The 72,089-nt window shown below is 37.3% G+C and overlaps 1 pseudogene; it reads left to right on the top strand.

Annotated features, from left to right (window-relative positions):
• The first annotated feature begins 21,911 nt into the window (after window positions 1-21,911).
• LOC103667723 lies at window positions 21,912-60,597 on the top strand (annotated as a pseudogene).
• Window positions 60,598-72,089: the final 11,492 nt, after the last annotated feature.

Genomic DNA, 72,089 nt, shown 5'->3' with positions numbered 1-72,089 from the left:
TCCCAAATTCATGCTGAGGACAAAGGTAACATGAAATTGCTAAGAAGAAGAACGACGTTGTAAATATTAGCTCTAGCATATTGACTGGAATAATCATGCCATGTTCTCTTCCTTTATCCATGTATTCAATTTTCCCTATTATTTTTTTATAAGAAGTATTAAGTGAAAGTTATAATTGCAGCTTAGTTCTTAGAACATATAACCAGATAGGGCTGTGATGGAACAAGAAGAGTGATTGTATCAATCTGTGAAGAATACGATAAATAAGGGAACTTTTTATCTTCCATTTTTGGAAAAGATGAGAACATTTTTATTCAGATAACAGATGTAGCATATTAAGCAGAAGCAAACCACTATCACTATCTTATAGAATAATGGTTAATTACACAAAGAATGTGAAGTGGACACTTCAAGGCAAATAATTTTCTTGCAGTGAATACGTGTTGCTTGAAGAATGTGGAAGCACGATATTTTTCCATAATTTTGCTCTCATTTACTGGGGCAAGCACTACTGTTTTGCCTCCTTAGTAGTCACTCGGCCTTCTCTACTCATGAAACAATGGTTTCAAGAGTCAAGAGGGGGGACATCTCATGACCATAATGAAACAAACCTAAGGCCAAGTAAATATATTGAAAATGATAGTTCCAAAGAATGGAGATTTGTGTTTTTTGGTGAAAAACTTGAGCCATTAGATAAACCCTGGGATAACTTACTTCCAGATCTCTCATAGGAGATAATAAAACCCCAATATTTAAGCCATTTGGGGTTGAGTATTCTGATTCTTGTAACCACACATATTCCAACATATCCAAATAAAATTTCTTCACTCAAATTGGTCTCCACATTAGGAGCATTTATTCTCTTCTAATTTATTATCATATTATCAGTGAGACTTTCCCAGGTACATTGTCTGGCTCTTTCCATAACAGTTTTATTTATAACACCCCAAAACTAAAAGATATATAGATATAGATATAGATATAAATAAATATATATATATAGACATAGATATTGATATAAATAAATATATATATATTTAAATCAAATGTTTTTAAGTACCCAAGTTCCCCCTGCCAAAATCGTTAACGCTCTTTAATTACAAAGGGGAAAAGAGTAGCTTCACAGTGTAGAGACCTAGAGAACAGCCCCTTAAACAAGTGGCCAAATGTTAGTACAAGTGAACATCACAGGCTTTCTGGGAAGGGCACATTATCACTCCTCTGGTGATTCTGCAAAAAATCATGATCTGAATTTAATCATGTGAACTATCAAATGAATGCAAATTAAATTACAAAATAACTGTCCACTACATCTCAAAACTATCAAGGTCAAAATAGAGACTGAGTAAAAGAAGCTAAAGAGCTTTGGCAACTAATTGCAACAAGTGATTCCCAAGTAGATCTTGGACTGGGGGAAAAAAAAAACAAATACAGCCCATGATTAGGACAATTGAAAAATTCTGAATATGGATCATGGATTAGATAATAGTACCGTATCCCTGTCTCAGTGTTAAATTTCCTGACTTTGATCATCACAGGGTTGTTATCTAAGAGATGTTCCGTTTTTAGGAAATACAAAGATCATGATGTAAAGATACATGGCATCTTCAATTTACTGTCAGATGATTCAGAATAACCTTTCTTGAAATTATGTAAAAATGGAAGGTAAAAAAAGGAAAAATGCACGAATGAAAGCCTTATCCCGAGCACAACTTGCCCAGGGTTCTTGATGCTCCAGTCTGATGTACAGACTCCATCTCCCATAGGACACACCACTCACTACACATACCACCACCCTAGCGTCTTTCACACTGTGTGATAATCACGGATTTCCTTTTTTTTTTTTTTCCTCCTGGGAAATCTAAACTATTCAAGGCCAACAACAGCATCATATTTGATTTCGAATCCTAGGTTATAGGAAAGACAGAGCACGTTATAACTAGGGACCTAATAAACAGTTATTGAGCAAGCGTATAGAGATGTGTAAGCTTAAAGGAATACACACTGCACATGGAAAACGAAAATTAGTTACTATCAATGCAATGATTTTTAAATCTGTGGTCTTATGCATTTTTAGAAATTATCCATCTGACTGCAATTTAAGGTGACACTTTAATTAATTTTAGACAACTCAATACTCTAAGATGAAACACATTTAATATTCAGACCTTTACAACCACTAATTGGCATACCGGTAACCCCTCTGAAATATTTGAGAAAAGAATAAATGTGATGAAAACAAACAAAACAAAACAAAAAGCATGGTGCATTAATCATAGGAAACACATACCACTTAACGCCATTGTTGCAATATCAGTGCATTTCTGGTATAGGAAGAGAGGATAACCCCATTACTCTTCTGTCTGCATGGAAGTTCTCACTTCATTGCATCTTTGTCTTTTCTTCTTTTGTCAAGCTACCGGCACATCTACAGAATTTACTTGTCCACTTAACAAATTTCTGTCAGCTCTGTCTTGTAGGAAGAGTCTACTGAGCTTAAGTTTTATGGTATTTTTTTTTTCTTTTTAATGTTTACTTTAGGTCTTATATTTTAGCTATCTTACTTTTAGAAGTTGTGTAATAGTGTGTTAGAAGGATATTATTATTCCCTGTTCCCGACTATCCCTTCCACACAGAGGAAGAAGACTTTCTCTCACATCCTCATGGACTTCATCCCCAGACAAAAGTCCTTCACTTGAGGAATAAAGCAGGCATTCTCAGGACTGCTCTATCCTTTTCTTCCCACAAGGAGAACACAGCTCCTTTACTGCTCCAGAGGCTGCCTTTTTCCCCACCTGCCCAGTACAATCTGCTGGTCATTCTACCTAAATTCAAAGGTTCAGTTGGCAGGTCCAAGTGGCTGTCACTCTAATCAAGGGACTCCCATCTGGTCAGGAAATAAGGTGATTGTTGGGTTTCATCTGTTACTCTTTTATTTTATTTCTCAATTATTTTTCAGAACTCTGATAAGGAAGGGGGTGATATGTATTGGGTACCCCTTTGATCCCAACACAGTAGGATGTGACTGATTCTGCATATTTTTAAGTCTAATAAAGTTTTGTGACAGAACCATGCTGACTAATGTTCTATAGCTACCTTAAATACTGTATTTTGGGTTCATTTTTTCTTAAGATTTTATTTATTTGGGAGAGAGAGCAAGAGTGAGAGAAATCACAAGAAGGGAGAGGGGCAGAGAGGGAGAAGCAGACTCCCTGCTGAGCAGGGAGCCCAATGAAGGGGTTCGATCCCAGGACCTGGAGATCATGACCTGAGTTGAAGGCAGATGCTTAGCTGACTGAGCCATCCAGGCGCCCCCGTATTCTGGGTTCTTTGTTAAGAATAAACCCTCTCACAAAAAAGGAAGCTAATAAAATGCCAGGTGAAGACACTGGCTAATGCCGATCTATGTGGCTTCCACCTGAAACTAGCTTTATTATGAAAGGGTCAGACATTATCATTATTGGGGTTTGTATGCTGAGAAATTTTCCTTTTTATCTTGATGCAATTGAGGTAGAAATTCCTGATGAGAAGCTGTACTGCCAAGTATTCTTCGGGATCACTAGAACTATATTATCCCCCAAACAGAGTTTTCCATTGTATATTCCCAGAGTTTAATATGGGTCACATGAAAAAAGTTAAGGTATTGAGAAACAGCGGTTTTTACAATGCCCATCAGACTCACCTTCTATAATCCATTATTATATAAAATACATTGTGAATCTCCAAAGTGAAGTCCTCATCCTAAGACTTTTTCTCTCTTGTAATTATCTGGAGTAAAGAGAGAGGCTGGTGGAATTGCTGTTTCCGGCAGAAACACATGGCATATAAATAATATTTGCTGGAGGTACTTCAGACCCAGGGTGTGGGCCTTGGCTTGGCCTAGTCAGGAACGCTATTTTATCAGTTTTCCCAGGGATGGTCAGACTCTAGAGGACTCATTAATGCTAAATAAGCTTACAGGAAACAGATTTATAAACCAGAATGCCAATTTAGTCACTTACACACAACAACGCACTGCGCTATGAAACAGAATACTCACATCAGCTGGAAAGTACACGCGTCTTCCCAGTAAAAAAGTCTTCTTGGGAAATCACAATAAGATCAGATAGTTTTTGTGGTGAGGCAAGAGGTGAAACAAAGGGAACTGGAAGATATTGGGGAATACTGTGTTCAATTAGTGGTAGACTGTTGCATCTTTCTGCATTTCAGATTCACACCTGCCAAGAAGCACAGAAAAGAAACCAAACAAGCACCCTCTGAGTCATTGCTGAATAAGCACTGACAAATTTCAGTATTTACTTTTTTAAAAAACAAAACAAAAAATATCCCTTATCATTTAATAAAAGACTCTGTGATAACCTTTCTTTATGATAAGTATTTCACACTGTTAATTACTTTCTAGTTCATTTTTCACTACTTACATGCTTGATTGTTGTGTCCCCTGTTGGGTTTGGGGAAAGTTACATAGGCTCCTTGGTGAATTTTAGGAAACCCATTTATCTCATCATCAAGACATGTAAAATAGCCTCTTAGGGAGGGCTATTGCTACAAATGGCTAATCTCATTTGTTTTATGTTGAATGATGTCAGCTTCACGAGGTGACATTTATGACCATATTCATACATTTTCAGGTATTTTGCATTTAAGAAGCATGATATGAAAGTACAAACTACATAACTAAAATACACTTTCTATTGCTGCTTGGTGTAGATATGTCACACACACACACACACACACACACACACACACACAAGGTTTAAGAAGAGAAAAAGAACACACCTGAGGGGTACACAACTACAAACACTAGCTTATTTCAAAAATGGTCAGACTCAATGATTCAGTATAGAACAGGTTTATAAGGTCTGCACCTCATGCCCAGGCTTTGCAGGTGACTTTGGGACATAAAGACAAATAAGATTCAGAAAGCCATCCCAAGTGTACACAGAATGCATTAAATATAGATTAGAACTTCTTCTCAAGTTAGGCAAAAAAAAAAAAAAAAAAAAATCTATTATTCATTTCAGAGGGTACCTGACATGAAAGGGTTTTCCTTGAAAAACTTCCCCTCAGTGCCAGTTGATTCTTCATATCCCATGAAAGTCTTATCATTTTACAATAACAATTTCATTTTGTTGAATGCAAAGCTCCCTCAAAGAATCCACCCTGCCATCAGTCATGTAAAGGCTGAAAGAAACATAGGGGAGAACCCTAATGTGACAGGACAGTGACTGGACAAGCACTTCATGAGACTATCCTGATCCTAGCTTTCTGCTATGTCACCTTGGATGAGTCATTTATCCTGTGTGGATCTCGTTTTCCTTATCTTATTTGGACGGCTATGAAGTCAGATGGCTGTGGGTGTTAGACACATAACCAGATGATTGAACTGGGCTGAAGTGGACAACTAAAACCTTGTGGGAGATTGTGACGCTAAAGAGGCAAAAATCAACCTCGGTGCCTCACAAGTTTGTATCTAGGGGACTTCACTGCAGCTGTTCATTTGGGGTCATATCAAGCAACATTTTCTAAACTCTTGGGAATAGAATGGTATAGTAAATATAACTTCCACAAAGAATGTTGGGTACTGTATATGATTTAGCACCTCTTCCAATATCACCAGGTACAATTTGATAGAGCTAGGAAGGGATTGGAGAAAAAAAGCCATAAAACTTTAGATCTCAGGATGTTTTAGAAATCAGAAATTATTTTGCCTTATTTTATAGGAAGGCAAACTAAGTCCTAGAGCAAATAAATGGCTAATTTAGGTCTCTCAGGTTGCTAATGGCCATACAAAGACCAATATCACAGACTTCCTGTTGGATTTCTTTTTCAAACACTCTGCCATTTTTTTATAACACAGAGATGTTGAGAATTGTAGAGAATCTGAATGATTGTCTTGTCCCGCCCTTTGCTTTTTTAGATGAGAAAACCTACACTGGATTGGAGTCACCAACCATAGCAGAACGCCAGCTACAACCCAAATCTCCTAACAAGCAACAGGTATTCATATCTCCACCTGGTTGATTTATTTTCTTTTACTTTATGACAAAAAGTATGCAAAAAAGCAATAGTCATGAAATCTAAAATGCCTGCCCAAATACAATTTTAAAAATTGTATAGCGATATAATATAAACCCTCAGTCATGAAGTATTGTGCTAATTACTTCTAAACATATAAGACATCATAAAGATTTACAATTAACCATTTTTTCTTTTTTTTTTTTAAAGATTTTATTTATTTATTTGACACAGAGACAGCCAGTGAGAGAGACACAAGCAGGGGGAGTGGGAGAGGAAGAAGCAGGCTCATAGCAGAGGAGCCTGATGTGGGGCTTGATCCCAGAACACTGGGATCACGCACTGAGCCAAAGGCAGACGCTTAACGACTGAGCCACCCAGGTGCCCCCCATTTTTTCTATTCACATTCACTAAGAAATGATCTTGAGGAAAGGGTGAGCATATTACATAAGGCATATACTCTGCTTTTCTCTGTTGGTTGAATATAAAACAAAATTCTCCTGAGTGCACTGGTTTTCAAAGACGACATCAATCCTGGTATCATATGTAAACCGTTGCTAGGCCAGGCTTCTTCCCCTGGTGACTACACTCTTGACAAATGCACAATTTGATCATTCTAAGTGGTGTTAAAATTGTTTCATGAAATTTTGGATAGAAACATGTATGTCAGAATAGGAGACAATAAGCTTTTGTTTGTCATCATGAAAAGCTTCTGTTATCATGACAGAACTATCAATATTCACAATATTTGTCACAGGATCATTTATTTATGAGAGGCTACTGATATTTTATCAAAGGACATAGCCGGTGAGAACAGAATAGAAAAGGACAGTGTTATGCTACCAGTCAGTACTTTTTAAAGGTAATATGGAGTCCAGGAGGCCATCCACCTGTCAACATAAACCAAGTAACCAGCCAAACTGCTGAGGCATTCAATATATTCACTTTACCTCTAGTTCCTCAGAGCCTATCTCAAAATGTAACATTTGCCTTCACTTCTGTATTTTCAGCCTTGATACAGAGGTTAAATTGTTAATGCTTTACTTTCACTTTCTTAAATTTTTTTTAATCAAACTTTGCTTTTTCTCTCCCTGGGGAACAACAAATGGACAGCTTTCCTCTCTTGTGCTCCTCCTTCCATTACCATCACAGCAGAATGCATCTGAGACTGTAATAATTCAGTGATGAAATACAAAATGTCGCAATGCCATCTCTCTTAAAGTGAACTGAGATTTTGTTATGCCATTTTAGGTGCACTAATAGCAACTCAAGTCCCATGGAGTATCCTAATGTGAATTTAATGAGCTGATAGCATATAAATGACAGTACTGTGAGGGTGAAGGTGACATAACCTTTTTCTTTCTATTTGATGTTTGTCATTGAAAAACTACAGATCTGCTCAAAATGTACTGCATTATAACTAAGTGGTGCATCACTCACCAAAGGAGCTGCTATTGCTTTAGCATTTGAGAATACTTCTCTCTTTTACTGGAACAAGTAGCAAGAGCAATTTTTTTATCATTAGGATAATAAAAATCTGAATAGTCTTTCTCTGAACAAACACAAATTATGTAGCGCTCTGGTGTCTATTTTGCCATAGGCTCACGGTCTCCTCTGACAAATATTTACTTATAGGCCCTATATCCTTTGAATGTCACACTCAGTGATACCATATCACTCAAGCAAATGTTAAAGATAGTGGAACTACTCATCCTTACTAGATGTATTATTTGGGAATGCAATTTAGATGCTTTAAAAGACGACATTTATAGAAGATTTGCCAATCGTAATCAATCGATTCCACAATTTAGTTCAGACTTCCAGGATAATCCACTGTGTGTAAAAACCCAGGTAACCAAATTAAATTGGAGTAGCATAGTTTATCCCTGTCTCATATTGGAAATGGAATAAGGGGAGGGGGATTTTAAGAAGAAAAGAAAAATAGTTCAATATCTTTGATGGTGAACAGTAATAATGGATATAGAAACATTTTTTAAAGCTATGACACTTCTAATGCATTTTTAGCCTGCTTCATATCCTAGAAGTATTAGATACACATTGGAGCGTGTTGGAGGGTTTGAGGATGGAATGTGGGGGTAAAGAATTGACTGGGGCAGTTGAGCAACCAGCTCCTGGTTTAGGCTCAGGGTGTGATCTCACCATGGTGGATTGAGCCCCACTCCAGCCCCAGTCCAGCCCCAGTCAAGGCCTGCCTCAAGCCCTGCATCAGGGTGGGGTCTGCTGAAGACTCTCTCTCTCTCTCTCTCTCATTCTCTCTGCTCCCCCCCCAGGGGTTCTTGCACACGTTTGCTCACTCCCTCTCTGTCTCTCAATTAAATAAATAAGTCTTTAAAAACAAAAAAAGAATTGACTCAGTAAGAATAACAGGCCGATATACTCATGTGTCATTAGACTGAAAATCTTCTACATTCCTCCCACTTGAAAAAGGGAATACACACCTCAAATACGTTTTAGGACTCTGAACTTTTTCAAGGACCTCCTTAATTTACAAATGAAAAAAACCGGGACCAGAAGGATTCCATGATTTTCTGAAGTCTCAAGGCTAATTTAAATAACAGAGCTGAGCAAGATTAGGAGACTTATCCTGATTCCCTTTTCTCCTGGCTAAATCAAGTCAACATAAAGACCGGAAATCTGTGAGATTTTGAAGATTCATCAACCATCCATGTAGGTCTAAATAACTAGCATGGACTCTGATCTGAATCGAAGTTGTCATGCCTAACAATAAAGTTAAACAAGCGAAGTTAAACACAATCTATCAAAACTCAAGAAGTCAAGTAGCTTTCCAAACAAAAATATACCTTGGGTTACATTCTATGAGTATAAAAATTAAGCAGCTTAAGAGTCTCAAAAGTTTGGATTTTGGCGAAGTTCAAAAATCTTTTGGTTGCCAGGTGACAAAGCAAAACACATCACATATGCTTAACAACCAACATGTACATATTTTGTCTTTCCAAGGTTTCTAGGGCTGGTCAGGCATAATGATGCATTACTGCTGAAGGAGATTCCAGCAGGGACAAATGTTTATCTGTATCCAAAAGCATTTTCTTAATCCATAACAAAAACAGTCCAATATTTCTCATTGTTTAATGATTGAGTAAAGGTTAATGCTACCCAGTAGAGATTGTATTCCTCTTTCTATTTATATTGTCTCAGAGACAGTATTTGCTAAGTGAGAATCACTAGTTATGTTGTGGTTAAAAAGCATTAAATATACGAAAGGTATTTTTTCCCTATGGAGTATAAAAGCATTATCGTAGCATATCTATTTTCATTAAAATATCAAGTTATCTTTGTAAGTTATGGAATTATATGGAAGTCAGAGTATGGTGTTGCATTTTACATGTACTTAAATATATTTTTGAGGCTTATAAAATCCCTTTGAGGCAAAAGACCAGTCAAAACATTTTTTATTATATTTAATGTCTGGCTGAAAAAAAAAGGTAGAATGATGTGTTACTCACAGATTGCAGAGAGAATATTAATTGCACAATGAATCTATGCTTACTAAAGAGCAGTAATAACCTCTGCCCACTTTAAAGTCAACAACTGATTTATTTGTTACTGGTGGCAATGCAATTGTAGAGAGAGTGAAATAAAAATAATATTTGATATTTTTTAAAGCACAGAACATTTTAAATTCTATTTTTTCTAACCATTTAGAGTAAAAAGTGATAAAAATATAGTGAGTCCCAAAAGAGAGTAACCATTTTAAAAGATTTGAAAAACGATCAAATGGGTCTTTTCATGGATCCTTTCTTTTTTAATAATTGTTTTAATCGTTTTTCTGGGGACGTGAGAGTTTATCTTAGGGTATAGTGCATTTCTAGGTTCACTTCACACTCAGTACGAGAAATAATCTTTCATAATTTTATCAGAAGAGATATTTAATAATTTTATAAGGAGAGAGTTTAACTATACCTTATTGATTTTTAAAGAAAGGTATTAAATGTTAAAATTATAAACAGTAATTATTCTGTTGAATTTTTAATAGTATTGTTGGGTATCTTGCAAAGATTAATGCCCTGAAAAGTATGGATTAAATTACTAATATTCATCAAATACACATAAAGTTAGTTTTCAAGTAAATTTCTCTTATAATTAGTACCAATATGAACATTAACAGTACTTTGTTAGATAGATGTTATTTAAATTCTTTGAACAAATACATATTTTGTTTTCAAACTAAAACAAGTAACATAAATGTGGGCAAAAGTCAAGCAACAGAGGAATAGATTCTAGAAGTTCAAGATCTTCAATAATTCTACCTCATGAGAAGACCGTTCTTCAAAAGGTTTATGCATATTCCTTTAATTTTTCTTTTGTTTATATACACTAAAAATTTCCAGATTTTTATATAAAAGATTATACAATCCTGTTATTCTTCAACATACTTTCTTTACATATCAAGATATTGCATTTATTTAGTTTATTTCTTAAAATAAACTGAAGATATCCATATATTCTTATATCATATCCATGTTCCAATATGTGTATGTAATGAATTATTTTAATCCTCTCCATTGATAGATTCTCGAGTCCTTCAAGAATTTATATTATTACACATAATACTATAATTAATTTTCATATATGTATTTGTATTGTGGGGACATTTTTATAATAATTCGCAGAAGTAGAAATCCTGAGTCCAAGGACATACAGAAATTCAGTTGTAAGATTTATTATCAATGTAAAGGTGACCAAAACTACATCAACTCTAGATATTTTCAAACTTTGCCGCATTTAATTTGATAGTTAAAGAGGAGCTTTTAAAACAGTCAATTTATTTTATTACAGAACTGGGTTCCCTTTTCATATATGTATTAACTATTTGTAGCATTTTTCAATTAGTTGCCTAGGGATATTTTGTTCATTTTAAAATATTTTTTCTTGTTAATCTGTAGAAATTCTTTATATGTAAGATTATATGACTCTCAGTATATATGTAGCAAATATTTTCATCCACTACGTCACTCGCTTTGTCATTTTTCATATGAGTGAAAGACTCCCAAAATTTAGTCAATTTAGTATCAATCATTTCCTTTATGATATTTAGACTTTATTATCTTAGACACATCTGCACAATTTCCAAGCAATGGAGGTTTCAGCAAAAATTCAAATTAAGACTGATAGGTCAGGACCAAAACTTCAATGGACAAGATTCCTATATGATATAACTAACATTTCTTTATATTTTGATAGGGTGGACCTCTGCTAATGTTGTTCTTCTCTAACCTAAGACATTGTAAAAATAAAACAAACCTCTGCTTCTGAGAGCCTCGTGGCAACTCACTCAGTGAGTCCTGCTGAAATTAATGATCACAGGAAGCTTTCCATGTGGAACAAAGGGAACCACTTATATCCTTAACCATATGGGTATTCCGGGCATTATTGTTTTTTGGGGGGGTCTGTTTTTATGTGAGTAGAAATCCTAGTTATAATTTCACCACTTGGCCCGTGGATGATCCTCTGTCACCTGACAGAGCTCACAAGACTCTAGACTTAATTTGTAGAAATACCCGTGATGGCTAGCTCTAAGATTCTCCTGTCCCTGAACACCTGATGGAATCCTCGGGAACTTTCAAAGTAGCTCAGGATTCCAAGGAAGACAGAGAATACAAACAAGTGATTCTCAATTCAAAGCCAGCTTTTAATTTAAGTTCAGAACCTGAGGTTGGAGCAGAATGTAAAACCTTAATTAGCAAATTGTTTCCCTCATTTAGGCTGGAAACAGAATTTTAAGAAGTACAATAGAGATGCTGTTTCACTATACCAAAGAATAAAAGTTGTTATATCTCTTCCCTTCATGCATTCAAAAAATACACATTAAGTATCCACACTGTTCAAAGTATTGTGCTAAGCATTGTGTGAATGCAAAAAAAAAAAAAAAAAAAAAAAAAAAGACAGATGAACACAGATGACGATGATGATGATCACGTCAAGAAGCTTTTTACATAAATAAGCACATGGACCAAGAGAGAACCAAAACAAGAGGTAATATAAAAAGAAGACAGATAAAGAGTTATGAGATTTTCTAGGAAGAAGAGCTTGTTCTATGGAAGAGGTGACTATTTCACTGAGTCTTGAAGATTAAGAGAGATTGAAGCATGGCAATATATAAGGAACAATATGCCAAGGAGAGGAAATGGTTTGAGTATAACAGAAAATGGTACATGTTCAGAGCTATACTCCTCCTTTGACTTCTGACAAAGCTGTAGCAATAGTTAAAAGTTCTTCGCCATCAGAGTAGACCCAATATCCTACTATCCTAATACCATGCAATTGTCTGCACTAGACTCTCTCTCTCTCTCTCTACACACACACACACACACACACACACACACACACACACACACATACATACGCATACATTCTTTCAACACTTGGATACAACCACAAGCACAAATTATTTTGGTAGTTTCTTAAATATGAACTAAAGATAAACTGGTTGACTTTTATCTGTGATACTGGTAAATAGTTTGAAATTTTTCCTGGATTAATGAATATTCTTATCATGCAAAGAAGAGGTCTGATAAAAGGCAGGCTAAAAGACTTAATATTTTTCATATATACTTTTATCATATATGTATTTTATTTTAAAGGCGTTCCAATCTTTTTCTAATTTGAATGTTCGAAGAAGGGTTGGATTCATATACGAGGAGGAAGAGACTCCAAGGCCTTTGATTTTCTGCTTGTAGCCCCGGATGAAAACATGTCGGAAAATCAGCATTCTTTTGCTCCTGTGTCCTAATAGGTTGGAGGTTACAGAATCCTCACTGATAGAGCCTAAAACATAGGGAAAAAAATCAACTGAATACTTCACCATATGTACCAAAAAGTACCGTGTGTGAAGAATTGTCATTTTATCTGGTAGCTGTAAGTAGAGGCCCTTGCAAGGACTGTGACCCAGAGCATAAGCTGACACTGCTGAGCTACCCAGTTTTGTGCAGTGTCAGTATACCATTCCCAGAGTGCCCAGATCATCTCAGAGAAAATGTACATATCAAAAAATGTGAACACTTGTCAGCCTAAGTCCCCCATGTGAAGTATTAATGTGACAGCAGTGAGGAAGTTTCCTTCCTTTTGAGTCCAACCCAGGCCTGTCATTCTGTATGGTCCAATATCTCTGACTATGATTTAGGTGCCGTGAAAGAGTAAATAGGAACATCCTGTTAAAATGATTGGTTCAGATGAAGCTGGATTGTTTCAGTGAAATAGAGGAGAGCTTTGAGAAGCTCACGCTTCTGTGCAAGACTACATGTGTGTGAAGGCAGGAATATGGCTTAGATGACCTTCCAAAGAATCTTTAAGCCTGATTATTCTTTCAAATATAGAGAGATCATTATCCTGCAAGAGCCATATGGAAAGAAATTGCTTGCCTTAGAATTCACATGAATTAAAATCTATTTTACCTTAAAAGGAGAAAGACTAAGAGGAATGCAAGTGGTTTAGATTAAAAGAACACATCTCATGAGTTTGCTCAAGAGGGAGACAGATTGGGAAACCCTCAAGGAAACAAAGCTTGAGCCATAGAAGCAAATGGTCATTTCGGCAAAGCCCAATAAATTCAAGCTTTGTGTATACAAGTGGATTGAGTAGCTTTGGAAAACACACCTCTGTCAGTTTATACTCGTGGATCTGGTCCTGCTGTTACCAGTCAGATTTTAAGCTTTGATTTATGCAGCTTTTGGTGTTTGAGGTTTTGTTTGGTTTTGGAAACACCACACACACCACCCCCCCGCACGCACACACATCACAGCCTTTTTCTTTCTTTCTTCCTTTCTTTTTTTTTTAATTGCAGCAACACCATTTGTCCAAAAACACACACCAGGATGTTTAATTATATGTACATATAATGTTATTTCATAGAATATACATATTTAATATAATCTGAATGCTCTAAATCAATGTTGAGCAGAGCTTCTGCAACTGAAATAATATGGAAATTTGTGTAACCTGCAATTATAAACAGCACAGTTACAGGAAAGAAATGTTTTCCAGTCTCTTCTGGGAACCCTCCATAACTTGTTTATTCACCCTACATTTGATTTATAACAAATGAAATGAATTGCCATCAAACTCTTCAAAATGAAATTATTTCCATAGGTCACAGATCGAAAATTATGCCATAAGAAGTTCAAGTTAGAAGGGACTAAGCTCTTCAGTGTTGTACAAGCCCCTTAGTGGACAGATGAAAAAATTGTCAGCAAAGCTGGTTAAGTGATTTGTTCAAGATAGTACAAATCGTTAACTCAGGAGTTGTGCTTACTGACGCTAGCCCCTGGCTCCTAATCCAGATTTCTTTTCTCTACAACATATGTGAGGCAGAGGAGCCTTAAAGCCTTAAGTCTAACATTTTCCTGACCTCCAGAATGAGAAATTTGAATATCAAGACGCCCAGAGTAAGGAATAAGCTGAATTTCTGTAGGACAGAATAGCTTCTATTGATCCCATGTCCCCTTTTATCAGGCCTCCTTAACAATAACCATCCATCCTAGACACTAAACACAACAAACAAAGACAGTAGTGGAAGGAGAAAGAGAGAGAAAATTTTAGTTTCCTAATAAACCAGCTGCTTTAAAAGATTGCGTTGAAAAGAGTCCCTCTCCCTGTGACATTATAGAAATATAGGGCAATTGTTGATCCAGGATTTGTGAGTGACTTAATGATTATTACTATTAAAAAGGTTTTTATATTTATTTTTTATTTTCTTTCAAATTTTATAACACTGCATCAGCTAAATAGGAGAGGTTTTCTGTTTAGGTGCTAGTTCCATCACTGCTACCTTTGAAAATCACAACCTGCTCTTGAGTGTATGGTCAAAAGCTGACATTTTTTAATATTAATGCATTTTTTTTCTTGAATAATATGGGAGATCTTTTAACATATTTAAGTTGGTACATGAAATAAAGATTTATTTAGAAATAAAAGAATGATATGCATGAATCCATTCTGTTTTTCAAAGCAAATACATAACAACCAACTGTATATATTTACAGGACTAATGTTTATTAACTTCCTTTTCTACATTATGTTGATAAGACATTTAAACTCTGAGAGAACAGGCAAAATCACAGGCTAGTGACTTTCAACACTGGCTGCTTGTTGGGATTACCTTGGGTGCTTTCGAAAGTACTGACACTTGGACCTCACTCTCACAGATTATGAATTAATTGATTAGTCTGGGGGGCTGCTTGGGTATTAGGTGAAAAATAAAAAAATAAATAAAACCTCCCTATGTGATAATAATTGCATGCAAGGTTGGGAACTACTTCATAAACATTTTCAGGGCCATGACTTTGGTGTTAATGTCAGTCCCTGTCTGCTCCTGCCCAATTGACCCGGAGCTACAGAAGCTTCTATGATCAGGTTCTGCTGGCTACAGTCTTGGCCTGGAGAGGATTTGATGGACAGTTTACTAAGTGATGAGTGGGGTCTGCAAAGAGAGGGCTGGGACACTTCCCTTTTCTGCATACTCCCAGAAATAACTAGAAAACAGCAAAAGCACCCTCTCCATAGATGTCCAACAAAATTAAAATGAAAGAAAATACGACATAACCATCCTTGAAGTATGACGATTGCATATAAACACTAAAGCTTCCTAGGTTAAAATGCACAATCCATTGACATCCTTTGCAACCCCTTGAGCTTTATTTATTTTCTTGAGTGGGCACACAAGGCCTGGAAGTTCTATTTGCTCCTATGTTCGGCCTTCTGGCACTCCTAGGGACTCCACCGCGTATGATAAAAGTCAGCCTCACCCCAGGCTAATGGATATCTCTCTTCCATAGAGCCATCAGCTCTATTTCTTTGGTTTGGTACCATAGTGATCCTCTTACTTCCACCTGTAAGAAGTCCCTGACACGGGTATGGAGGGGAGGGGATTAATGTCTTTCACTACTAAGCAGCACCTCGCTTTATTTCCTCCCCCTTTCCTCTCTTAGCCAAGGAGTTATTTTCCACTTAGATCTTCAGTGTCTGCTCGGTGTGCTCTGGGCCTCTAAGGTACATGCCATATAGCCCTGTGTCACCAACACAGGATACTCGGATTTATTCTTTCCCTTTGCAATTGCATACGCATGCATTGTCTTGCCCTGCAGAGTCCAAGACATATTTCTGACAATTCAGAAAAACAACTTCTTTTACTCACTGAATGGTATCCTTGATGCATTGTCTTTACAACTAGGTGTTTGCTTGCTTTCTTGCTTTCAGCACACTGGGGTGAGATGTTTATTCTGTGAGAGGCAGCACAGCCTGTTGCTGTGATTGACAAAAGTCATTGGTTAGAAGAATCACCTGAAAAGTGTATTAAAAATACAAAATCCTGGGTCCCATCTTGGACCCATTTCATCATAATACTTGGAATCCAGATGGACAGTGGCCCAGGGAGCAGGACTTGGCCTTTAGAGCCACATAGTTCCAATGTCAGCTGACTTAATTTCCTGAGCCTCAGTTTCTTCATCTCAAAATTGAGATTAATTCACAGTGATTTGTGAAAATAAAATGAAATTATCCATATAAAGAACACAGCACAAAGTAAGAACTCAGCAATTACTTGCCTTCCCCCCCCGCCCCCCCTCCCCCCCCCCTACAGCTTGTGATGAATCTGTGTACTTAGATTTACCAGGGACAACAGTCCTATTCACAAGTACATAATTTTTCTTGTTATTTTTTCATTCTTTCTCTTCCAGAATGTGTCCCCTTGGCCCAAAGGTGCATGACAAAGAAAGCATCATTGAACTGATACTAGGATGGCTCTTCACATCCAACTTGAATCTATCCAGCAATAGCGCAAAACCCCTTTGATCCTTCTGTGCTTTGCCCTTCCCTTTCTTGGCCTGGAGAGGGCTGTGCTGTGCCCACCCATTTTGATGAAAGTGACCAAAGGGAGAGACCTTTGTCTTTGCTTTTGTCTTTAAAACCTCACTCTGTTGTTTCTTTGCTCTCAGCCAGTGCACTAACACCAGGACATTGCTTTTCCTAAGATAACTTGGGTTTACGTTCTGTTTGCATTTCAAAGGTGTGAATAGCAACGCAGATGAGGGAGAAAGAAATGGTTATTAGGCCCTTTTGAATGCAAATTTCCAAGAAGGAAAATAAGGAAAAATATTTCTGGATGGAAGGTAACTCAAAGCAAGACGTAGGAACCATCTATGTCTGTTTCACCCAAGAAAGCTCCTTCAGATTTCCTAGAATATAAAACATGTTTGATAATTCAGTAGATATTTAGTAAGAAGCTGATTAATTTCTACCCCTGAACACTTGGAATTCTGCTTTAAAACATAGTTATAGTCACCACTGACTAGTTCAGCTGAGTGAAATCAACCTGAAGGAAAAACTATAATCTCAAAGGATAGACCAGAAAGCTCAAGAAATCAATGGGAAATGAAAGGCATATACAAAATAAAATCTAATTTGGAAACCAAATGTGATTCTGAGAAACACTAGAGCAATTGGAAAGTACTCTTCAAAGTAGGCTGACTTCTCCAAGACAGGCCAGAAAATAAGAATCTCTGCTGAAGAAATCCTAACCAGAGACAGAATCATCTCTACCTTTATGCTCAGTGGAGTTGTTCTTCTGGGTTAAAAATAACAGAGAATGAAAGCAGAAAACATTATCGCCCTGGGCATGGAAGGTATACAAGTCTAAAGCCCACTCGGTTACCGGCTTCCTCAGTTCCTGTCCTCTGTACAGCGTTATTGACATCTGTCAAGTCTGCAGTGGGCTGGGTTCTCCACTCTGCTTCCCTAGTCCAGTGATCTGAAGGCATTCTGAGCTTTATCTGTCTCAAGTCATGGTGTACCAATCATAATTTGGATAAGAATACATGCAGGGGCGCCTAGGTGGCTCAGTTGGTTAAGGGTCCAACTCCTGGTTTTAGCTCAGGTCATGATCTCAAGGTCATGGGGTCCAGCACTGAGTCGGGCTCTGTGCTGAGTGGGGACTCTGCTTGAGGATTCTCTCTCCTTCTCCCTCTAGCCCTCTCCCCACTCACGTAACCACGTGTACACATGCTCTCTTTCAAATAAATAAATCTTTAAAAAATACATGCAAAGCATGCATTACATTGTTAAATAGTTGAGAAAGCATGTGTGATGATTCTTGGATTACAAAGGTTTTGTATTTACCACCAACGTAGTGTGATCATAGTTTCTTCTGGGTTACGTGTACTTGACCCTCCCAAGTCTCCTCCAACACATCTACTCTAAGTGAAGTCAGACTTCCTTCTTTCTCTTTTTATATTAATTTTTACCTCTTATCGCATCAAACTGTGCAATGAAGATGTGGTCCCTGGCTTGTATTTTCATCCAATCTCACTTTGAATAGAATCCCCAAATCTTTAGCATGTCCTTCCTACCACTGATCAACTTCATGAACTTCCTACTTACCCTCATTCCACTATAACCACACTGGCCTACTTGCTCTTCTAGAAATAGGCCAAGTCTATCCCCACCTCAGGCCCAGGGGACTTGTTTTGCCCTATGCCTCAAAGCTCTATTCCAATATATTGTTCAGGCATCTCATTAAACATCTCTAAATGGCCTTCTCAGACCACCTTATCTAAAGTAGCACCTCAGCCACTTACTACTGACTCAGTCTGCTCTATTTTTCTTCTTGATTCCCATCAATATTACATCACATTGTTTAATTTGTGACATTTATTTCATTTTTAGTCTCTCCATGGGGAACATGTGAGCCTCACAAAAGTAGAGACTTTTGACAGCTTCCTTCACGTCTGTGTCTCTGTATCTACAACAGTGATTGGAATATGGGAGTTCAGGAAATATGCCGAATGAATGAAAGAATGAATGAATGAATAGATACCTCCTATAGAACTTTGAAAGTCTCAACAGTAATGAACTAATAGGACATAAATATGAACTGTCTTGTACATAGCAGGTGCTTAATATAATTTTATAAATGAGTGTGTGAATCAATAAAACAGCTCTTGATTAGCTAGAAAGCCTTATTCTCTATCCACGATTTAGTGTATTAGGGAGATTTTCTAAGTGTTAATAACACAGGGGGAAAAATGAGAGAGTATCATTGCTGGGGTTTCTAGATGACAATTAATTAAGATTTCTACAGTATAATTTCTTTAGAGCAAGGGCCAATGGATATGCACATAGCCTGAAAAAGGACCAATACTGTTCCAAGTGAGGGAATGGCATCTGTGCTTTGTGGACCCTAGCATCTCTACTAAGTCATCTGATATGATTGGGCTTCACCAATCCTTTGGGAGCAAAGTTAATTGAATCCTGATTTAATCTTACTTTGGAAAATTCCATGCTATTTTTCACAGTAGGATAAGCCACACATTATTATTCCATAATAATAGGATATTTGTATATTCTATTACACTGTGAATATTTTAGAATTATGGAGCCTTTAAAGCATGGGGCATTTACTATACTTTACCATAACCTCAATCCCATTCTTTGACATAGGGAATGATTACATATATATTACTAATGGGAGTTTATCCTTATTGAAAAATAATAGATGTGCTTGGACTTTTTCCTTGGAATTTGTAAGAAGAAATCTTTAAGGATAGTTTGCTCATTATTCTACAAAATAATACTTAACTAAAGACCAAAAAAAAGGTGGGGGTACATTTCACATTACGAAAGACTTTTGATGTTTGATTCTGAAATCAGTAGTTGTCTAGGAATAGAGCAGAAATCCAGTCTTAAATGCTGAGATTCAGTTTGAAGCTCATAGCCTACTGCTTCAAATTGGCTTTAAACTCACTATTATTATTGTGAGTGATTTTATGAGCCTATTATTTTGTAGTAACTCATATGGTGTTTATACTACCAGTGTGTGCCATACTTGATCTTTGGCTCTTCTGGAAAATACCTCCAATAGATTATCCATAAATTACATATTCATAGTTATCACTGTACCATTTGGGCTTGATGGATTTCTCTTTCTTCTCCATTTAAAATTGTAAAGCAGTGTTTACAGACACTGGAAGTTCTGAATGAAGAAAAGCATTCCATTAGCTGTAATCAAAATGATACTTTTTGTCAGGTGTTACTATTTGTCACTGACCTCATCTTTATAGGCCAGTTCATTGCATGGTCTGAATTTCAACTCAAGTGTCATGCTTGCTATTTGCAAACACTGTGCGGAACTTCTCCCCTTGAATTTGGATAACAAGCTAGAATGAAGAAGAAAACTGACAAAGATCTCAAGGAACAAAGATGGTGAGTGTGTATGTGTGCGCACGTGGGAGGATGTATGTGTGTGTATCTTAAGGTCTAAAGTTAACCACAACACTCCAGACATGTAAATCAAGGAGCAAATCATTTGCATAATAAACCAACATTTAGGTTTTAGAGAAGAAACATGCTAGTATTTTCATTTGTTCCTTTCACGTCTGACCTCTTAAGGGCCGTACTAGAGCACAGTTTGTTCAAACAAGTATGTTTTATGATTTGTTGTGTTTGTGAATTCTGTTAAAATATTTATTTTGTGCTCGTGTAGACTGCTTTTTTTCCTGTGAATTTGGGTTCCCCTGATATGACTTTTCCTTTTTTGGTGGAGCAGAATTGGCTGATAGATTTGTAATTTCTCTTTTAAATTCACTTTCTCTCATCTCCTGTTCCTACCTCTTAATTTTTAATAGATCAGGAACATAATTATGTAAATTTTCAGTTCATGTAAATAGAAAGTTTGAATATCTATAGATATTATCCTTTATAAAACATTCTTTTCAAAGATTAAAATCAATCCCTGAAAGGTTAAAGGACTCTTCTAGTGTCGCATGGCCAGTAGATAAAATAGAACTAAGGGCTTGAGGTTAAACATAAGCCGTGATACACATTATCAGATACTTCATCTGCTATACAATATTTGACTTAACCAAAACAATATGATACTGATTTTTATAGCTTTTATATATGTATTTCTACAACATATGCCTAGCAAACCCTAGGGTCCAATCCTCAAACCACCTATACGTTATTTTTAACTGTGGTTAGCAATCTAAGTGTGACTATGGGACAATAATGAGACCAACGGTAGACATAATAAAGAGTTCCAATCGAATTAGTCTTAGCTCTTCTGTCTTTTGTAATAACTTGAGATAGCGATTATTTTTGCCTCACACCCAGTTGCTACAATTCAGATATTATTGAATTACAATATATGTTTAAATAAAAATGGTAAATCTTCTAGCTGATTACAAGAACAATATATTATTGAATTGAGCTACATGCTAATACATAACGGCTTTTACTTTATATGCCATATGATTTATATTTACATCTCAGGAGTGAATTCCACAATCATTTTATATTAATCAAGCCTTAAAAAGTATCCTAAATCCCCCTATGTTGTTCTCCTTTCTGAAAACGGATAGGCGGTATTGAAAAGATTGTAGGGTTTACTTGAAGCATAAAAGTAAGAAGCAATTTAAGAGAAGGGAGTATCTGCAATGTAAAAACAAACCATTAAAAGAACAAGGCAAGAGGAAAAGAAGACCAGTTGTCGCTGGGAATAACTGGCACCTGACAAATGTAAGCCATCCTCGAAAGTTTTGCAAAAACAATTGTGCAATATTGGAATTAAAAAAATCAAAACACTCTTGAGTAAGTACACCATCCATCTTGTATTCTTTATTTTTGTCTGAAGAAATACAGTGACTGGAATTAGCTTTCCTAAATAAACTAATCCTATTTCAGGGAAATGTCATTTTCCATGTGAAAACACCTGTGTAGCACTTCCAAGTCTTCTGCCGGAAAGTCTTCTCATTGCGTGCCCTGTTTACTTGTTCCTCAGCGGGGTCTGCCGATGCTAATGGACTCACAGCAGTGCCTCCTACTTCAGTTACTGCAGGTCTAATTCAGTCATTAACATTTCATTAATGGACGGGCCTCCTAGCTGCCTGCGAGGCTGTGCAGATATTGATGAGCTCCCTGCTAGAAGAAACAAGTCTTTAAGGTGGACTGCTCTAGAAACGGAGTGTCTTAGCGAGGGTTGTGCAGGGACAAACGGGTTGTTTGCTGAGGGTTTGGCTGGGGCGTTAGGTTAAGACAGCACGGAGAATGAAAACGTCCTCTCACCCTCAGCGATTCCAACAGCATTGTATAAATCGAGCACACGTTTCGTTCTAGGATGGATGGCTAATAATCCACACACACCCCCACCCCCGGTAAAACGGAAGTGCCGCGGATACGCCCCCTGTAACAAATCTCAAGCCGATTTCCCGTGGCAGTTTAATCTTTGTTGTTTTGTTACTGTTGTTTTTGTTGTTTTGTTACAAACTTGAAGAAGGAGCTTCATGAAGACCTTGTTTAACCTCTCCGTTCCCACAGCTACTGTCACCATACAAAAACCTCCTCGGTTTAACCGCTCTGGTCACTTTGTCCGCTTTCTCACCTCTGCTCACTCCAGTCGGGCTTTGGTCCTAACCACGGCCCCATCAAGGCGCAATTATCAGGAAACCGGTGATTGCCACGTTGCTAAACCAGTGGTCTCCTCCGCTGGTATTTGTTACTTAATCTTCGAGCAGCATTGAATACAGACCCGGCCCTTATTTCTTTTCTTGGGTGTAATAATCCCACATTCTCTTGATTTCCTTATCATTCTACCAGCTACTCCTCCTTCAGCCTTCTTTACTGGTTTCTTTTCTTCTGCTTAACAGCTGTAGGTTGGAATGCTCCCCACCTTCCATCCCTGGGTGACTGAGTCCAACGCGAAGGTGTTAAGTACCCTTTTGCTGTGCCTGAGATTTACAGATCTAAATTTTTTGCCCCCACCTCCCATCATGATCTTGAGAAAGTTGAGAAGTGGCTTTCATTCTAGCTTTGTCACTAACGTGCTCTGGCACCTGATTTAAGTCAGATCACTTCCCCTAACTTCTACTTTCTTTTTCTGTACAATGAGGTTGTTGAACTATTTGATCTCTAAGGGCTCTTCAAGCTCTAAAATTCTATGACTAGGAGTCTAAGCTTTGTATAAAGCAGGACAATCAGATCTAAGAGTATGAACTGTATCCCCAGTCCTCCTATTAAACAAATTGTTATCTTCCTGTGCAACTGAGAATTGAAATATATTGTATCATACAAATTTCTAATGCAAGTACTTTGTGAAAATTACTAATTTGATAGAACAATTATGCTTGTAATGTAAAATTATTAAGTACAGCCATATTGCTTATAACTGTACATGGAACTTATATTGTTGCAATAAAGTGTGTTTAAATTCCATTACGTAACCTTATTGTATTCTTTAATAGCATTCACAATTTAGATAGGGGAAAAAAAAAAGAAGTAAGCAGTCAAAAAGAGAATGATTGTGGCTACTGTAAATTCTATTGTGATGCTTAAAAAGGATAACTAGTGAGTTTTTCACAACCACCTTTAAATTTTCTTTATGGCTGGCATTACAAAATTGTGTTTATGATAAGCATGGCAACTAGCAGAAGCAGGATTAGGGCTGAGTCACTTCAAAACATATGGAATAAGATAATCCACAGAGAACTTATGCTCTGAGATATGATTTCTGCTTCATAAGTGGGACTTTCATATTTTTGTTTTGCATGGTACTTACAGTCTTCTAGAAATACGTTCTTCAGTTTTAGAAACCATATGAGAACTTATATTTATGCGATGGAGCTAAATATGAGGAAGGAAAAGACTTTTAAAAGTGACATGAACAGATAATCCAGAATAAATGGGTGTATGTGTTTCCTACCGAAAACTGTAACAGTAGGTGAGTTAAGGATGTAGAAGCTGTTCATTTAATATAGGAGAAAATATGTCCAAATGATATGCTAATTGACCAAAGTGTTATTAAACGCACAGATCTAGGGTGCATTGTTCATTTGAGTGGTAACAAACTACGGCTTTAAAGAAAGAAACAAACCAGAGCTTTAAAAAGATGGAATGAATTAAAAAAACCACATAACTCTGCTGAAATATCACAACTTTCTTCTTTGACGATGACCATGTGACCTCAGTTTGATTTTTCTCATCATCGAAATTCTTGTATTCCTTTAAAACACAGAATTCCATAGTCTTCCTATGGCACAAGTAAAGAAAGGGAATACCTCAGTTTCAGCTCATTTTTAGTTTTATGCTTTATATGGAGAAAAACATGTGAAAGACAATTTGATTAGACATTATGTCAAATGTTTATAATAATTACAATCAAGGTTACTGCAGCAAAGAATAATAAACCTGTTGCCTAGTCAATCAATAAAAATGATAATAAATACTCATATGGCTCAAACCACATCTATAATGTAAATCTCTGATACTTGATATTTTTTGGAGACTCATAATTTTAATGAATGCTAACCTAGTCACTTGAACTACATAATACCCACACGTATTTTCCTTTCTTCTGTTGGTCCCTTGCGATGAACCTTCAAAACAACTACAAATGCTCTGCCATGAAAATGTTTTGACAAGTGTGTAAATCTCGGATCCAGCAAAAGGCTTATTTATTGGCGGTGTGAATAAGGTGTAAAAATGAGTCACAAGGAGCTTTCGGTTGTCCGTGTCAGTTCACTTTGATTCAATATGGTCAACTCCCTCGCCAGGATGATTTATTTCCAAATCTCTTTATCCACAGCAAGCGTATGGAGAACCATAAGCCCTCTGCCCAGGAGCCGGGAGCTATGTCTCTCCATCACACACCTGGTTTTTTTGTGAGGGTGTCCTTAAATTGTAGAGTTGCTCCAGATCCTCCTATCGTCAATGTTATTCCAAAATTCTGAAGAAGTGAATGTTGCCACCCTGTCACTTGGGAAGGCATCTCTTCGTCCTTGTGGGAAATGTGAGAACAGTTATTGCGTAGATTTCCTCTTTTACTAACACGGTACTTTCCTATTGCTGATCCTCCAGTCTAGAAATGTGACTCTGTGATGCTCTGCAGAAAGCCATCGGTCTCACATTGTACCTCAGACTACCTTTTCAGATGAACATTATCAGTTCCCAGTCGCTCATGAGGTTCAGCCACCTTGTCTAATTGGTTGTGTCTAGAATGCGGCACATCCTCTCTCCATCCCAGGTGATGGGGCTGAACTTAACGGCAGCTCTGTTTGGAAAACTCATGTCAGCCTGACAAGCTCATCCTCGTACTCTAAGCCTAAATGGTAGTTTCCCAACTACCTTCTTTCTCTTCTGTGGATCCCAAAACATTAGATACATTCTCTCTTTATGTTATTTAGATGTTGCATTAGGATCCTTTATTTGTATACGGACTTCCCTAACTGAACTGGGAACACAGTGTAAGATGAAGGGTCTTTTTTTTTTTTTTTTAACCTTAGTGCCTCCATTGCCTGGAATATTGCCTGATTAAGTAGTAGGAGTTGGATATATTTGGCTTGTTATGAGGAAAGTTTGTGTATCTATTGACTAAAATGGGCATTTAGTAAATATTTTGTGCTATGAACTGAATTATGTTCACCAAATTCAATATGTTGAAGCCCTAACTCCCAGTGTGATGGTATTTGGAGGTGGGGCCTTTGGGAGGTAATTAGGTTTAGATGAGGTCTTGAGGGTGGGGTAGAATTGGTACCCTCCTAAGAAGAGACACCAGACAGCTTGCTCTCCTCTCTCTTCTTTACATGAGGACACAATTACATGAGGACACGTTATATGAGGACATGGCAGCAGTCTGCAAGCCATTAGAGAGCTCTCACCAGAGCCTGAAAGTTCTAGCACTCTGGTGGCAAATTCCCAGGCTCCAGAACTGTGAAAAAATAAACTTCTGTTGTTTAAGGCACCCACTCTATGATACTTTGTCATGGCAGCTTGATCATACCAATATATCGCCACATTTTTCTCTTAGAAAACGATCTCCTTATATTTTAATAAGCAAATTTACCTGTCAGGAAATATACAAAATTTCAAGTGGCGGTAAATTTGGAAACTCCACTGTTATTGTTGTTTTGAATTTGTTTGCTTGATTGTTTTGATTGTGTAATTAACACCATTCGCATCTACTTTTAATTTCTCTAATTATTTTTCTCTACTTTCATAGATTTTGTTGCTATAAACCTTCACTTGGGTAGAAAATATAATACAGAAAATAGTTATCCCCAAATTTTGCCAATATGGATTCAGCCATTAATGTTTTTTGGCATCAGTGTTGTATTTTGAGTGGGGGTCAGTTTTTCACAATTGAAGGAAAGGTTATTCCAAGTTTCTCTCTTGTTACTCATAAGGAAGTCAGTGGGGTTTACTGGGTGGTCCAATGTTATTTGCAATTGGAAACAAAATTTTTCCTATCTTCTATGGACTATGAACTTATGCCTGGAAGATGGGAGTTGATTTACCTTTATCATGTTCACTTTGTAGCACTGAAAATGTTATTAGTGGTCATAAAATTACCTAATTCTATCTGTGTAGATTATTTAATTAAATCACCCCCTGAGCCAGAAATTCTGCAGGTTAACTATATGCTGTGTGAGAAAATATTTCTTTTTATTTGGTCTGTATTTATTGCCCTTTAAATCCAATGAGGGTCCCTTTGCTCTCATATTCCACACTGCGGTGAGGAGGAGGGAATGATCAACTGTCATTTGACTCTGAAGGTCTGACTCAGCTCTTCCCATGCAACTGGTCTCAGACTCATTTGTTTTGTATTTTAAAATACAGAATCTGTCTTCTCTCCACCTCCAGTTATTTTTAATATTTTCTTTACTCTCCCAATTATTGTTGGTATTATCTTCACTCTTTNNNAGTGATGCTACAGGTTTAAATAAATATATTCCCTAAAACATTGGGAAATAATCATCCAGGAAGGGAGGAATCCCTGGAGCTACGAAATAGACCCCGCACAGGAAGTGGACATGATACCCTGTTAATCACTTCACTTCAGCTGTGCCTGGAATGAGTCAGGGTGAACAGGTGGAATTAGTCAGGTGTTAGGATTTCCTGTTTGATTCCCAGATGGGTATTTCTCTAGATTCACTGCTGCATGGGCAGTGGGTTCTGTCAACTAGAGAATTCTTAACTAGAGCATGATAGGATATTTGTTTAAACTTTGTTCTCAAAAGTGATTAAACAGAAGTCAAGAGCACAGGGAAAGAATTACTAATTAGATTAAATAATTGTCCTTAAAAATCATTGAACATTTATATTTTTGACATATTGGTAAGCATTCATACTTGTAGGATTTTAGAGAAGGAAGATAGACTGTATTCATTTGATACTATGACCAGTTTTTTAAAATATTATCCATGTTGGCCGACTCAGGATCCTATCCAGAGAATCCATGGATTATCTCAATGGCTTATATAAAAATATTAAAAGGGGGGTGCCTGGGTGGCTCAGTTGGTAAAGCATCTGCCTTCGGCTCAGGTCATGATCCCGGAGTCCTGGGACCGAGCCCTAAGTCAGGCTCCCTGCTCAGCAGGGAGACTGCTTCTCCCTCTGCCCCATGCCCCACTCATGCTCCCTCTCTCCCTCTCTCTTGCTCTCATTCTCATTCTCTCTCTCAAATAAGTAAATAAAATCTTTAAAAAAAATATTAGAAGGAAGAGAAAAATGATCACACTGAAGAAAATTCTGACAAATGAAAGAAACAATAACCTTAGCCTATGCCTGAAAAAAATACTTAATATGGCTTAGTAGCTAAAATCCCGTGCACTGGGGTCAAACTACCTGGGTTAAAAGCCAGGCCGTACATAATGTGTGATATTAGGCAAATTACTTAACCTTTCTGTTTCTCAGTTTTCTAATTTTAAATAATGTTGACTTTAATATTATTCACATTATAAGATATGGGTGTAAAAATATGTTAATATTAATGTTCTTAAAGTTCTATCTTGCATAGGCCAAAACCAATTTCTCATTCAAGTACCAAAAGATATTGCTTTTAAGGATGCAGAGTATGAATCTTTGAAGTATTGTACAAGTTAGCTATTGCTGCTTAATAAATATCTCAAAACATTACTGTCTCAATACAACAACCATTTGTTGTTTCTTACATGCTCTAGGTAGGCTGGAGATTGGTTCATCTCTGCAGGGATCTGCTGGGCTCCATGAGTCCCTCATGTATCTGTGGTCAGCTGTTTAGCAGTTTAGGGGTTGCTTGATATAGAAGTCTGTTAGCATGGATAATTGATCTCTGCCCTGCCTGTTCTCTCATCTTTCACATCTCCTGATGTAGCAGGCTTCCAAGGGAGTACATCGAAATTTACAAGCAGTTTTTTAGGCCTTTGCTTATATAAAGCCTGCTAACGTCTTTTTGACCAAAGTTTAGGGGCCAAGCACAGAACACCCCAAGATGGGCCACTTCGGCATGAACATTATTTTGAGTTAAAAGCAATACAACTTACCATGCTCAGGAAAAGTTCTTTATCTCCCCCTCAACTGCCTGCTTTTATCAAAAAGAGAGCTATTAACAGAAATTCCTCTTTACCTAAGAAACGTATCTACATAACAGGGAAAACGTTGATTTCCTAGCATCTCCTTTCACCTTCTTGCTAATGGTCTTTCTCCCCTTTGAATCCTCAGACCCCCACCCTTCTCCTTAGCACATATAAGCACCATGTTGCCTGTCTCTAGAATTTCTATGACTGTGTGGATTCCTTGTACTCACCCTATTAAATTTGATTTTCTCCTGTTAATCTGTTTTACATCAATTTGATTCTTAGTCCAGATAGAAGGACCTGGAAATGTAGGATAAATTCTTCCTCCCCAACAAAAGCAAATCACGTGTCTATGCCCCGATTCAACGAATAGGCAAATAGACCCCAGATCTTTTCAGAGGAAATGTAAAGGGCATGAATATAGGGATGGGTAAAGTATTCAGGTCATCAGTACTATCAGTCTACCACAGCTATGTACCCAATACCTATGTTTAAGAAGTACAATTCATTGCAATGATTCAATACTGTCCTTCAGTATCCCCCAAATTTAATTGTACTTCCTAGCCATGAACATTCATTCATCAAATCTGTTTGGAACTCTGAGAAACAAGGAAGAAAAGGAAAAACAAAGGAAAAATAATGAGAGATTGGAAAGAGTTGTAAGACAGGGTAGTGTTTTTCTTTTTGTTCAGAAGTAAAAGGGTGAAATTGCCTAGGAGAAAACAATTCCTCTCATATCACTTTTACACACCGTCATAATAATATATATACCAGAAGCACTAAACCCAATAAAAACATAACAGTCACTTAATCATTTACCAAGACTGGCTCTTTGCATTATCCCATCTCATTAAATTTTTCAATATTGCTTTTAATAGTACCTTTGTGATTTAGAAAAGAGTCTGACTTCTGGTGTCTCAGATGGTCAGAGGGCCACTATACTGTATTTGGTTTACCAATTATACTAACAAGTGGATAAATGGAAGAGTGGATGGATGGTTTTGTGGGATTCTGGAATTGTTATTTAAGTCATTTATATTTGGTTTTACTCTGCTATTATATTTCTGATTTAAAATTCCAGGAGGCTGTGGTTTTGCTGGGTATCATTAGGATGGCTTACATTTAGTTTCAGTCTTTTCCCAGAATCTTTACTCACAGTTTCTTGCTTTATTCTACTTTTATTTTTTTAAGTTTTATATGTCTTCGGTTATTCTGATTTCACTCTCTAATTATACCTTTCCCAGTTGTGCTCAAGCTAAGAGTGTACCATCCTCTCTCCGCGGAATGTGTCAGACCTCCCCGTATCGACTATGAAACATCACCTACTCACACAAAAACAAGGAGGAATCCCTTGGATTCTCTTTGAGCTGCACCTACAAACATATTGAGCAGGATCATTTAGCAGCAGGTTTCAGCCTTTAACTCTCTCATTCTGAAGCAATAGCACCACATTTGGAAGATGAAGGGTTTAATTTCCAAAGACTTGCATGACTCCCAATCTTCTTAGTTTGGGATTTGCATGAAACGCTCCCTGTGACTTTGAATGTAAGTTTCAACAAAACTGAATTGTGCAAGTATAAAACATTTAGAGATGACAATAAACAAAGACATATTTATGGTAGGTTCTTATGAATTCATATGAATAGCTTTATGATAAGAAAGGCAGTGTTAAGGTAAAATTGAATTTTATAAAAAAACTCATTTTGAATAAACCCAAAACTCCTTGTTTGAAATTACATGTATATTTGTTACCTGGTGTCAGGGAAGACCAATCCGAAAAAACTCAGCAACCACATTTGATTTTTGCATCCTTGGGTCCCCAATATTGAAATTTTGGGAAGCAAGAGTTTAGTTTCGAAACCAGTGTTCCAAATGAAATCTTTTCTGTCCTCATAAGAGTGTACATTTTTATGATACTGCGTTTTTATTGTAATGTGTTACAATTCTTTACTCTATAACATGGTAGTTTGCCCACTGAAAATAAGAGAAAATATTCTCATTCTAGGCTCAGCTAGAATGTGTTTAGAGATTATATTCAAACCTGGCACCCTCTTAGCACTAACAATTTCCTTTCTTCATCTAAATTCTCCTGGGAGAAACGTAAATGGCAATGGATACAGCAGCAGTTGGAGCTAATGTACTGATGGCTGCGGGAACCGTTACAACAGTGAGCCCCTCAGCTAGAACATTCGATTCAAACACCATTTCTGGAGAAAAATGGGCATTTCATGGAAGACAATTATTAGACAGGAACTGGATTATATTCATGGTAAAACAAAGCAGAAAATATGCTAGTTAACTAGTGGTGTGTCTTTCCTTTAGAAAACTTGACACACTATAATAATGTGTGTGTGGTGTTTATGCTTAGAGTACACACAAGTGATATGTATTATATACATTTATAATCTCCCTGTGACTCCCTTTCCTCATCTGAAAAAAAGGGAAATTTAAAGTGCTTATCCCCCAATAAATAAATACATACATACATAAAAAGTGCTTATCCCCTAGAGTTATTGTGTAGATTAAATGTGTTATTACCTAAATTTGAGAAACTAACTCTTAAATTGAACAATGTCCACCAGTGTCTGGCATATAGTTAGTGTTCAACAAACATTTGCTATTATATTTTTTATTGTTAACATCATTATTCTATACATATATAATAAAATTAAGGTTCGATTCATAATTTTATAAATAATTCAATTGATTCATTGATTGAGCTCTCTTAGGTATTAATTTCACTTAAAAATATTAAAACAAAATTTTATAAAGCAAAACATACCAAAACATAAATAGTTCCACATCTAGAAAAACGTGTACATAAAGGAAGATTCTCCCCCTTCACTCCTGCCATGTATGCATAATAATACCTAATTCATTGGGCTTTGAGTATTTGGTTTGTTTGGTAATTAATCACTGTATTCTAGAGATACAGAAAACGTGTATTTTGACTCATTTCAAGTATGTTTTCATACCTGATATTGTGTAGGAATCCACATTCTCGTAAGTCCATTAAGAAGTTAATTATAAAATTAGCTATTTCACAATTGTTGCAGTTACCCCATTTTAAAAATAGTGTTTCAGAGGTGCCTGGGTGGCTCAGTATGTTAAGCATCTGACTCTTGATTTCTCCCCAGGTCATGATCTCTCAGGGTCCTGTGATCAAGCCCAGCGTGGGACTCTGTGCTCAGCGGGAAGTCTGCTTTTCTCTCTTTCTCCCTCTCTCTCTCCTCTCTCCCTCTGCCCCTTCCCCCACTCTTGCTCTTTCTCTCTAATAAATAAATCTTTTAAATAAATAAATAAATAATAAACAAAGTGTATCAATTGTAATTCAATAAAGAACACCAAAAGTCCTACTGAATATCTGTTGACTACAAGAAACACCAATAGTAAAAGAGAAGGAAGCTCAGCAATTATCGGAAATGATGAGAGAAAAACTAAGACGACCACTATTCCGATAGAAATCAACCAGGAAAGGATTGTGATTTGGCCCCCTGTAGACTGATAATACAAAGGCGGCCGAGTAGAAACTGGGCTAGAATTCTTTGATACACCTGCAAAACACCAATGTTCTTCAGAGTAAACATCTTCTAGTGATATGTATGACAGGCAAAACCACAAAAACACAAATTCTCATGTTACACAGTAACAGGAACCATTTTATTATCAACTGAAAAATCTGCCCTTTGAGATTTATGCCTATACTTATAGGCTTGCATTTGATGCTTTGCATTTGCCAAATATCTTCTTTAACTAGAATTCTCCCAGAAGTTGACAGAAGCTTAAATGTTTATATCATGAAGAGACCTAATATTATCATACTCAATATATTACGTAGATTTTTGTTAAAACTGCAGCTATAATTTGTTATATTCTTCCCTCTAGTCATCACTCTCATCAGTCCGTTTCAGTTTTTCTGTCCTTCTCTCCCACCTTAAGACACTGTAAGAAGCTTTCTCTATGAGACAATGGCCTCATCTCTTACATATGAGTAGAAGATGAAAAAAATATGATTTTGTTTCTTACTGTATTTACTTAGAAGTGTGTACTAGTTACTATGGCTGCATAACAAATCACCCCACAACACTACTCTAAGACAATCACTTACACTCACAGTGAGAATTTGTACAGGTAAAGTAGGATGGCTTGTCTCTCTCTCTGCTCCGTGTTATCTGGTTCCTTAGCAGGAAAATTCAAAAACTGGGTGCTGGGGAAATCATCTGAAGGCTCACTCTCTCGTTCACGTAACTGATTGGAGTTCAGTGCTGGCCAGTGATTCGGGGGCTCATTTCCTATCTACGTAGGCATCTCTTAGGGTGTGTGAATTTGGGCTTCCTCACAACATAGTGATTGGATTCCAAGGATGAGCGTCTGGAGAAAGAAAGTAAGGTGGAGGCCAGATTGCTGTTTGGGACCTAATCTTGGAAGTCACAGAGCATCCTTGAGCTGCATTCTGTTTGTTAGGGCAATCACAAAGTCCTGCTCAATTTCAAGAGGAGAAGAAATAAATAATGTTTTCTGATAGAGAGAGCAAGATTCTAGAAAAAACACGTGGGATTAGAAATAACGCTGTGGACATTTTTCTGGAATACAATCTGCCATTGAGAATTTAAGATTTTTAGGGGAGATTTGCCAGTGAATAATTCTTCATGTGTAAACCAGATTCTTACTTTTTAGGAAGCTAGGTCCCAAGCAAGCCCCGCTTTCCTGATAGGTATACAGACCTTCACAAACATTAATTAAGTACTTATCAAGAATAACACATTGTGCTACATAATTTAGGAAATACAAAGAACTCACTGCTTAGTAAGGGGAAAAGTGAGTGAATTGGTATAAATTAAGTGTTGAATTTAGGTGAGAATGGGAAAGAGGAAGATTAACTGTATCTGGGAACCTGCGGGAAGTTTTATCCTGACTTGACTCCTGATGCTTAGGTAGGACTGTTGTGGCAGAGAGAAAAAAGAATGTTAGTGCTAAAGAAAAGAACTTAAGGAAAAGTAGCAACGTGAGAAACAAAGGTATCTTCAGGTAACATTCATTGGGCTGAAATTGTAAGTAGAGAGGAAATACCAAAAAGACAACTAGAAGGTTTGAACTAGATCATGGAGGTCTTAACTCTGTAGAGACAAGGAAGTAATTAAAATTAGTTTTGAGAAGGAAAATGACAATCGAAATTATGCTTTGGGAAGGATCCTCTTATAGAACTATGTAGACAGGGGGAGACAGGAAATGATTGTCAGGCAATGGTAAATCTTGTCCAGTAGAAATGAGAGTCTGGAGTAAAATAGATCCGGAGGTCACTAAAAGAGGGTATAGGTGTGAGAAGTTTTTACAAAGTAGAGATGATGGGACAGTATGCATAACTGAATTTATGGACAAACGATTGTACGTGGATTATAATGAAGAGAAAACTCCCTATTTTAAAACCAAGGACACCTGGATTCTGGAAAGGGCAATAATAGTTAACAGAACAGGAAGCAGGAAGAGATTTGGAGAAATAAGATCATTTTTAGGTAAGTTGATTTTATAAGTTTCAGGTATCAATGCATAGTGTCCAGAAGATAAATGGAAATCTGGTGCTTAGAAAAGTCTGAACTAGAGGAAAAGCAGTATGAGTAGCAACCATGGGTATGGACGACGTTAGTAGGAAAAAGGGGAATCTGAGAAGAGTCTAGTATTGAATCTTACTGGACTCACTTTGTAACATCAAGGGACATGAAGAGAAGGCAATAAACAAGCAGCTGAGGGGAGACCCAGAAACCACACAGACGGTGAGAGAAAAAGAGCACCTTTTCAACATTTGGGGAGTCGGCAATGTCAGCCTGGCAGAGATCATTCTATACAAGGAGGGAAATGTTCTCCTCAAATTGTATGTGGTTCCATGCCCCATTTTTCTCCCCCTGGAGCAATGGTCTTCCGCTAGGAATGATTTGCCTCTCCTTCCTAGGCCGTCGGGTACTATCTGGAGAGATATTTGATACTTACGACTGGGAGGGTGCTACTGGTACCTAGTGGGTAGAGGCAAGGGAAGCTGCTAAGCGTCCACAGAGCACATCCGCAACAAAAAATGACCTGCCCCGGGATGTTACTATCGTAGCCCCTCCTTCACGGTTTGCTTTCTGTGGTTTCAGTTACCTGTGGTCAACCGCGTGGAAGCAAAGGATCCTTTTTCTGATGTATTGTCAGAATGTCAACAGTATCCTAACGCTGCGTCACAGTGCCTACATCGTTGGCCTCGCTTCGCTTCATCACGCAGGCATTGTATCATCTCACATCATGACAAGAAGTAGAGTACAGTACCATGAGATATTTTGAGAGAGGAGAGCAAACACATTCACACAACGTTTATTACAGTGTATCGTTAGAGTTGTTCTGTTTTATTATTAGTTATTGTGGTTAATCCCTTACTGTGCGTTATTTAAAAAGTAAACTTTATCATAGGTATGAATGTATAGGAAAAACACAGTATCTATAAGCTTTAGTAATATCCATAGTCAGGCATCCCCTGGGTGTCTTCAAACATATCCCCCATGAATAAGGAGAGACTATTACAGGGTTCTAGATCCTGTTGAGCTCAGTTTACCATAAAAGTGAGGTTTCTATCCCTTTTCAATTTTCCAGCTCTCTCCAAATCAGGGAGAGTCCTCAGAATGCCAACATTTTTATGGTACCTCATAATTTTAAAAGTGGGCCCAACACTCATTTTTTCTTCATAGACTAAGTAGTAGCAACAAATCCTGTATGTTTCCAACACTAAATGTCAGGTCTATTTAAGAATCATGAACAGGGTTATATTTACCTTGTCTAATCCAATGTGGATTTTTCAGTGCACAGCTGGAAAGCCGGTCTGCTGTAGGTTTGTATGTTACAGGTTAATGTTCATTTTAAATGCATTAAAAAGTTACTTAAATTAAATACATCTTAAAGCCTATTTGCTAAGGTCCGTGAATGAAATATACAAAACTTAGCAAAATGTTTTTTTTTTTTTCAAATCTACTCTCTAAGGCATTTATATTTTTAGAGTAGTCAAAAAAAAAAAAAGATGTTTGTGGGAAAAATCCATTGTGGGAGAACCTGACATTCTGATAACAGCAATTTTTCCCCCAAATGCATATCTTAAAAATAATTTCTGACACATGTGGTTCTTCTCTCAACAGTGACCAATTTTTAAAGGGCGTAATATCACTTGTTTCATCTTCACATGAAGCAAACTTCTTAAATTTACTACCTACATGGTCAAATATCTTTCAGAGGATGTTGATTTATTTATGTAAAAAGCAAGATAATACAAAGTGGCACTGGGGAATTATTTCCCTTCTGCCCTGGGCCTTTGAATCATAGGCTACATCATGCTGCTCAGCTGTTGACTCTGGACAGAGTCCAGAACAGCACAGTACTGTGAAAGATGCCAAAAAGATACACCGCCCTATAGCAAATGAAGTAAGAGTTATCTTCTCTGCAAACACAAGAGGATAAGAGATGATTTGTATTGCAGTTGATATGCAGAACATTCATCTTTAATTTTCAGTGTAGGTCAGGGGCACTTTTAGTTCAAAGGATGGCATATTGCTCTCCTAGGAAGGGAAAGGAAGGAAGACACTTAGAAAACACTTATGCCCATCTTGGCTGACTGAATCCTAACATGTTTAAGCACACAATACCAATTTCTTCCTTTTCTTCATGACTTAGTCATCCTCGCAGAAAGAACCAAGGATTATCGCAAAGGAGAAAAACACAGATTCCTTCTACATGGCCATGTGGCGCACCAATAATCCACTGTCTAATGTCCTTTTAGTAGCATCCTGTGCATTGAGACTACACAGGTAATAAAATCGATGTGCTCTTCGTGTTCCGTGGTGAAAGCAGCAGTACGCTGGCACTTCCAGAACTTGTTCATGGTTTCGACAGCTAGTAGAGTTGTTGTTTGCTTTATTAGCTTCCCAGGGCTAGGGAAGTTGCCAGGTATTGCAGCTGTGCACAAGGATGGAGTCTTATTTTACAGGAGAGACATTCCATGGAATTTCATGGAAATTTCATAATGGAGAAATACTTGGCACTTTGGGAAGAAAGTATTTGTTTTTTATTTTCTTGGCAGAGCTCCTTCATGATAATAAAGTACCCAGAAAGCAGTGCCTATGTGGGTTTCAAGTCATTCTAGGTCTCAATACTTTGCAAGGTCATCACAGCCATTTTATTAAGATGTATGCTTCTCCCAAGTTTAGATGATCTGATCAGGAATAGTGAATAAACTGTTAAGCTCACTCTATTTTGAGTCGAATGAAGAGTAAAAAATCCAATGACTGGATTACCAAGTAAATCCAAGGAGCCCACAAACTATGCTTGAGCCATACTGGATTCATTTCTGAAGGATAAATTCTAGCATTTATTTTGGACCTGAAAAATAAATAATTTAATATAAAGTCAAACAAAAAAATAAGGAGAGATTTTGGGGGGTATTTATCCAGAATTAGTTGTATAAATATTCAGTGCAGAATAGAATAATGTTTTAGGAAGCTGTTATGATTGCTAGTGGGTATCGAGCCCAGTGAAGTTTAAGATGAAAAGTTTGTGATGTAAGAAATAACAATTTAGGAGAAATTGTAGGGGCCAAGGAACGGCCACCCCAAAATGGGGTGAACATTTGGTATGAACATTATTCTAAGTTAAGAATGATCCAAACCCAGCGGATTCAGAAAAAGCTCTTTACCTCCCCCTCAATTGCCTGCTTTTATCAGAAAGAAAGCTATTAACAGAGATTCCTCTTTACCTACGGAACTAATCTGCATAATAGAGCAACCTTTGTTTTCTGAACATCTCCTTTTACCTTCCTTAAGGGTCTTTCTCCCCTTTGTATCCTCAGGCCCTCATCCCTCTCCTTAGTTCATCTGAGCTTTGTGTTTTTGCCAGTCTGTCTTTGGAATTTCCATGCCTGTGTGTATTCCTCATATGTACAGTATTACATTTGATTTTCTCCTGTTAAGCTCTCTCATGTCAATTTGATTCTAAGTCCAGCTAGAAGGACCTTGAAGGGCAGAAGAAATTCCTCTTCCCCAACAAAATCTCTCTTGGAATTTTTGAATATGGTTTACTACTTGGGACTTAACATCCTTTTTGACCTTTATAAGCTGTGACATTAGACAAAAAATATGCCTCTGTATCTGAAACATCTTCACATTTTCGCTAAGATTTCATGCTCATGTCATATAAGGGAATAAGTTTATTCAGGCATTTGGCACATAAAATGAATTCAATAAATGGTAGCAAATATTAACTTTTTTCTTTATGGAATGCTGAGAAGAACAACATGGGCAAAGCTAATGCTGAATAAATCTTTTCCTACCCATGTTCATTACTAAATTAAATCCTACTCTGACTTCCATACCCATACTCCTCACTATTCCACACTGCCAAGTAAATTTTTAAAAAAATAGATTTGCTTTTGGGGGGATAAAATTGGTTACTCATAAATTGAGATATAAATTGTACATCCATCTGAAAACATAACATAGCCATAGTGTTGTTTTTCTTAACGCTAAGACACCTGTAAACTAATAGATACTTGCTGTGATATTGTGATTTATAATAAGACATATATATTGGTATTTGTCCCTAGTTACAGCACACAATTCCTAAAACCCTTGGAATTTCCTGAGTAATGAGAGCAACAAAGGTGCTTTTTATTATGCAAATGCGGTGAGTTTTGCACCTAAGGATGGACTTTGGTTGCCAGGATAACCTTGTGATATTTTTTAAGATTTTATTTATCTATTTAGAGAGAAGCCCTCTAGGTTCAATCAGTCGTCAATGGCCAATGATTTCATCAATAATATCTCTATAATGAGTTCTCCATAAAAAAACAAAAGATGAGATTTGGAGAGAGGAGGTGGAACCAGAACGATTCCACTTGACACCATGCTACCCCCAAACACCAGGGGGACAAAAGCTTCTTTGTTTGGGAACTTGCCCTATGTTATCTCTTCATCTGGCCTTTGATTTACATCCTTTAATATATTTTGTGATAAACCAATAATCTAGTGAGTAAACAGTTTCCTGAGTTCTGTGAGCAGCTCAGCAAATTGATCAAACTCAATGTGGGGCCATGGAAACCTCTGATCTATACTCGGTTGGTCAGAGCACAGGTAATAACCTGGGCTGGCAACTGGCATCTGAAGTGGAGAGGGGTCTTGTGGGACTGAGTCCTTAACGTGTGGAATCTGATGCTGTCTCTGGGGAGATAGTGTCCGAATCAAGGTGAATTTTAGAGCATCGGGTTGATGTCATAGCATTGCTTGGTAGTGTAGGAAAACCACACACACGCACACACGCACGCACACACACACTTGTGCGCACACACTAGAAAGTGGTACCAGAATATCATACTTGCAATACTTGCTAATGTTATTTAGGGCAACTTCAGAGGATCATTTTCAATATACTATTTTGCTGAAATTCTTGAAGTTGGAGTTAAAAAAAAAACTCAAGGTACCCGTGAGGAAGGTAGAGATGGAAAAGATGAAGAAAAACAAAGGGCAAAAATTTGAAGCAAACCAATGACAGACAGTAAACAAAGAAATCTCTATCTTTTTTGTATGTCCTTACTAAAAAATCCTGTTAACTACAGCTAATTTCAAAATTCTTTTTTTTAAAGATTTCTTTTATTTGAGAGAGAGAGAGAGAGAGAGAGAGAAAGCAGGGGGAGGAGCAGAGGGAGAGGGAGAGGGAAAGAATCCTAAGCAGACTCCCCACTGAGCCTGGAGCCCAATGTGGGACTCCATCTCAAGACCCTGAGATCATGACCTAAGCTGAAATCAAAAGTTGGATGCGTACCTGATGCTTAATGGATGTTTAACCCAAGTGCCCCTCAAGATCCTTATTTAAGAGCTATCCAGCAGGAGGAGATCTGGGAAAAATATAGTTGTAGCTTGTAGATTCCTGAAGACCACATTAAAGTCAGCAATTCTTCTCTGTCCTACCAGAAAACAGCATTCCCTAGTGGTCAAAGAGATAAGATCCAAAATTCTGTTGTAAAGCAGTTATTTAAAACGTAAAGATCATGTTCTCCTTCAGTGTAACTGCTATTCAGTATTGAAGTCTACTTTCTTCTCTATATTATACTCAACACTGAAGATAAAAAGATACATTACACAGAATTCTTACTCAAAGAATTCATGGTCTTTTCAGGGAGATGAAAACATCATCAGTTGGAGAAAATTGTGTATACCGGGATCCCTGGGGTGAGGAGGAAGGCAGTCCAGCCTTTCAGGGCTACTTCCTTCCAAAGAGGTCAGAGTGGTAGAATAAAGTGCCCTTTTCCTGTGCTATCTGTGTGTCCAGAGCTGGGCAGGGCATGTAATAGGAAGGTCATCTGTGGAAGAAGTTGAGGCTGAGTATCTCAGTATGATGTTGAAAAAGGCAAAAATAGAGTCATATAAGCTATTCCTCTTTGGAGCCCTTATATCTCAGAAACATTACTAAACTTATGAAAAGGCAAATATACTTGGATCTCTACTGCAAGTCATGGATTTGTGGGCTAAACTTTGAACCAAGCCTTGACCGAGGACAGAATGATGCAGTCTATAGAGGCCTGTGGAATAGAGATGGACCTCCAATAGGGTAACACGACTCCATTGACATACAATGTGCTCATAGCACTGACAGAAGAAATTAGAAAATGTTAGTGGGGTTCAATAAAGACCAGGTAAGTGGGAAGGGGAAAGAAATCAAGGAAGGCTTCAGGGAGGAGGTAATACCTGAGAGGAATCTTAAAGATAAAACAGGAGTTTTTAAGGATAGATCAGGCATTCTAAGCAGAGACATAGGAAGGGGGAAAGAAATGGCCTGTGGTTATTAAGGTAGGTATGATGTATTTCCAACAGAGACAGCTGTGGAGATAAAAGTCAGATCGTAAGAGATCTTATGTCTATTGTTAGGGAACTTGAATTTTATCTCTCAATCTGTAGGAAACACTGAAATCTTTTAAACAAGCGATTGATATGTTTTTAGAGTGGGGATGGGCTTGCAGTTCAGCCTACAAAACTTGTGTAAGCCATAGTATGCCTGAAGCCTAGGACTGGTGATGGTACATCAATCAAGGGCAGCAAACAGACATCACGATTTCAACAAATCTCATCATCCCCCAGAGGCCTTAATAAGTTCCTGTCATCAGAGCCATTCCAGCAGCTGTGTTGTGTAAACAATGTGTCTATGGCAAAATGTTTTGGAGTTCAATAGCAGTTTTCCCCACTCTGCAGTAGGGTAGGGGTATTTAAATGTACTGTTGTCCTTTCCCCCAACATATTTTTGGTGGTGGAAATGGGAATAATTCCAGAAGCTTAAGACATGGCTACACCTAGTCAAGGGCTAATGGATTCAGAAAGTTCCAAATAAGGGTCTTGGAAGTGAGTTGTGAGAAAGCAGGCTTTTCTGCCAGTGGCTCCCCTGTCCATTCCCCAAAATGCTGAGTGCGATCGTCAAAAGATGAACTCTGTTCTCTCCTGCCTACTACTGTTGCCTGAAGCATCTTCACTGGCTTTTTTTCCTAGGGTTACCTTTGTGCACATGTATATTTATATTTATTTCTATACGTTCCCTAGGAAAGTTGGGGAATTGATGAAGAGTTAAAAGCACATTATTTTTCTTTTTTTGTCATTTTCTATTTTCTCTCTTTTTACTTACAATTGGTTTTCTTAAAATTACAACATTATGGGGTGCCTGGGTGGTGCAGTAGTTAAGCGTCTGCCTTCGGCTCAGGGCGTGATCCCAGCGTTCTGGGATCGAGCCCCACGTCAGGCTCCTCCACTAGGAGCCTGCTTCTTCCTCTCCCACTCCCCCTGCTTGTGTTCCCTCTCTCGCTGGCTGTCTCTGCCAAATAAATAAATAAAAAATCTTTAAAAAAAACAATTACAACATTATATTCCAAAAGCTAACTAAAGTGTGTGTGTTGGGGGGACAGAGGATGGAGTTTTAGTTTTCTGGTGGATAGCAGGGCAGGGCCCCTGGAAAGAAATGGGGCTTGAGCAAAGGCAGTGGCTGACAAAGATGACTGGCTGGAGAGTGACGGGATGAGTGAGAAGCAGCGGACGTATTGACGTGCCTCTCATTCAAACTTCCTTTCAGGCTCCTTGTCAGGACGCTTTTCCAAATATTGTGTCTATTTTGTTTTTGTATTCCTAGTTCTAGCACAGAGTTTATGGCATAGTTGCACTCAATAAATAAAAAAATGAGTGGAAAAACTTTCCTTTCACTATGATCTGAGTGTTTGTGTCATCTCAAAATTCGTATGTTAAAGTACGAACCTCTAAGATGATGGCGTGCCTGTGAGAATGGCTTAGGTCGTGAGGATGGAGCCCCCACAAATGGGATCAGCGTTCTTTAAAAGAGACCCCAGATATCCTTCCCCTCATGTGAAAGCACTTGGTTATTATTGTTGTGCTGGGCTTTCAATTGAGGATGAATGGCAGAAATATGGAGCCAAATATAAGAGATTGGAAGAGAGATGTTGGTTATTTATTTCCCCACCGGATGTCTGGGACATCTGGCTGTCCATGGTTCCATCTCTCCTTGGAGTCCAGTAATACTCCCCCTTCCCTTCTCTCCTTCAGGCCTAGGATTAGCAGTGGCTTCCCCTTGTTCAAATGTAGCCAGCACCTCAAGCACCTTAGCTGGTTGCCTTCGTCCTGGTCTTTCTATTAAACTGCTCTCAGTTAAACTATTTTGAATATACTGTGTGTTTCTTGCTGGCATCCTGCTTGATAGAACAGGGGATTCTAAACCATGAGGAAAAAGAAGGGATATGTGACAGATCTTCAAAAAAGGACCTCAAATATAGGTAGAAAACCCTTCAAAAGGCCCACAGAAAAAAATCACCGTGATTGAATATAATGAACTACTTTCCTAATGAATATGACCAGCACATATCTTTAAGTCAGTCCATTTATACAAAATGAGTAGACTATCTCCCCAGCTGTCTGACATTATGCCCCTATTTTTAATTCCATGACCCAAGGAAGAGTAAAGGGAGTGCACCAGGTCTGGGGTGAGGGTGGGCGAGTTAGTACTTTCCAGCAGCTCCGCACAGCCGCTACCTGCAACACTAACTCTGAAAGCTTAGTTACGAAGCACAGGACCTGAGGAAACACAATCAATGCACACAAATCCCAGATGAAAGTGAGTGCTTCCTGATGGTTAGCAAACTTAAAGAGATAAAAGGAAGAATAGAAAAGAAAAACTTTAATAGCTCAAAATTGGCTTAATGCAAAATATTAACAGACCGCAAAATACATACTCTGATAGAATTGAGGCACTCTTTTTAAGCTTTTTGCACTTGGCTGCCAGTCAGCGCCCAGTCCACCCTGAGATATTTTGTGATCATTAACATCGGAAGCAAATTCAAGTCTTGATGTTCCCTTAAACCACTGAGGCTGAGGCACGGGGTCTGAGCTCAAAACTTGGAAATCAGAAAGATTTTCCATTCATTCTGGATATAAACAAAGCAGTTTAACTTGGTGAAAGTTGTATATTCCTAACTTAATATTCATTTCTCGCATACTTAGACTCTAGAAAACACTGCTATTTTTATTTAGAACCAGACATATAGAGATTACCATTACTAATATCTGTAAAAACACAAACTGAAGAATGATCTAACCCCATGCATTTAAGGTACATCTCACCTTGTGACTAATCACATACACAAAGTGTGGTATTATTTTATGTAAATTTTGATTGTGATAATTTGACACAGTAAATTAATAAAATATTAATGGATTATCAATTCTGATAAAAAATTTGAAACAATGCAATTTTTATTTTATGTTTATTCCCATGAGAAAAATAATTTTGAATTATATGAGTTTCAAATTATGTGAAGTCTTCAAGAATGCATTCTGTGCATAAAATATGACTGCACCTGTCTTCCTTTGCAGGACAATTTATATTATCTTCTGTTATTAGTAGTGATAGGCAAGATGAATACATTTAAAAGGCATTTATCAACAAATTTCAAAGTACAAGGCACCACAAGAAATATAGAAGCTGCCCACATTCCAGTCACAGATTACAAGGGTTCAAATTCACTTAGTAAATTCACCTAAGTCACACTGAATGGCTGGAATAAATTAGATTGATAATTTTAAGGAAGCATCTTTAAAAACCTAAAGATTTTGTCCTGATTTGTAAAGATTTTGTTCAGGTCAAGTAAGACTAATTTGCTCAGATGTCTGAAGTGTAAGACTACTGAGACAAGACTGTTAGACTTGGGTGCAGTTGGGTGGGACTATCAGCTGCCTCAAGGTCAACAGTTTGTTCTCAGATCACAGCCTGTACCATGAATGTGCCTCTGCGTCTAGGTCACTGAGTGTTTGGGTAGCGGGTCAATCACCAATTTGAGCAAGTTCTTAACTTACAGTTTATTCCAGAATAGTATTTGTCAATTTTTGTCTTTAGAAATTAATTCTCATTTTCCCAAAGAAATACTGCTACAAATTTTGAGAAACCTTCACAGTGGTCCACAGAGGTCTATTTAACCTATAATAGGCCCAATATTAATTGCACTGTGATTCACATTCGTAAGGGCTCACTTTTGCACATGGGTGAACACTAAGAATGAGAAAAGTACCTTACTATTCTCCAGTTTGCATCATCACCTATGTAGTACATGTAAAAAGATGTGAAATTTGGAGTTTCTGCTGAGAATCCAAGACTCCATAAGACGCTGTATTACAAAGGAGATTTTAGACCACAGGCAGAATTTCAAAATAAAAAACCTGTAGCTGACTCAGAAACTGTCACATCTAGTAAGGAGTAAAAGGGGGTCAAGAGAACAGATATTAGGGAAAATGTGTAGAGCATTTCTTTAGAGAATAGCTGATGTGATTTGAGCTCCATTCCATATCTACCCTCTGGGTATGTTGGTGGGGTGGTTCCTGCATCTCTGGATGCCCAGTAAAAGAGCCTTCAGTAAGACCACCAAGAGAGAAAGGACTATAACCCTACAGTGAGACTCCCAGATCAGTTCCTGATTTATTCTTAGGAAAGTTTCCTGTGGCGTAGAGGAGAATCAGTGAAGGAACTGTACTCCCATTCAAAAAGCAGGCAAAGTACATGAATCTCCAGGGAACTGATGGGAATCCCCATTGGGAATGTTGGCTTGAGGTTATTTAAAAAATCATACTGTCTGATGGGGTAAGATACCAGGGAAAACAGACCCAGACAAAAAGATGTTGTGAATTATATTGCTGGCATGCAGAAACTTGGCAGAGCTCAAGAGCTGCCAGTTTAAGGGGAGGCGTTGTCCAAATTGAGGAAGCTGAATTTAGAGGCACACAGAAGGGAGTCTCTGAAGAATCGAGAAAGTGCACACAAGGGAACTAGCTCTAAACATCTTCGAGCCTGTAGAGTCCAAGCCATCTTTAAATGGCTGTTGTTAATAAGAACATCTATCCACCCCTGACCTCTTTTCTTCCCAATAGTAAATTTTGCAATAGAGCTCCAAGTTCCTATGATCCCTATGTTGCATATACTCATGGTCCTACTTTTTGTCTTCATTCCTAAGTCAAAGACACACTACGGTGACCCCATGTCTCTCGGATCCCCTAGTCATCTTCCGCCTGCAGCTGCTTACTTCTCTGGGCATAGGCACCAATTCCTCAGACATAAGCATGTATGATTCACATACATAAGAACTCCGTGAGTAGGGAAAATCATAGACCTGCTGTTGGAAAGGCCTAAAGAGGCAATGGGAAGGGGAACAGGATTGACCACTGCAGTTGACCAGAAACCATGAATTTGAACCTGGCCATTAGATTTTCAGCACCTCATAATAAAGTGGAGCACCTGTTATGGGTCAGACATTCTACTGGCATACTGTCACTAATTTAAATGCTATCTCTGCCATATAGGTTTTATTTTCCCTATTTTCAGATAAGAAAACTGAATTTAGAAAATACAAAATAACTTAGAAGAGTCTCCCAGCAAGTAACAACAAATACCCATACTCAAGATTTTTTTAACCATTCGCTTCTCTGAATCTGAGAACTGAGGTGTCTGATGTGTGTTTATCTGCATGCATATGAGTGCAACTGTGTGTTACTGTGTCTGTGACTGTGTCTGCCATATATTGCTATCTGCGGATCTAGTTATTCATCTATCTATATTTATACTAGCATAGTCTGGGTTTACGAGGTGAGAGAAACATCAAGAGTAAAAATGAAAAATTGAAAGCACATTGAATCAAGCCAAACTAGGGCTTAAAAAAAAAAAAACAAGAATTACTGGAAAATGGAATAGGGATGTACTGTTATTCTGAGAAGTAATATTTCTGACATAGAGGCCAGAGTGTGATGTCTTTAAAACAAACACAGGTTTCCAGAATGGGCATACCCAGTTACTTTTTTCTTTTTTTGGCTTTTTTTTTTTTTCAAATAAACTTTTAATTTTAGAATAGATTAAGATCTACAGAAAAGTTTGAAAGAGAGCACAACATGTGCATAAACCCCATACCCAGTTTCCTCAGTTACTAACATCTTTGATTAGCATGGTACATTTGTCACGATTAATGAACCAATATTGATACATGATTATAGACTAAAACCCATACTGAATTCAGATTTCTTAGTTTTTGCCTAATGTCTTTTTCCTAATTCAGGACCTCAGCCAGGATGCCCTATTCTATTTTGTCGTCATGTTTCCTTAGGCTCCTCTTCGTTGGGACACTTTTTCAGACTGCTGCTGGTTTCTGTTTGTTTGTTCATTTACTGTTCTTCATTTTTTTTTTTTAGTTTTATTGAGAAATAACTGACATATATCACTGTAAGTTTAAGGTATATAGCATAACGATTTGATTAACATATATTCTGAAAGGGTTAGCACAATAGGTTTAGTTAAAATCCATGATCTCAATACAATAAAAAGAGAGAAGAATTGCTTCTTGTGATGAGAGCCTCTAGGATTCCCTCTAATAGCTTTCCTGCATCTCCTACAGCCGTGTTAGTCATGGTTGCTGTGTTGTACATTGCACTTCTCGTATTTATTTATCTTGTAAGTGGAAGTTTGTACCTTTGAGGAATACAGGTTAGGTCTTTTTAGAATGGCCTCCAATTCATACTTGTTCTATGTTTTTGTTTGTTTTTTGTTTGTTTTTTTCATAAGTAGACTGGGGTTATAGGTTTGGGGGACTCAAGTTACTTTTTAAAGTAAAATGTATTCGTGATGGAAGGAAGAGACAAATTATATCGGTTTGAAGCTGGAAAACCTGAAGGCTTCTTCCTTCTCTACCACCATTATTTGTACTACCCAGGGAAAAAGTCCCTGACAGTGTCAGGTCCCTAAATGGAATTGTAACTCATATGATTTCCTTTTTTTATTTTTATTTTATTTTAAAGTAAAACTTAATTTCTATTTTAAACCTCTAAATTGCCAAAGTTTGAGCAGAGTCATTTTTCTCTGAAGACACATGCTGAAAAATACACTATCCCATCGCTTCTTATTGCCATTAGTCCAACATTACTGCTGATCTCTCCCTATTTTTGCCTGTCAGGCTCTTCAATCCTGCATTTCCTTCCATTACTTCAGAACCACTTTTGGGGGTACGGGCAGATATCTGCTACTAGTGTCCATCATCGGGATGGTCATCTCTACCCGGCTCTGTCCTAGACGTCATAACAACTGTTCCGTCCCTAGGAGTCTGCGGCCTTCTGAAGGCTCTACCTAGAGGGAACTTTACAGGGTCCTCTCAGTCTCTTCATGGTCTTGTCACCTTGCTGTGGGCTCTGCCCAGAAAATGGCACATAAGACACTTTTTGGGGGGTTCACAACTATCACCAGTGGTGCATTACTTCCCATTCTATCACGCTTTCCTCCAAAGCTGGGGAAATGGATTTTTCTTCTCCTCGGAAAATCTCTCCCTCTCTTTTCTTATAGTTTCTATTTCAAGAATACTCTTTCATGGTGATATCTGCCTACAAATCACAAAGGATACATTTTATTTATTTATTTATTTATTTATTTACTTACTTACTTACTTAATATATGGAGAGAGAGAGAGAGAGAGAGTGAGCTCAAGTCGGCAGAGTGGCAGGAGAGGGAGACGAGAAGCAGGCTCCCCGCTGAGCAGAGATTTCCCCATGCGGGCTCAATCCCGGGACCCTGGGATCATAACCTGAGAGGAAGGCAGATACTTAACCGACTGAGCCATCCAGGCACCCCACAAAGGATACATTTTTAAATTGGATTTATGTCTTCGAAGCCAGGAAGTTTATCACTTTTCTAAAGCAAAAATCCTGGCCAATTATCTGCATGTATTTATTTAAAGGCAGAGATAGGAAGAACTAGGAGGAAAAAAACCTAGGGGAAAAAAATCTGAAAAATCATTTGACTGCCTATTCATATATATGTTGTAAAGACAAAAGAAATAAGTTGTACAAATCACTTTGTATTAAGTATTCTTTTAAGGTAAATTGTAAATTACACATTGTATAGCTTGCAAAAATCAGTGGTTTTAATGATTCAAACCTTCACAAGAACTTCTACAGACTGGATAGAGGCATTATAATGTCAAAGTCCAATCCAGGTAAAAAAATAAATGCAAAGCAAAATGTCATCTTTAATTACCTTCTTAGTAAGTTGGTGTCAGAAGGCAGGTCCAAGGCAATGTAATAGATTTCTGTACCAGGGGCGCCTGGGTGGCTTAGTCGTTAAGCGTCTGCCTTCAGCTCAGGGCGTGATCCCAGGGTCCTGGGATGGAGCCCCGCATCAGGCTTCTCTGCTGGGAGCCTGCTTCTTCCTCTCCCACTCCCCCTGCTTGTGTTCCCTCTCAGCTGACTCTCTCTCTCTGTCAAATAAATACATAAATAAAATCTTAAAAATAAACAAACAAACAAACAAGTACCAATCCTCAAATTCATCTCTTTCTCACAAGTGACTTGAGGGGTGTATTTTGGCTAGATAATATTAGGTTATACCAGCTGTCAACTGTGAGACAAGACCATGCACATCTATAAAGCAAACACATTTGGGGGAGGGGGGGAAAGCCCTCCAGCTGGAATGGTACAAATGGCTTCCTAGACTATGAAACCATGTCAATGAGGAAAATGTTATGATACACAGAAGGAAAGGAAGTGAAACCAGGGCCATGAGAAATAATGATATGGTTTGAGATCTAGAAGAGTACAGATATTGTAAAACATACCAGGGCATAGGGTGAATGAGAAACACTGGGTTGACAGGCCTTTCAATCACCCATGTCTGTTTTTTCATTTAATCAATGCGTCTAGTGTTTATCCCCAAGCAGGTAGGACCCTTTGCCTGGTCTAAACTTTCCCAGTCAGAAACTGGTTTTAGAAGTGGATAAAGGACTATAGGACAGAAAGAAAACAAAAACTCCAAATAATCTACAGGTGATGGCATTTCTAAGGGACCAAGATATTCTGAGAAGTGTCAACTTTCATATGAGACAGCAGAGATCTGAAGCGAAGAGTGCTTCATGGAACAAGCGATAAAGCAAAGACTCTGAATCTTAGGTTGGGGTCCCCAGAAACAACCTTTGCAATCATCGGATAAGGTATTTTGGAGAATACACTCAGGAACAAGAGCTACAAACAGTGAAGGAAACAGCAATTTGCAGGGGAGACATTGAATAGCAGGGTTATTAAACAAGAAGTCTCAGTTGATGCCCCAGGGAGTCCTGCAGCTGGGGTGGCCCTTCACATTTTATCCCAAATGGAGGCAAAGGTAGAGGCCTTTTGTATCCCTCAAGGAATAGTCCTTGGATGGGGCTGGTCCCACGGAGCAGACATAACTTTGGGGAAATCAGTTCCTTCTCTGGAAAGGGTCTTTACCTCTGTGAAGTCTTTAGCAGCAAACACTCTGGCCATCTGAAGAAATGAGTGCTTTGTTCCTCAAAGGGGAATCTGGGTGTTTCACCACAAAGTCCATTTACTATCATCTAACCACTGCTCATGGAAAGTTCTCCTCTCAGAACAACTCCTTGATTCTGTTTGATCTTGTGTCTGAAAAAATCTACAAGAAGATTATTTGAAAGAATAACAGCATCCCGTATCTCTATCATTACTACACCTGTTCTCAGGCTGCAATTAGTCATTTTCATCTTGCCCCTGCACTACCTACCCTGGGTTGTCCTCATGCTCGGCTGACATCTGTGCTGCTCTAAGTAGCTTATGTGCTTAGGTGACACTGAACATAATCTCACTGTGCCTTCCCAGACCATGGCTGCTGCACTTGCGCATATACTGTCAAAAATTGCCTCGGGAAAAAAATTGCCTATGGAAAAAAATGCCTAGGAAGTACAGAGAGACACTTCAGGGGATCATCCAGGTAATAATCCTATTCTTCCTTACCCTATTTTACGTCAAAACTTCTTCCTCCTGTAAATGATTAGAATCAATTGATCTGATTAGAGTCAGGTGATCCCTCTTCTGGCCTTTTCTCCTCTTGGCATGAGGAGCTGAAAATGACTGAGCAGCAGTCACAGATTAAATTTAAATGTTCAGTGGGATTCTTGTTGTGTTTTCCGGCCAAACCATGTCTCTCTGGGAATTAGAACCCTAGACTTGAGCTGTCCAATATCATAGCCAGCAGCAAACATGTGGCTATACAAATTTACATTGCTAATAATTAAAATTAAATTAAATAGAAAATCGAGTTCCTCAGTCATACTAGCCACATTTAAAATGCTCAATGGCTACATGTGTTCTAGGCAGTTTGGATATTGAACATAACCATCTTTGCAAAAATTTTCTATTGGATATTGCTGCTTGAGTTTCTCAGAACCTAAATTTGCAGTGACAAAATGCAAAGGTTCCCTAAGTGGGACCCTGGGGAGGATGGTAAATTGACCACTCTCCTACTTCCATCACTTGTTTCTTGAACCCATGTACTTTAGCTATTGAGGAAAATTTAGGCCATATAACATTTAGAAGTGTCCCATGATCAGGGGGCAACATGTTCAAGTCAGCGTTCAACTATATACCTTCAAAAGGCTGATTTTTTTATTTTATTAAGATAGCAGATTCTGGGTGGTATGGAATATGTTACAGCTGTAGTCATATGCCCACTGCTCCTTGATGTAAAGCGGACTCCTTAGTACAAAGCAATTTTATTCAGTCTCCTCTATCATTGGGACTAAACTCTGTCTAAACCTTTGGCTAGTAGTGTTTTTTTGCTTTTGTTTTTGTTTTTTTAGAGACCAAGTTTTGAGCCCATGCATTGCCTCTATGCCTACCACCATGGCTACTCTGTCTATGAGCCCATTTTTCTTCTCAGTGATAGAGGCTGGCTAAGTCCTTGTGCTTATGTGGTTAATTTTTGGGGTTTTTTTTTTTTTTCACTTGAATGCCTTCTGGTGAACATTAATATGTAATACAAAATTTTTTACCTTTGTATTCACTTTCCTGTATCCATCCACATGCCTCTTTTTTAGATCTTGTCTCTAATCTTCCAATATTTTTCCTTCTAGAACCTTAACTCACCAGCCAAAACATTCATCACTGCTGATGATCCTACATGTATGCTTATCTCAAGCACATTGTTGCAGAGCTTCTCTTCTGTGGGAAAACAGTGCCACAGCAACTCATTTCCAGCTTATATTGACATATTAAGCCAACATTTCCTGCAGGACTCTTCCATGCTCTGTCAGTCAGTCAAAAGGGTTGTCTGTCATGTGGTCATACATGTGAGCTGAGTGAAAAGCACTGGAGCAACAGTGGAGCTTGATATGGGGGTCTGGGCCACCTGCTCATACAACTTCTTTGTGCCTTCTGGCCCTCCTTATGCCAGATCCTGGCTATAACATTTATTATCTTATGATGGATTGCTGTTGGACCCACCAAGCCTTATCAATTTTTGGTCTGAGAATCCAACTCATAATGTATAGCTCTGACCACATGGTCATGTAATGTCTTATGATCAGATGCTCCATTGCGGCCCAGACTTATTAGAGGCTAGACGCTGGTTTCCCAATGGTGCATAGTTCTCCATTACAGACGGCACATTTCTTCTCAAAAACCCTGGGTCTTTAAATTGTGGTTTTCATATTGGGACTTGCTATAAACACTAAGTGGTAATTTTCTCATCACAGGTACCTCCAGGGTCTGCCAGACTATATGGCCTACACATGGGCTTGCACTATATGTTAACTTGTAGAGGAAATTTTCCATGTTCCCCACCCAATTCAGATGCGACTACCCTCCATATCTTCAGGTAAAAGGTGTAAAGAGTACTTATAGCTGTGGATTGTGCTGTTGCCAGATTCCAAAAAAAGTCTACCAGGCAATGTGTTTCCTTCTTGGTGCTGGAAGGCACAAGATACAGTCATTGGTCCTTTACTTTGGAGGATATGAGCAGGCATACCCCAGTGAATTGAATTTCTGAAGGTTAATCTTCGTAAGGCTTATGTCTCACTCTCTATGGTACATGTGTCACACCAAGGCCTCCAATATGTTTGCTGCTTCTTGTTATCCAGTTTGATTAACCTGATACCACTGATACAATAGACTAAGTATAGAGTTAGCTTAGCCCTGAAGCAAAGCTGAAATGTACACTGCTGCTTGTCCCACATAAATGTACTTCTTTTGATCCTCCTTCCTCATAGTAATGGAGACGAATGCGTGAGCCAGATCAGTGGTCATACATTTTGTACAGTAGCTGAGTCAACTGGTTCTAGCAAAGATACCATATTCAGTGCAGCAGTTTCAAATGGGACACTACTTGGTTGTTTACTTTCTTCTGCTAGTATTTTTTTTAAGGAATAGACTCGAGTTAAATAGCAATGTGATGTGGACTACCACTCCTATATTAAGTCCTTAAAGGAGCTATTAATCTCTAATTGTGCCTAAGACGAAACACTGCTTTGTTTTAATATGTTTGTTGAAGGTGGGTAGCGTTTTCAGAGGCTTCTGCTGTGCCTTCCCCTCTGTGATAGCTCTTACCCCACAGGTCGAGCAGGTATATCAATTTTAATTGTATATTTGCAGCTCAGGGAAATGATTACTGAGTGGATCTATGAACAAAGTAGGCCCATTGCAAGCTGGACCTAGATTTATTACCTATTGCAAGTTGGACAGGGGTTTATTACCTGGCCATTTATGTCTCTATTCTAACATGGAAAGCATAGTGATACTCTAGGTCCTTGAGTATTTTTGTCAACTTAGATTCCGTGTCTAATAGTGCTTCTAACGTTTGAGTAGTCCCCTTTCCAAACAAGCAATTATTTAAGCAAATGGTCATGAATCCTTTGGAGAGGGATGGAAAAATCATTGCTGTATAGACTTGCCATATATAGCAGAGTCTTTCCTCACTGGGGATTTGATCTCTCCTTTAGTCAATCATTAACTAGTGAGTTTTTGGTTTTATAAGATAAATCCATGTTAGCATTCCCACTTCTCTGAGTCTTTCAACTTCTTATTCACTGTTTGCCGTGGCAGCCAGTATTTGCACTTCATTTTGGGTGGACCATTGCTTTATTCAACCTTCTAAGAGACATTCTAGTATCATATTAATGTCATCTCTCTGAGTCCTTGCCAGGATGTCAAATGCCATATCATGGAAGAATGCCCTTATATGGATAAACTCTTTCTTATCCATCCCCCTTAATCCATCATTTCTAATACCCTGTCCTATATACTCTCCATGCTGTCTTCAGTGTCCTCATATTGGCTAGAACCTACAGCTCCCAGCATTTTCCTGGATGGTATATTATTATTGGTGTATTTGTCAGGAAGAGAGGTGGTGGTAGACCCTGAAAAAAGTTTGTGTTGGAATACAAAACAGAGTTCTTTGTATTTTCTTCACCAAGAGAGGAAAGCTAGATTTTAATAAGGATAGTGAGCTCTAGATCCAGAATGTTCAGGAAGATCTGGCATTTTAAAATTCTTGAGTGCACCAATCCCAGATGTAATTATTCCAAGTCTTTGCATCCCACGCCTTCCAAATCAGTGTTCTAATCTTGGTGTGGGATTGAGAGTTTTACCTTCTCTAGAGTTCCATTTTTAGTACGTGCTGGGACTGATTCTTCATTTCTTCTACCTTCTGCCTGCCAGGCATGACTATATCTTTATATGCTACCAAGGCACTTCTTTGACATTTATACTTTGTTTTACATTGTCAGTAATCATCTTCAGCCTATTATTTTATTTATCTAATACACTTAACAAAACTCTTCCAACTTGAAAGCCTTTACGATTGATCCTCTGTTTCTCTCAAACACTTGAGGTATTGCACTGACCATTGCCTTCCCTTCTGTTGTCATTTAATACCTGTTCACAAACAAAGGAAACTTTAATAATTGACCTTATTACACATCAGGAACTATCAATGCTCCACTTACAACTAGTGATGAAATTCTCAGTGCCAGTAAACCAAAGGATGATAAGTTTCCAAATCCCATTCCAGGATATTATTATCTTAGGTCAATTTTTTCTGGAAACATACTATGACATTGAGACATTTAAGCAGGAATTTTAGTGGGGATGATCCCAGGACACCTGTAAGGAACTGAGGGTGCCAATATTCAGCAAAGAGAAAAGGTGAACTGTGCTACGTTACAATAGCAGTGTTAGTCAATGCCAATACCATGTGGAGTCCTAAATCTGGAAAAAGGCTTCAAAATTGTCCCAAATTAATGCAAAATGGTTGGGGTTTTGTAGCCTTTCATATGCTATTCACTCCAGACAGACTGCCTCTGCAAAGGCAATTCCCATAGAGAGAGGCAGCTATGAACTGTCAGTAGCCAACACTCTTAGAAGCTGGGAATGACTGTTTCCATTTGAAAGGGGGATATGAATGCCACATCACACCATCCACTCCAGAGATACCACTCAAAGCATTAAATTCTGATGGGAAGCTTTATAGACTGGCTATGGCTAGGAGATTGATTATTGGTAGATGAATCAGTGGAAGGTTCCAATCTCATACAATGAAGGAGGCATAGAGGTCACCAGGACAATAAAGGAAGATTTGTGAATGAATGAATGAACGAATGCCTGGGAAAAATGGTACCATCTTGAAAACAGAAGGTGTATTGAGTGAAAGAATGGTGAATGGTGACAAATTCCACAACATATCTAGAGCAAGCCTGGCCTTGAAACTTACATTTCATTAAAGTGAAACATGAAGCCACTAGGGACTTTTTATTTCAATGGTGGAAATTCCTGACACACTTCCATAGTTCCATTTCTGTAGAATGGTTTTTTTTTTTTTTTTTTTTTTTTTCTGATACCTTCAGCACGTCTGGCAAGCATAAATTTTGGTCATTTCATTGATTTTTCTTTAGAATGAAAGGAGATCATGGAAAAATAATATAATTTATTTAAAAATAATTATGTTTAATTTGCATTTGTATTTAATTTGCATTTGTTTCTCAACCTCAGTACTATTGACATTTTGGGTCAATGATTCTTCATTGTGAAAGCTGTCCAGTGCATTGTGGAATGTTTAACAACATCCTGGCTTCTACCCACTAGATTCCAGTGACACTCCCCTTCCCCCAAGTTGTGACAACCAAAAAATGTCCCTAGATATTGCCAAATGCCCTTGGTTGAGACCCACTAATTTAAAATCATGTTCAGGAGAGGTTTGGGTTCAAAATGCTTGTACAGAGAATAATTTATTTCTAAAGGAAGCCAATCTTGTGTACATGACATTTAGGAACATAATTTATTTAATTGTCAAGTAAATACTGAAGGAATGAAGAGTTAAGAGAGATCATATTGAAAAGGGAAAGGCCAGATGATGTTTTTAATAAGAGAAATTAATCACAATATTTAGTTTTTGTTCAGTAGGTAACATGATAGCATATTTTTCTTGTTTTCTGTTTTGTTCATGAAGGACAAAAAAGAAAAAAAAAGATAAATTTTAATCCTAAGAAAGAAGATGAAAATTGCTGAGAGGAAAACCTAAAGTCTTGAGAATAGCAAAAATTTGGCTTTTTAAAAAGCCTTGGAATACCTTTGTGAGGTTAACTACATGATTGGGTTTTTATTATTGGATAATATCCAGTAACATATGTTCTGAAATTAAATACATATGGCAGGCACTGTGTTAAGCAAATACAAGGATGAATAAGCCATGGCTCCTACCCTTAAGAATCTTACAGTTGAGAGCAGTAATTCTCAACTTGGCCATACATAAGCATCACTGGGAGAGTTTTGAACATTACTAGTGCTCGGATATGACCCCAGACCAATTAACTCAGAATCTTGGGTTAGAGGGAGTTGAGGCATCCGTATTTTTAAAGCTTCCCAATTGCTTCCAGTTAGCAGCTAAGGTTAAAAGACAAATTTATGAACAAATAAAATTCAGCATAATTGTTATATAATTGAAGTATATATCCAGTTATATTGAGGCACAGAGAAATAAACATCCAAATGTTAATTTATGGAAGTGTCATGAATTTGAGTGTTATCCCTATTGCAAAAGAGACAGAAGTTGAAATACATAACTCATATTAAGATAAACAAAAGATGAATAAACTTTAAGACCATTTTAAAGCATAGCCTTTGTCAAATGAGGAAAATATGAATAAATGCAAGAAATAGCTTTTGATACCAAACTTCCCTAGAGTCCATAGAGTCACATATACTATACCAGGAGATTGTTTTTTCCAGAAGATTTTTATCTTTATATCAAAAATTCCAGATGAATCATTAAATAACCAAAAAGAAAATAAAAGTCAAAGAGAGTGATATGTAATTATAATTACTACATACTGTAGTCATTCAAATATTGGTCTGGGATTACATATTAATTAAATCCTTATAGAATCATGCAAATGTTAGATATTCCAATGTGTAGTAGTTTCTAACTTAATGTCCAAAGTGGATAATCATACCTGCTCTCAATTTTTTTCTAGCCAGATTAATTAGGGTGTGCTCTATGATGTAGAAATCTAGCTTGCCCAGTGAGAAATTTTCAGTTAATCCAGCAGATTCCATACTACCAATCGGGAAATACTTGAGTCAGTTTCGAATAGATTCTGTGATCTACTCCTTTTTTTCCCCTCTCTTTTGAATAAAGTATAATTTTGATACAGAGTAAATACTGTGCTATGACACACAGTTTGCACAAAGAGCAGGAATTGTTAATAATCGTTAATGTTGTTGATGTACAACATTTGTTTCCATACATTTATTACAGTTCGATCCTGGGCTCCTGCAATCTTCCTGTTGAAAGTGTAGTTTAGAAAATGTATATTCGAAAAAGTTTGGCTGAGACACTTGCTAGCTAAACATTTCTCTTCTAATATCTAAGCTTCATGAAAAATCAATTTAGAACCAGAAATCCATATACCTGGACATCGTTAACCTATTTCCCTAGAATAAAACATCCAAGTGAAATGATTACATGAAATACGTCCTTGCATCTTCTGCAAAAGCACTTTTGAGGGAATCTCCCATCATGTCGTTCAATATGACTCGCATAAAGGTTATTAATAATTTACTTTTAGAATTCAGTTTTGAGAAAAATTATGTTTCGATTGTTACATTTATTTTAATATAAAGGACAATATTATAAGTGTCAAATTATTCATCCACTTTCATTACAATACCATAACCATCTATAACACTCTATATGACATTTGGGGCTTTCTTTTTAATTTTTTTAAAATTTTTATCTCTAGAAAACTTTGAGCTAAATTTCATGTTCAGTTACAGTAACTGTATTAGCCTAAGTTCTTGGAATATTTGATTTCTCCAAAATCTTGTCATTTTATATTTTCTTTTTTTTAATTTCACGATTGCATATTATGTGCACTTTATTTTAAATTGTATCAAAAATTTATCACAGTACACAGAGTAGAAAACATGTTAAAAGAAAGTATTTTTAAGAGGTATTATGAGAAGTTCAATAACTATATGCATTACTTGGATTTACTCAGGTTCAACTTCTTTGTCTTTCAAAATATAATATTTAAAAGTAATTCCATTTTCACTAAAGAATGCATTGCTAAGTGGTAAAGAATGTCATTGATTTTGTTTATATTATCCATGAAATGTATGTCTGTTTGGAGCATAAACTTAAAATCTAAGATCACAGAATCTGTCTTTTCTAATGACAAAACACCCAGAAGTAAGTCCCCAGCCATATTTGCTTATTTGGGGGATAGGTTTACTTATTTGAACATCCAAAATGATGACAGATATCATAGATAGAGACTATAAAATGATAGTAAAATAACTGGGATTCTATTTTCTCAATATTAACACGTTTTATTAACACATTTTATTAGTAACACTTGTAAGTTAACTTTCCGAAGTGTATTCATTTAATGACACTTGCTTTAAGAGGCTAATGAGATAATGTGCATATACTTCCAAAACGTAAATATTATCTAGTTCCATTTCAATAATAATATGTTCTAAAATATCTAGTAAACATTATTTCCCACCTGTGAAAACATCAGTTCTAGCAACACAGGATTGCAGTTTATGCTTTTTTAAAAATCAATTTTATGTCATATTCTTTCCCAACACATTTTTGTTTTCATCATTTACGTGTCTTATGAAATTACAGAAAGTGGCACCTGTGTAGTAATAGAATGGATGCCAACAGAGTGTTTAAGTCACTACTTTATCTGCATTTTTAAAATAGCTGTTTCTCTTGGATAAACAATTCAAACTGATGACATAATATAAATATATGAACACATGTAATGATGTAGGGTTACATCATGTCACACTCTGCATGCCAAAATAATGAGTAGTTATAATGCAAGCAGCCTAATTTTCATGGATCTAAATTTCATCACTGGTTCTTTCCAAGGAAATTCAGATTTATAAAAATGGCATCTTGAAAAGAATTTTAATCTTGCACCATGTTCCATATGTGAGGAAGCGTACCAGTTAATGTATTTTCACATGTAATATAGAGATAGATTAGAAATGTCTATTAACCTCTGGCCCAGTTCAGGAAATTTCTTTAGAAATGCACTGTCCAATAGGGTAACCACTAATGCCATATGGTTCAAATTACATTTTAATTAAATTAAATTAAAAACTCAGTTCCTCAGTTGCACTAGCCACATTTCAAGTGTTAAATAGTCTCTTGTGGCTAGTGGCTACCCTACTGGACCAGAAAGAACTCTCTATCATTGCAGAAATTTCTGCATGGTACATGGACAACCTAGAACCTCATCTCACCAACTTCTTTCCAATTGGAGAAACCTACTCTATATACTTAATGGAAAAATTGCACAAATGGAAAATGTCTCCACCCTCATGTTGATATGAATTCATTCTAATATCATAAAAATTTTCATTTCATATAATCTAAAGCTTTGTCATTAGGGAATAAGACATACCGTATAACTTGGATTTAAATTTTAGAACTACAGTGGGAAAAAATTAGGAAATCTCCTGCAAGATACCTAGAAAATTGATAAATCGTTCTCTGGGAAGTTATGATCATGTTCCTCTTCTTAAATTTTGTAATCATTGATAATTATGTATAGCTTTATTTTTATAAAAAGTTTTTATGGATTTTTTACAGCTTTATGTTTTTACCCACAAATGTGGGTATAAATTTTATAGACTATAATTTTATAGACATAAAATTATACTTCCTAAATTAATGCAATCCTTGATTTCTCTTTTTACATGGTAATGTTGATACACTACTGTACTTGAAGAAAGTAATATGTGATATATTAATATTTCTGGATAACACAAAGGTAAGAGAAAACATTTTTATTTCAACCATTGCTGACAAATTTCTTAAAATAACTAGACTATTTTTCTGTCTTAATACATCTAGTAACCTGAAAATAATACATCGTTTTTGATAATTTCCACTCTTGCAATACTTCAGTGTTCACAATATGAAATATATTTTGATAGGTAACACTGTTGCCATTCACAGGTGTAAGGCATAGGAGTGGATATTGAGCCATTTCATCTAATTCCTTTTATAATAACTTCCTGAATCATTATCCACCCAATGCTTGAAATTGTCCAGTAATGTAGAATCCTGAGACTAATTTATACGGGCTTCATTCCATCAACCCATTCATTTACAGATTCTGGGGGAATGAATGCAAACTCATCATAGTCTTTGCCCTCAAAAAACTAATAGTTTAGTGGAGTGTTTCTGGGAAGTGAGCAGGCAATTATAATAAAGTATGAGAAGTACAGCCATATGATTATGTATAGATGTTAAGCAAGAATTACAAAAAGTAATTAAAATAATTATTGAGCTTTTATTATGTGAGAGACACTTTGACATGCTTGGTCACTTTCCATAAGGAGATTCACCTGCCTTGCTTGCCACCAGATGAGACCACCAGAATGCTCGAAAGTCTCCAGTCCATACTGAATTGTGGAGGAAGTTGGAAAAAAACAAAAACACGCTGAAGTTTCCATTCCCCAGATCCGATAGGTGCACCTTTCCAGCTTGTGGATGTAGATAGGTATAGAAAGCTGGCCACTTGTGTAGAGATGAATTAAGTGCTTCTAATACTGCAACTGAAACATTTCAGAAAGATGCCATTAAATCACTTTTTTTTTTTCTAATAATAGGGATGTCAGTGAAAAAGTGCTACTTTGGCAAGGAGACGGGGCATTACCAATCTATACAACCATTGTGAACACCACCAGTGAACGTCTCACAGGTAAGAATCCTTTGTCAGAAACTGTTTTCCTACCTGTGGGGCCTGATTTGAAAGAGGAACTCCAAAAACTTCAAGGTTGCTGAACAGGTGATGCAAATTGACAAGAGGATTTAATATAGCCACCCATTTCATCATTTACACGGCAGGACCTAAGTATAAGAGCTGCTATCAAACAGCAGCTGAGGGGTTCCCTGCACAGCTGCTACAGAAATGGACTTGAGCCGGCAAAGGAGAGGTAGATGTCTTCTGTTGGATTCTGTGTCATCAGTTCTGCAAAACAAGTTATCCTTAGAGAATGCAACATGCATAGCTCTTTACACTGTACGTAAATTCCTAGAGATTCGTGAAGAGACCACTGAAAAAGGAATATCTGCTGTCTCTAAACTTGAAGAGGCTGCTTACCAAGAGCTGCTACCTCCATAGCTCTTAAGGTCATTAAAGGAGGAGAGTCGACCATGGCCGGACCTACCTGCGGATATTGGAAATGCAGAAAGGGGCTCTGTGGAATGGCAGGTTAGAATAAGTGCAAAACCTGGTGAGCCAGAGGGCAGGTGGCTTGAAGAAGACTTGAAGAAGGTGAATCATGAGAAAATTGGTGGAACAGCATAGCAGGCAAGGAGAATGGTGACATGAAAGCCCTAAGGCAGGAAAAGCACACCTAACATGTTAGAGGAATATGAGGACCAGATAAGTCAAAGTGGTAATAGAACCCAGATCACTAAAGGCCTGGTAAGCGTTGTAAGTACATCAGCTTTACCCTGACCAAGAATGAGAGACATTTAGGGGCTTTTGAGCAGGGATGTTATGATTGGACTTCCATGTTTAGAGAGTTAATACTGACTGGTTCAGGGAGATTAGATCGTAAGGGAACAAAAATGAACTGCAAAATTTGTTAAGAAACTATGGCAGGAATTCTGGCTAGAGATGGTGGCGGCTATGCCTGAGGTGGTGGTGGGAACTGGAAGTGGAAATGGTGAGAAGTGGCCAGAAGCTGGATTTATTTTAAACTTCAAGCTAATAGGATTTCCTGAGGGATTGGATATTAAGTGTGAGGACAATACAATTTTTGATCTGCCAGCAAGGAAGGTGGAGTTGTAATTAAGTGAAATATGAAAGGTGAGCATAGAGCAGACTTTAGGAGAGATTGGAAGTTTTGTTTGAGACATTTACTGAACATCCAAACAGAGAGGGATATATGCGTCTGGACTTTGGAAAGATGTCTGGACTAGAGACATAATGTGATGGTCATCAGAGCAGAGATAATATTTAAATCCATGAACTAGCCAAGGGGGTGGGTGCAATGGAGAAGAGAAGAGAGCTGAGGACCTAGCTTTAGGGATGTCAACATTAGGAGATTAGGAGAAGAAAAGAAAACCATAAGCACAAAGAGATTGAATGACCAGTGAGTGGTAGGAGAAAATAAGAGAGCATAGTGCCCTAAAAGGCAAGTGAGACGATATTGATCAAATACATGTACTCAGTTATGTCAAATACTGCTGACAATTCCAATCAGATGGGAAATAAGAAAGCTTAGATCTTGGTAGAGAAGATGCGTAAGAGAGAAGAATCAAAGGAATGCTTGGACAACATGCTTGTGCAACCTAACGCATGATGTCCCAATTCAATGGGATAAAGAATTTAGGGGGAGAAGGACTGAGGGAAAGATAAGGTGCCAAGCATTTGGCAGAACCCCAGGTCACAAACACACACCTGGGGCAGTCTAGTCTTTCCAGTGCCCAAGGGAGTTGCCAGGTGTGGACCAAGTTCCAGACTGGCAGAAGTGAGGGCCGGAACAGCGGCCATAGCAGCAGAGATGGTGACAGGTGTTGTGGCTCCTTGAGAGAGGAGGGCTTTGAATGGGGCAGCACCAAGCCCGCAAGTCTGTGCCTGCAGCAACTCACAGATAGCAAAGACCTGGCCTGAGCCCCCGTGCAGGCCAAGTCAGCTGTCAAGCATTAAATGTTGTCTGTGCATTATCAGAAAATAAAAATGTCCACATAAACATTGCAGTAAAGGATGAAAGAGAGGAAATAGAATTTTTCGGTTTACAATCTGCTGCCATATTTCAAAGCACATAACCACAGATATAATAGAAATTAAATTTAGAATGGCCACACTTGACAGAAAAGAACAATATGTTCACACGAAACTTTGGATGAATCAATTATTAATGAAGAAGGCAATTTTAAAACTATTTGTTGTCTTGTAATTGAAGTTATAACTATAAAATACATGGACAGGTATTTTGAAATTTTGAATTATATACAAGTCATGAAGCCATTTTTGTACCTTGTACAATAACCAGTAGTTATAGGAAATGTCAGTGAAACCATTAAAATGCTATTATATAAATTTACATTTAAAATATTAATTATATTAGATTTATAGTATTAGATATAACAGACATCTGAAACTGATTTATATGAAGTGTTAACTGTCTCTAAAAAAACTGTTTCTCAAGAATTATCAGCCCCAGATATACTAAAATTTATATTTCAAAATAATTTATCAGAAATGTTTCCCAATGTTTCCAAGACCTATAAAATACTATGAAGAGTTCTATTTACAGTTGCAGCAGCAGAAAGATCCTTCTCAAAATTAAAAATTATCAAAAATTATTAGCAAACTTACATTTGCCAAGATTGACTAACGTCACCTTTAATTATGTTGATTGAAAATGAGTTGATGGCCAAATATACAAAATTTCTGAAAAGTAAGCTAGAAAAATCTTATCACCAATCAAGATATCACATTAATAAAGTATTATTATTTATTGTATTATATAAAATTATATCAAAATATTATTTTTTTGCAATTTTGTTTTGCAAGTTTATTGTTACTTATGTATCCATTGTTAATAAGTATATAATAAAATATTTTTAAAAGAAAAAGCCTATCTTAGTACTTTTCACTGTACTTTTTTCCTGATTCTTAAGCAAGGGGCTCCATTTTTATTTGACACAGGTCCCCACATATTATGTAGCCAGGTCTGTTAAGAAGTTGATTTGCTGGGGAAAAAAAAAAAGAGGTTGGTTTCCTGGGGTATTATGCTATTTCAGTAATAGAAGGTTTTTGAAAAAGAGAAACAGAGGAAAAATAGTTAAAGAATGGAATGGTTTGGGAATGGGAATAAGGAAGAGGTTACATAAAGTGTGTGGGAGTGTTCATATTAGGCAGCTCCCAGGGATATTCAGAGTGTTAGACTAGATTGGACAAGTTGAAAAATTGCCAGTAGGATTAGTCCCAGCGGACCCCTAGTTGACCGGAGTTGGGAAGAAGGGAAAGGGGCTGAGGAATCAGACCTATCTCACCTGTATTATCTAAACGCTGGTGAGTTGCAATTTCCCTTTATGATGCTTTTCAACTAGCTGCTCTCCTCTGAAGAATCATCAACTTCATTTGTGCATTAATAAGAAGCTACCCCTTCTGGAGTGTTAACATGCCGTTGCGCATGAGCTGCAGCTCTACACCACGTTCACTCCTTGTGACGTGCTTGCAGGCTCATGTTTGAAGTCAACCTTTCAATTCTCTGTCTTGGTTTTGCTATTAAACAAGGCACATCTGTCCTTCTCTTTACCTTTGGGTCTCTGAAAGGCTAATGGCCTATCCTCTCAGGGTGTTTCCTCAAGAGTGTTTGTAAGAACATCATATTCTAAATGTTAACATACACCATTCCAATTGGGTGAAAAACAAAATCCTGATTCTGCAGATTGGTAAAACGTTATTCAACTAGTGTGTGTGTGTGTGTGTGTGTGACATTGGCTGTAATGGTTTGCTGGAGCTGCCATAACAAAATTTCACAAACTGGATGGCTTAAACAACAGAACTTTATTTTCCTATAGTTCTGGAAGCTAGACGTCCAAGATCAAGGTGTTGGCAGTTTGGCCCCTCCCTCTGGCTTGCAGATGACTGCCCATTTGGTGCCCCTTCAACCTGGTCATGTCTCTCTGTGCATATCTGCCCATGGTTTCTATGTGTGTCCAAATTTCCTCTTCTCATAAACACACAAATTGGATCAGATTATAGCCATCCTCATGGCCTCGTTTTGATGTAATCACATTTGTAAGGGCACTGTCTTTAAATAGGGTCATATTATAAGGTTCTGGAGTTTAGAGATACAATGTATGAATTTGGGGAGGGGGACACAATTGAGCCCATAACACTGATGAACAAGTAATGTTATTTATATAGAGCAAGGGTGACCAACCAAAATGCTTATAGATATTAGAAAAAAAACACCCGGGTAAAGAGGGCTAGGTAGAGGAAAACAGCAACATATAAGGGGGTAGCTCTTACAGAAGAAAAGAGATTTCTCTGACAAGATATTGGCTCTTTTGATTGCGTTCAAGAGAAGCCAAAAATCTGGATGATTATGTTAGCACAGTATGTATATGTTAGGAACGTACACACACACACACACACACACACACACACACACACACACGCACTACAAGCCAAATAAAAGCTCTGATAGACATGAACTAACCCGGAGGGTTAGTTTTATGTGCCATCTCTGATATGGACAGTAAGTGCAGAGTTCTGTACATATATGTGTTTCTGAAAAGTAGCAAGACACTCAGCAACGGGTAATTAAATCACTTTTTATTTTCATAAACAATCCAGGAGTTTAAATTATTTTCATGCCAATGCCATAATTTCTAAGAAAATTTAGAGAAAGAAGAGACATATGGAGACCAGTTAAATCAGGTAATACAAACAAAAATTAAAGAACTGTTTGGTAGAACTAATATGACTCTCAAATTTAAATCTATAGTTCCTTCCCCTCTCTGTGAAGATGTCCTTAATATGGTAATGAATGTCAAAGGGTGGGGAGAGAGGCAGCAATCATATTCAATATGAGATAAGAGGACTCTATCTTTTCTGCATATAAAGCTTTAGTCCTGCATTTTATTTCAAGTTTGGTGAACAGCAATCAGTTCCCATTTGTGATTAGTCTCTGTCTTTGCACTGAAGAGAGGGTTGAGACAGAGTTTTAAAGGTTATTCTACACCAGACAAAAGGAATACATGAAAAATAAAAGGCTTTTCAAATGATCTAAAGTGCACTTGAATCTGCCACTTTGATATCATTAGCAAATTGTGATTGATTAAGTATCACAGTTAAATCTCTTCCAAGCTTTTTTGGAATAAAAGGGGGTATAGCAAGTGTGGATATTCCCAGTATGTGGCATTATTTTCTAAATGTACAAGTGATATTTTTTCAGGTTGCATAATCCTATCTCTTACTCCTGAAATTATAATGTTAGATAGAATCCTGAGAGTAGTTGTTCCTGAATCATTGTTCAAGCAGATGATTTGCTCAACATCTCAGACTGGGGATTAATAGGAAGAGTTGTGGGATGATGCGAACATTCCACTCCGTTGATAATGCAGAATATGAGTCAAGCATAATCTATTTGATTGTTTTTATAAATAACTCTTTTAGTTAGAAACCTTCACTTGTCCTAAGGTTGATTCATCCCTCAGTCTAAGCAAATCTGTCTCTGGGATGTGGGGGGAGCAGAAAAAGATGCTTTTTTCTTGAATATTGATTTTAAAAATATCCTCACTAAAGGTCATCAAAGTTTTCTTAAATATAATAATAATTACATACCTATGAAACCAAAGTGGCTTGATATACAAGGTACCCTTTAATCCATGCCTTTCTTCTGACAATTTGTTGATGAGGAGAGTACCGAGGGATACCACACAAAATTACAGACTGCCACAGGAATATGGAATTCACTGATCTCTTTTTAAAATATGTGAAAGTGGAAGCAGTAGGTTATACTACTAAAAATATGAAAGGAAGATTTTGAAACTAAAACCTAGCTAGACCGCTGCCAATAACTAGCTGTTTCACAATGGCCTTCTATCCCACTTCTCAAAGACTAAATTTCCTTCTCTGCTCTACTCTCTTAGTATCATTTTATTGACTAGAGGGCCCAGAATAAGATTTTTCACTCCGCTACTTCTGTGATCCATTCAAAGCTATCATTAGAACTGTTCAAAAATATTCTATTTGTTTCTCCATGCAGGCATTTGGTAAGATCTCACATTCCCATGTCTTTTGAAGTTGGGTAGATTTTCTCTAGTTAATGAAATAGGAGTTAACAATGACAACAGTCATTTCAAAACAAGGTTTTGAGAACCAATGAAGGATTTCTCTGTACTGTTGCAATCATGGAAGGTCATGTCCAAACAGAGCATTTGTCATCTGGGTACCTGAGTAAACAGAATGAGTCTGGATTCCCTGATGATCCACAATGGACATTAAGCATGAAGCAACAAGTAAACTTCCAATACGAAAACCACTACAACATTGGGATTATTATTGCAATCCAGCCTCACCTGTCCTGATTGCTACAATATGTTCATCCCAAAAGTAGTTTGTTACACGAAATAATCCATCCATGTATATAGCCTACAATTACAGCATTGCCAGAACTTTAAAACTATTTTAAAATAAATTTTAATTAAATTTTTTAAAAATATTTTAATTATTTATTTGAGAGAGAGAGTAAGAGAGAGAGAGCATGAGCAGGGCGAGGGACAGAAGGAGAAGCAGACTCCCCACTGAGTGGGGAGCCTGATGCAGGGCTCAATTCTGGGTCTCCAGGATCATGACCTGAGTCAAAGGCAGAAGCTTTAACCTCCTGAGCCACCTGGGTGCCCCTAATTAAAATTATTAATAATAATTTATATTTAATCTTAATATAGTAACTCTTTGGCTTATTTTTTACCCATATGCAGCCAAATTCCTGGCTTATGAGTATTCTTTATCCATTTGCGGTGACTACAGATATGTCGAGTCTTTTCACTTGGGTTTCAATGTGATGGTAATTCACCTTCCTGGTAGTTATGCTATAATCACCATTGACTCTCAGTCTCCATAGACTACTCTTTATTCTTGGAAGCCTTTCATTAATCTCTTCTTTCTGAAATTAGCTTATTTTCAAAAATGGGCACAACTCTATGCAGTTTAGTAAAGGAGAAGGATCTTGTTTTACTTAGAGTACCTGGGAAGGTCATTTTCCATCAATCATTCAGAGACATCCCCTCTCCCACCTTTCCTGTGACTTTTTGCCCCACACTATGACTCCTCTCTTTGAGTTCCAAGTGTCCTCCCCATTATATCTCCAACATGCTGAAAGTTCACTATACCCATCTGTGTACTAAAGAGTGCCAGTCAGACTACACAGCAAATTTGATATCTATATAGTCATTCATTTATTTAAGACATTTTCATCAAGTGCCCAGTAAATATGTGGTACTCTCTCAGATACGGGAGATTCAAGTGGGATTTGAGTATGGATCTTGAAGGAGTTGTTTTCTGGTCAGGGACCCCACCAGTAAACAGATAATTGCCAGACAGTTTAATGGGAGACTAAGTTGCTATGAGAGCACATAACAGAGTATCCACACCCAGTTTTGCCTGGAGAAGTCTTACTAGTTATAATGTGTAATCTGAGAATGCATCAAAATTTGTGAAGGGTTGCAAGAGAGGATGAAGGCCAGTAAGAAGGGGTCCAGGCAGAGGAAGCATGTAACAAAGCTCCAAATTGAAATATCATTGGTTTTTTTTCCCAAAAATCCACATAAATTGGTGGGCCTGAGGAAAAATTCTTGATGAAGAGCTAATGGCAGACTAGCAACATTCTGAGAATCATATTTGAAAGTAGACAACATAGGTCTTATAATGAAAAATGATTATGCTATGTCCAAGAATATGTGTTCATCTTAAGGGCATTTCTCATCCAATGGAGCAATTTTTATATGGCAGTGATGAGATCTATGTTTTGCCAGTTGACTTTGACCACAGTGTGGAGACTCTCATAGATGCTAAAGTGTCAGTCAAGTATTTATTGTATACAAATAGATGAGAGATGAGGGCAGTCTGAACTAGGTAGTAATAAGATAGAAGAAAGAAGTGGATGATTTGAGAAAAAGTGGGAGTTTAAAAAAAAAAGATTTAGTAATTACTATGCAGAGTGGAAGGGAATGAGGGGAGCTGTAAGGAAGAGAGTGAGGTTAGAAGGTGGGGCATTTGGGCAGACAGCAATCCTCTGGGCTATGTATTGGAATCAGAAGACAGGAGAACCGAATTATGTACAAAGATGTCTATTTCAGACAAAATGAGTTTAGCAGGACTATGAGATGGTCTTCCAAGTAAAAATGCTCTAAGCTCAATGATATAAACTGCATTGAAATCTCTCAAAAGACTGGTCAATTGTACCTTTCCTATTTTACCTCCTAAATCCCCTTTCCAGAATATCTCACATTCTTCTTATTCTTTTAAGTACTCCAAATCATGACATGATAGTGTTTCAGTAACATGAAATACCTATCTCAAATTGCATTTGTTTTAAAATTTCAACACCTTTAAACTTATAAGGCTTTGTAAGTCACCTTCAGATATTACCATCCACAAAATTTTGATTGAGGCAGGTGTTTTAGTTTACATTTTACAGATGAAAAAAATTGATGCTGACTGTTGTGACCTGCTGTATTTTATCATGAGTAAGCAGAGGCGTCCTGACTCAAATCTACATCCTCTAATTTCTAATTACTTATATCCTCCTCGGTTTTATTTTGTTTTTAATGTGGAATATAAATAAAATAATGTTTAGAAATATTTCTGGCTCTTTTCTCTGCACATTATCTTAATAGTCATTCACAAGTGGTTTTGATATAGTTTTCAAGTCATAGTAGGCAGTTTTTCTGTAAATATTTTAATCGGTTATTGTGTACGTACACTAATGTGCGTAAATATTAAGTGTATAGCTCCATAAATGTTTACATAGTGAAGAATTCAGAAGTCTCAGTCATGTCTAGTCTCAAGAAGTAAACATCCAAACTTAAGCCAATATTCTGACTTTTGTTGTAGAGATCATGCTTGTTCCTTTCATTTTTGTTTTAACACTTTAAACAAATGTAATCATATGGTGTGTACTTCGTAGTATCTGGCTTCTTTGCTCAAAATTATGTCTGTATGTTGCCTGTGGCAGTAGTACTTTTTTTTCCTAAATTTTTCCTTTTTGTCTCTATGATATTTCATATACAAATCCACTGTTGGTTGCTTGCTTACTCTTCTGTTAATGGGCATTTGAATTGTTTTCTTCTTTTATGTGTAATGAACAAAGCTGCTGTGAATATTTTCCTGCCTGTTTTGTGGTACCTGCATATGGATGTGTGTAGCTAGGGATGGAATTGCTGAGTCACAGATTTACGCGTATGCCTACATCTGTAGGTACAGCCAGGTATTTTTACAAACTGAAAGGATTAATACAGTTCTGTAGTCTCTATCGTCAAGTGTAATGTATGAGAATTCCAGCTGCATCACATTTCTGCCATCATTTGATATCTTCAGTCTTTTTTTTCATTTTAGCCATTCTAGTGAATGTGTAGTATATTTCATTTTTGGTTTTAATTTTAATTTCTTTGATGAGTAATGAAATCAGGCAACTTTTTATATGCTTATTAACCAGTTGGACAATTTCTTTAATAAAACAGTATTCAAATCTTTTGAAAATTTTTTGATTGGGTTGTCTTTTTTTTTTTTTTTAAGATTTACTTACTTATTTTGGAGAGAACGCATGTGAGTAGGGGGAGGGGCAGAGGGAGAGAGAGAATTCTCAAGCTGACTCCCCAAGGAGCACAAGCCCCAGTGCTGGGCTCCAGTGAGCCCCATGTGGGGCTCAATCCCAGGACCCTAGATCATGAGTGGAGCCAAAATCAAGAGCTGGCTATTTAACCAGTTGAGTCACCCAGGGGCCCTGGTTTGTCTTTTTCTGCAGTATAGATAAGAGTCCATTGTTGTATATATGCATTGGAAATTTCTTCTCCTACTTTGTGGCCTGTCTTTTCACACTGTTAATATTGTCTTATGATAAACAGAATTTTTAAATTTTAATATAGTCCAAATTATAAATCTTTCTTTAATGGTCAGTACTTTTCTGTTCTGCTTAAGAAATCTTTGCCTGTTTCAAATTCATAAAGGCCATCTTCTATGTGTCTTTAATGTATTACCTTTCAAATTTAGATTATGATTCATCTGGAATTTGTCTTTGAATGTGCTGTGAAATATTGGGTAAAGCTCCTTTGTTTTTTTTTCTATTTGAGCACACAATTGGCCAACACTATATATTGAACTTTTTTTCTCCTCCCTGAATTGCAGTACTACCTTCAACATGTAACAAGTGACTGTACATAACTCCTGTATTTTGTTTCATTTGCATATTTTTGACCTATATGTTTCAAATTATCCAGATTCATTATGTCTTATTATGTGTTCCATATAATTTCTCTAATTTTATTCTTTTCTTCAAGGTAGTTTATGCTATTCTTGATCTATTAAATTTTGAATCAGCTTAAAATCATCATTTTTAGAACTGTGCCAATAAACAACGATTACATAATCAAGAAGTATTGCACTGGTAGCTACCCCTTTTAGTTTATTTTGACCATGCTTTTAAAGATTTAGGGAAATTACCAAAACTACCACAAATAGTACATTGCCGTTATCTTGACACGTCAAAATATTCAGTTTCTGATTCTTTTTTTTCCTTATATACATAATATGTAGGCTGTTTTATTATTTATGGTATGAAATTACTTATGACACTGAAATATTGTTTCCAATTACTGTCTTGCATACTCAGCATCAGACCTACTCTTATCTCTCCAACTCTTATTTCTCATATTCCTTTGTTTCTACCATTTTTATATATTCTGTTGGGATATTTTTTATCTACTTTCTGAAAAAAAATAGCCTTTTAAAAGTTCAAATACACTGTGTTATATCCCAGCTAGATAAGATAAAGTAGACTTATCTTATCTTCGTCTCCACTAAGTACAACTATAAATGCTGGAACTAATGCAACAGGCAAGCAAAGGAAAACCTTGAAAGGTGGAAAGAAGAAGGAAAACTGGCTAGAAATTCTAGGACTGTAGGAGCACAAAGCGGCAAGACATCTTATAACCCACCACCCAAAAGAAAAAAAATGACCCATTCATCTTATTTCTTAACTACCAAGCTAACAATAAAAGTGGCATAGGTAGGCTCATTTCTGCTCTGGATTGTCCTGCTAACAATTCTAAGCTAGACAGGAGCACCATCAAGGTGGATTGATCAGGAACCCTGTGGATAGTAAGAGGTCAACCAAAGTGTTCTCTTTCTCTCTTGAATCTGAAACTCCCCTTCCCCATCAAGAGATACCATGTGGCTGGGTGGCACAAGCAAGATATATCCTACCACAAGTTATCTGCTATAGGAAATCACTTTGTCTCTGCAGGCCACAGAATCTCTTCTGCCGTCAAGAGACACATGACAGCCAAGACTATGGAATTTCCTTCCTCTCACTTAGGCTGCATGAACTTAGGGACTAGTGGGGTCTCAGTCACAACAGATAAACTAGGTTGACCAAAATACCATCACAAACACTTTGTAAAATAAATTTCAGTTTGAACCACAGTCACAAATAGAGAACAGGATCTCTATGCTAAACCTAAAGAGATGACTGCCTAGCAAAATAAAATATTTAAGCAGGTCTCATGGTATTCTAAAGTAATAGCCAAAATGTCCAAAATACAATAAGAAAATAACGCATCATACCAGGGACCAGGAAAATCATAACTTAAATGAGAAAAGACAATCAACTGATGCCAAATCCAGGGTGAACCAAATGTTTTAATTGTCTGACAAGGACTTTAAAGCAACCGTCTTAAAAATGTGTCAGCAAACAATATCAAACTCTCTTACAACAAAGAAAAAATAGAAAATCTCAAGAAAAATTTGAGTCACAAAAAAGAACAAAATCAAAATTAAATAACTTTAAAATACAGTAATCAAAATAAAAATCTTGCTTATGTGTTCAATAGTAGAATGTAAATAGCAGAAAATAGAATCAATGAGAAATCAATAGAATTTACAATTTGATCAAAAGAAAGAAAATAGACCCTCTAAAAAAGTAACTCAGTCTCAGAGATTTGTGACACAATAACATGAGATTCAACATTTGAATCATTGGAATTCTGGAAGGATGGAAGAAAGAGCATAGGACTGATGGAATATTTGAAGAAAGAAGGCTTAAAATGACCCAG

Source organism: Ursus maritimus, unplaced genomic scaffold (genome assembly GCF_017311325.1).
Source record: "Ursus maritimus isolate PB19 unplaced genomic scaffold, ASM1731132v1 scaffold_1, whole genome shotgun sequence".
Taxonomy (NCBI): Eukaryota; Metazoa; Chordata; class Mammalia; order Carnivora; family Ursidae; genus Ursus; species Ursus maritimus.
This window is presented reverse-complemented; position numbering and strand designations above follow the sequence as displayed.